The sequence below is a fragment of the Mesoplodon mirus genome, assembly GCF_964341445.2.
Source record: "Mesoplodon mirus genome assembly, chromosome: 17".
Taxonomy (NCBI): domain Eukaryota; kingdom Metazoa; phylum Chordata; class Mammalia; order Artiodactyla; family Ziphiidae; genus Mesoplodon; species Mesoplodon mirus.
In genome coordinates, this window is record NC_138993.1 from 58,507,264 (window position 1) to 58,579,352 (window position 72,089).

A 72,089-nucleotide genomic window follows, 5' to 3' on the forward strand; every position below is an offset into this window, starting at 1 on the left:
AGAATTTTTTAAATGATTGAGGGTATTTACTTCCTGTATATTGTCTTCAGAGATCATCACTTTTTACTAAACCTGCATTATAATTGATATGCTGATATGTACAAGTATTTATATAAAAGATGATCCCTTGTTTACAGGAAGACAGTAATATGCTAAAACAATAGATGAAATATGATTATATGTAATGTCTCGTGAATAATAAAAACATACATTGCTGCTAATGATTTTTGCCATGGAAAATTTTAAAAAACAGCTCACAAAGTGAAATGTGACTCATCAAAACAGCACGTACAAAACAGTTTGTAATCTGTATCTGTGGCATTGAATTATGCTACAACTCCATTTCCAGGTACAAACCATATTACTAATGTTTGTTTCCTTTTACATTCCTATTTTTAAGGTACTTTTGAACAGGATATTAAGCCTGCCCCTGTGATGTATGCTTTTTCTTTCTTACTGTAACTACAGAACTATGTGCTCCTTAAGGCTATCTTTCAGACTCCGTAAGTAAATTAAATTTGTTTAAAGTAATTTATCTTTACTGTGGTTAATAATCATACTTATCATAACTAACATTTCTTTTTTAGATGGTCACTTTGTAAGATAAAACACTTCAAAGTCTTTATTAAAGGAAACATTTTTCATTATGATTTTCCTACAAGTCATCTTCCCATTTGTTTTGAAGATTTTATTGTCACAAATTATGACATGTGTGGTCTTCCTGTAAGAGAATCTTCATGAGGGGGAAAAAAGAGGGAAAGTAAAAGCCTATGATCTTAAGCCTTCAGAAGCAGGGATAAAAAGATAGTCCTGGGACTTTCCTGGTGGCTCAGAGGTTAAGAATCTGCTAAAATATCTATGTTTTTAACAGACCCTGAACTGTGTTGAATATAAATAAAATAAGAATAAAGTAACACATATCTAGGTTTTTCACACAAAAATATTCATCAATTACTCTGCTACTAGTTTTGGATAATGTATACATAGATAAATAAATTTCCAGCAGATTAAATAACATGTATTTCATGCATATCAGGGCTTCTTGTTTTGATAACTAGCCAAAAATTAAATGTGTTAGGCCAATTAAGAACTAGTTGAAAATAATCTAATTGAATAAAAAACTCAAAGTAACTGTTAGTATAAGTGTGTATCATCTATATTTTTTTCTGTCTCTTTCATCTTCTACGGGCTGCTTTCTCAGAGAATGCTCACCGCCTTTATTAACTCTGGAAACTTCAAAACAAAACAGTTTGCAGCACTTCACTGCGGCCCTGATATGCATAAAATACATGTTATTAGGTTGTATCTGAACACACTTTCAGGTAGTTAAACTATTATAAACTAAATATAATAAAATGTAATTGCAAAGGATTACAGTGATGTACTTAAAATTAGTTATTTTAAGTTCAATGAATCAATCATATTTGTTGTAATTATACGTATATAGCATATATAATAAAATGTGTGTCTGTATATATAAATTAAATACATATGAAAACAATGGGTATTGTATATGGTATATGTTGAATAAACATTTGTTTAAATAATGAATGAATAAATGTATGATTGTATAAAGCCAGCATAACTGATAATGCTAGCTAGACTAGAAAAAAGCAGATGTGTGTGTCTTATTATCTTTTGCTTTACCAAAATATGAAAAATTGTAAAATAGTTTCTAAGGCTAACATATTTCAAAAAGTATACCTTATTACCATGAGTAGAAAATCAAACTAATCACATGATTCAAATAGAAAGGATAAATTTCTAAGCATGGTAATTTAATTAAATGTAAAAGGGTCTTATGTGTCAATGTTAAAGATTCAAAGTTTAATTGAAAATTACTTATATACATATTCAGTTTTAAACTAAATTATGTAAATGGCTTTCATTAATTTAATACATATAGTAATAAACAATGGAAATTTCTCCTTACATTTTTATTGTTTGAATGTGTAATTTGTCAAATTGAGAAGACAATAATAACTGATGACATGTAATTTTTTAATGGCCTCTGTCTATTAAAATATATATAAATGTAAAATATACTCTGGGAATCCTTAATCCCTAGAGTGTCTGCTTACTCTGCAATATATACTCATGAATTTGTAATCCAAATTGGTATTTCTGTATACAAAAATTGACACTTTCATAAATAATTTAGTTTTTCTAGTCTTCCAAATACAAAGTTGTTTGCACAATATGGAATATAAATGAATTTCCTGGCACTATCACTTGATGCTAGATTTTATAATTTGATTCCCAGAAAAGGATACATTTTCATAATACTCTTGGCTTATTTATGAGATAACAACTTTGTTGATAAATCATTGTCCTAAATGCATCACTATGTTTAAGAAGAGATCTCTAAAACAACACAAGTTTAAATTTTTCTAATCCATAATTCATGAACAATAAATTTCTCTTGTGTTTGAGTTTTTTCTTTGGGATTTCATAAGATCAGGGGTTCTTGATGCAAATACTAGGAAAATCCCATTTTACTTCATTTTATTATTGTAAAGTGTCTGCATTATTAATCATACACATGATCATAACTCAGACTCCTAGTAACCACTGAGGTTGCTACAAGATACGACAAATGAATTATGCAAAAAATAATAAGGTCAGAAGGTAAGGAAAAGTCTAGGCTATGGTTCCCTTAAGCACGATGTATAGATCCTGGTACTGGTTACCTATTAACATAAAAATAATGCCGTGTGTATGTGTATGTGTGTGTGTGTGTGTGTGTGTGTGTGTGTGTGTGTGAACAAACCATGAAACTTAGTGGTTTAAAGCAATAAACATTTACTTAGCCTAGGAACAAGCAAGTCACAATTTAGGCTGATTCAGCTGAGTAGTTTTTCTGGTCTCATCCACATGTAGACAGTTGGAGGTCTAAGAGGGTTTGGAGGTGACTGAGCCATATGTCTCTTATCCTACAGTAGGTTAACTGGGCATATTCTCATGGTGGGGCATGGAGGCAGAGGTACAAAATCGAAGTCCTAAAATTCAAGCTTATTTAAGACTGTTTGAATTACAGTCCCCAGCATTTTATTGGTCTTAAACATGCCTCATGGTGGAGCCCAAAATCATGATAGAAGGTATAAAGTTACATAATAGAGTATGGAGCCAGAGACTAGTAAAGAATTAGGACTACTAAAGCAATCAATGTACAACAGTCTTCTAAGCTTTTAATTAGGTAAGATATGATCAAAGCCTGTGAGTAAGATAGGCAAAGGATATATACAGGGGAAGGCTGTAGCCATTATTGTCAAAACAGAATTGAAAGGATTTGGATTTTTTTTGGTTGTGAGAGGTAAAGGTGACTGTTAAGTAAAATACATTTTTGTGATTTATGATGTAGTTGTATAAGTTTCCTACAGTTGTCATAACACAGTACCACACACTGGGTGGTTAAACAAGAGCAATTTGTTCTGTCAAAATTCTGGAGACTGAAAGCCTAGAATTCAGGGGTTGGCAGGGCCATACTTCCTTTGAAACCAGTAGGAGCAAATCTTTTCCTACCTCTTCTACTTTCTGGTATTTGTTGACAATCCTTGGCGCTCTTTGGCTTATAGACACATCACTCAAATCTCTGTCCCAGTTGTCACAGGGCTGTCCTCTCCCTGTGTACTTTTTTTCTTCACATGGGGTTCCCTATGTTTCTCTCTTCTTTTAAGGACACTAGTCATTGGATTAAGGGCCCAAACTACTCCAGTATGACTTTATCCTGATTATGTCTGCCAAGGCTCTATCTCCAAATAAAGTCACATTCTGTGTTACTGAAGGTTAGGATTTCAACATAACTTTTTGAGGAACACAGTTCAACCTATAACAATAGTGTCATTCATGAAAATAAGGTGTTGATAGGAAAAATGTATTTAGGGAAGTCATGAGGAAAAGCTGAGTTTGAATTCAGAGCATTCCAAATCTAAGCTTTCAGAATAATACCCAATTTAGAAACACAGGAAACATTTAGAAATGCAAGATTAATTTAGAGATGAGAATGGGGCTAGAGAGAAATATGAAACATTTGCCAAGGCAAAGCTTTTTCAATCTAAAGACTAATGCACGAGGGTACGTACATAAATCCAGAGGAAATTTTGGAGAAGGAAAAATGAGAGAGGTAGGAAGACATACAAAAATAGTATTATCATAAAATTAGGAAGAAAGTGTTTTAGTTAGTCAACTAAGGACCAAATACGGTATTGTACCTGAATAGACTAATAAACATTAGAGATTGTTTACAATGAACAAGGTGACAGTTAAACCAAGGCAAGTATAATCTTAATAATTATTAATTTAAAAAGGAGTCTAAATTGTAAAAATCTAAATTATTATAACTAGCAAATTAAGGAATAGTCCATGTGTGAATTTCAGAATTTATGCAACAGTACTTAATTTTATCAAGAAGAGTTTCAACTAAAATCTTTTAAAATACCATTTATCTGCTTTTCAAGTAAGGATCTTGAAGGATCAGGAATAAAGAAAACCAAGTTAATTTATTCTGATTATAGAATTCTAGCTCACAAAGCATATGGTAAATTTTGAAAATTAAAGTAAATATTCCCTTGAAATGCCTAGTTTTAGTGAAGTATCCACTAGAACTGGAATGGAAAATAACAGATAAAGTGAAATACAGTTCACCATGTTCTTAAGGAAAAGTAGAAGTTTTGGAAGGAGGTAGCCCTTTTCTGAATCATTCCAGCATATTATTCATTACTGTTCTATCACTGGGAAGCAGATTTCTCAAGGGAAATAAGGGCAACAGATTTGGACCCAGAATATAAATAATAAGTCTAAATCCTTGAAATACTTTAAAAAAACAAGCAACTAATTAAAAAGAAACCAAAGTGAGAAAAAGAATGTCAGTTGCTCAAATGCCCACCTTTGGAAGTGATTAGTTTTTACAGCCTGTCTTTTCCAAAGTATTCCTTGAAGATATTAATAACTGCGTGGGTTGTGTTTTATTCCAAGCAGTTCTATTTGGAATGTTAGCATTGAAAATATGGCATTAAGGGATTAAAAAGAGTAATGATGCCAGTATTATTAAAGGAAAAAAACCTGCCAAATGTAAAACAGCTAGTGGGAAGCAGCCACATAGCACAGGAAGATCAGTTCGGTGCTTTGTGACCACTTACAGGGGTGGGATAGGGAGGGTGGGAGGAAGACGCAAGAGGGAGGAGATATGGGGATATACATATACATATAGCTGATTCACTTTGTTATAAAGCAGAAACTAACACACCACTGTAAAGCAATTATACTCCAATAAAGATGTTAAATTTTTTTTTAAATAAAAAGGAATTTAGTGGTGTTTAGTGGAAAAACATGAGATTAATAGGCTGCAGAACTAGCGAGTTACCTAATCTGATGCAAGTTACTCTCTTGCTTTAAAAAAGAGAAATGCTAAAAACCTGTTTCCACTATTATTAAACAGAGTAGCTGAAATGATGCATATAAGGTGCTTGATAGTATAAGCTCAACAATTGTTAGATTTTTACCTTTTAACTGAAAAATATCATCTCTGCTTGCCATTTTTGTAACAAATAAAATATAGTCATAGAATCTGTAATCTATTTTGTGCATGGTTACTTATAAAAGTAGGTTAAAAGGTCATAATCTTTATTCAGTTAATTTATCTTATAGCTTATTTTACTTATTATCTCTCAAGATTTAATTTAGGACCCTTACAATTCCACATGCCATATATAACCAAAGTTTCCATTGTAGAACAGTTTTGTTTCCTTTTTATCTTTTATTCATATTAAAGTTTTGATATTCTTAGGTATGCCTTTGAAGGCTAAGAAGAAGTCTTTCACAAAGCATCATATTTATATTCCCTAAGTAATTGTATGTATTAATGTCATATAAAATAGGAACTTAATAAATACTTGTTTGGTTATAAAATCATAGGTGTGAAAAGTAAGACAAGAAGCCCAAAGACCCATAGATGCCAATAAATGAAAATTCTGGGTAAAAGGAAGCAGTATTTGTACTTGTACCAATTTTCTTGTAGCTAGAGGGTTTTCTGGGGATTCTGCTGTTGGACAAGAGCCCAGGTCCCTCTTGGCAGCTACTCCATGCCTGGGGCAGCAGCTGGTTCATATGCTTATATATTGATTATCCTCCAGATGGATTGAAAAGATGAAGTAATTATGAATTATTATAGAAAATTAGGTTTTAAATTTTGACAACATGATGAAAACAAACTTTAAATAATGGTATTTCTTAATTACAGTGATTAAGGATTTATTTTCCATTTAATATTAATAATGAATAATTTAAAAAATAAAAACTCAAGTACTATTGCCATAAACTTAAAATTTTTTTCTATTCAGTGTTATAGAATTAAATTAAGAGCCCTACCAAACTTGTAAAGATATGATGGATACCCATGCAGAGTTCTCCCATTCCTGAAAGTCCTATGTCCCTTTCTGCATTTGATTGGAAACTAAAGTTTACTTTCTGGAAGTTACAGTGACAAGGAAGATATTGCCTTGAATTCTCTTACTCTATAACTACTTACTAAGAATCTTGATCATAATATATCTGCACAACATTTCTAAACAAAAACATATTATCATTAAAGGGAAGCAGGAACTCACAAATGCATACTAGCTTTATAAGTTTTAAAGCTTATTATTATTTATCTTCAAGGTTTCATTCACATATGCATCGATTCACTAAGTTGAGGAATAGTTAATATTTACCCAATACTACAGTAGCTACTTTGGGGGACAAAGTCAATAAAACAGTGCAAGAAATTCCCTACTTTTGGAAGTAACACATACAAACATGATACAACAGGATAGAGATTACTAAAAAAACATGTACAAGAGCTGCATACTGTGTTGAAAACTGTTTCCCCATTTGCAAAAAGTATCTCAAGGATTCGGTCGATGATTCAGTAAGCATTTCTCAGCCAAAGAAAGATGAATGTGGCAAAATAGAGGGAAAGAAGTCACATAACATGTCTCTAATCTTATCTGAATGAGTAACAATTTCATTCAACTATTACCCAACTTCTACAAGGTGTCAGGAAATCTGTGCTCCAAAACATTTTAAAAATAAACATTCCTGTTCTGTAAACATGAAATTTTTTTAAAAAAACTACCCATTGAGCACCTATTATGTGAATGATGACGTCCAGTGAACATAAAAGTAAATATGATACCATCTCTCTCTCTGAGAAGCTCACTGTCTGATTGGTAGAAAACCACATGAATGATAAGCTTACTGATAATGTTGAAACATAAATATCTGAAATTACACATATATATGCATATGCATGTACACGTAAAACTATATGCTTGAATTATGCTTACATTTACATATATGTATCACAAAAATTATGGTGACATTCTCTCAGGTTTTCTAAATACATAACTAATTGCTTAGTCTTGATTATACCACAAAACCATCAATATTTCCTCAATAATTATTTTAAAAATATCAAATGGAAGCTACAGTCTTACAAATGCACAGCAGCTCTTTCTGTTCAATCGTGTATGATGAGGGCATTCTTAACGTGTTGACCAGATTCCAAAGGCATATAATACGGTAGAGGACAATTAAAATTAGTATTCAATTCTGTTTTCATTTTTATGTAAAAATACATGATCAAGTTTCATAAGCAGGACAGAGATTAATTATTCTACCTATAGTGGATCTTCCTGGTGAGAAATAATCTTTACTACAAAGGTAATTTCAGATCACCATTTTCTATACTCTGTACTCTGTTCTCACATGACACCCTAATGACTATTTATAGAGCTGGAACTTAACCAGATTCTAGGAACAATAGATTTGTATGTGTTGAATAATCTGTTGCCGCCAATGCAAATTATTTTGTTCCTTTTGTGGACCAGATAGAGTATGCTAAAATACTCTGCTAATATTTCCCTTCCTGGAACTAAAACTACATTCATCTAATATTTTTTTCTTAAAGTGAAAACAGTATTTCAGAAAGTTTATGATCTTATTTTAGCATATTTAACACTGATTTTAAATCTATATATCTATTTTCATCAGGAATATCCTTACACTGAAAGATGTTTTTGTGAACAAAAATGATATAAAAAGAAAAAAAGTAAGACTTTTGAGCTTAATTTTTTTCTAGGTTCCTACTCATTGAACTTCACATGAATAAATTATATACTTTAATTTTAATATGAATAAATTCCACATATTCCATTTAACAAACAAAGTCATGCAGTGGCATTTACTATGAAATCTCTACTTTTTATTTTAATGGAAAGCAACTGTTTTAATACCAAAACAATTCAAAGAAGATATTCAGGTAATTAAAACATCTCCTGTAAAATTCCAAGTGGAAAACACAAAAGACAGAGTTCATGAATGATAACTTACGACACTATGATTTTATTAAACAAAACACTACTTAAAATTCTAGTCAGTGTTTGATTTTCTTGTAAAGAAATGTGTTTGGCATAGTTTCACTAGCATTTTGTAGATTTATTTAGCAGATGTCATTTTGGCTCCATAAGTAATATTTGTTCTAAACTTTGAGATTATACAAACATTTGCTTTTCAAAGGCAGCAGACACTTCTCTCATCTTCCACACTTAAAAAAAACATTTGAACTACACTATGGATGATAGAGTGTCATTAAATGAACACTTACACAGTTTTAATAAATTTAGAAAGAATCCATCTATATGATGTTCCTGTATTATTGTCAAATTTTAAAAACTTATGGGAAACATGAAATTTCTAATCAAGGTTGGAAACAATGCTTGTTTTCTTACGTATGAGATATTTATGTATGTTTTAAACCATTAGCACCAAATTACTGACATACAGATTATGGAAAATTACATGAAATTCAAAGAGCTCTGTTAAATATTAAGACAAATTTAGCCAGCTTTTGTTCCAAGACTTGATATTTCTAGGTTATTACTACATGAAGGATAAATAGACCATGATAAATAAGTTTGACAAGGATATTTTATTCATGACTTGTTATTACATTTCCCTTAGATAATTGAAGCTGCCCACTAAAGAGTTTCTCTTTCCCTCTTGCACTCTTGAAAGGTAGCCCCTCTGGGTAGCCAAAGGAATCCTTTCTAAAGTGTACTTCAAATCATGTCACACTTGGAGTTAAATCCATGGATACTTCTTTAATGCTCTAAAGATATAGCTCACATTCCTCCTCATGGCTTACCAAGTCCTCTTCTGGCCCCATTTTCCCTCCCCACCTTTTATCTCTTGTTCCCAGAATATGAAGCCACAGGGTGGGGGGAGGAGGAAGAACTTCTCCCATTGCTCTCTGCTGCCTCTGGGCCCTTCCACATTATTCTTTAAGTCATCAATACTCTCTTTCCCCTTTATCCAAAGCACTCTTTACAGAAGTCTTTTGTAATCCACCAAGTCCACCTAAGTGTCCTGCCTAAGTATACTAAGTAGGAGTTTTCATACTGCTCCATGGAGGCCATAGACGTGAAATTTTAAAATACCTGTATCTGTATTAAAAACAATAATACCAATAAAAGGCATAAGTATAGGTCACAGAATGTACATAGATTTTTTTTTTAATGACTAATTTGGTAGAGACTTCCATGTATATTACAAAGAAAGTAGATGAAAGGAACAATTTTAGATCGGAGTATTTCAGAGCAGGAAAACGTTTTAGAGATTAAATAGATTAGATCAGACTCTTTATTTTGTACAACAGGAAATAAAACTATAAAAATGTCATCTAATTGGCTGGGGAGTTAAAACTTTTTTCTCTAGCTGGTCAGACTATAATGCTAATTGATTAAGCCTAGTTCATTGTTATTTTGACTTCCTGAAAAATTTGTTGTACCTTACAGTGAAGCATATCATATAATGAGATAAAAAAGTTTTTTGTTTTTTTCTTAAATGAGGAAATAAGGGAATAGAAAAGTCAGGGCAGGGAAATATATAATAATAGTTATAGTGTCAAAGCACAAACTGAAAGCTGTGAAAACAAGTACCGTTTTTTGAAGTGAGTAGAATATCTGGTTATCAGATTCCTAGAAGGCAAAGTAAAATAAGAATTATCACTCATAATAAAATTTTCAATGTCTATTTAATAACATATAGGAATTTCTCAACAGCACAGTTTTCTTCTAAAGGATTTTTCATATACAAGGCACTTCATAATATAGAGGAGAATATACTCCACAGCATCATTAAAATAAAGACTTCAGCAAGTTTCAGAGTTCCCTGCCTTATAAAATCTCTCAAAATAGAGTGATGGCATAATGCCAAACAGAGTTTGGTAAGTGCACACCTGCAAAAGGCCAAAATAAGCAGCTCTGTTCTCTGTTGCTCTGGTTTGGAACAAAAATAAAATTAAGAATTGATAGGGGCTTCCCTGGTGGTGCAGTCGTTGAGAGTCCGCCTGACGATGCAGGGGACACGGGTTCGTGCCCCAGTCCGGGAAGATCCCACATGCTGCAGAGCGGCTGGGCCCGTGAGCCATAGCCGCTGAGCCTGCACGTCCGGAGCCTGTGCTCCGCAATGGGAGAGGCCACAACAGTGAGAGGCCCGCGTACCACAAAAAAAAAAAAAAAAGAAAAAAAAAAAGAATTTATAACAGATGGAAGGGCTGTATATCTTTTTAGAATTCTCCATGAATATTCATTCTCACAAAGATTTGGTTCAGAACTAGATGGACTAGAGTCCAAAATATGATATGGATTTACTATACTCAAAGGAGACTAACAATTTCTAAGAATACAATTTTCTTGGAGTGAAGAACAGGGAGAAATAATAGCATATCATTGCCATTAATGATGCTAAGTGATTTTCTATATTACCAAACTAGCAACTAATGAATAGAAAAATGTATATGTTGCTTTTTTCCCCCTGGGGCATAAAGTTTACTAGGAAGTGAGTTTAGGATCACTACTTGGGGGAAATCAAGAAGCAGAAACAGGCAGATGGATACTTTAAACTATGATGCCTTAGCTGATTCTATAGAAAGTGTTGGACCTGTGTTGGCTCTTAAGATTGCTACAGAAATGATTCCTGGGCACCAGAGCTTTATACTCCCATACAGGCTTGACATTGGATATAGCTAGAAAAATTCTTTAACCTAAATTTTTAATGTTTTTTCATAAACCAGTACACTCTATTCACAAAACTGTTCAATGTTCTCCATATCTGTGTAAATAACCCTCTTCTTGATTTTATGTACTTTTTCGAGCTTTTTATTGTCCAAAATTGTTTCAGTTATTGTTTTTATTTATAGACTTGTCTTTTCATTTTTAAATAATTTCTTTTGTTTTACAGTTTTTATTCATATGCTATTACCTCTCCCTATTCTCCACTCCAAGAAAGTTGTATTCTTAGAAATTGCTAGTTTCCTTTGTGTATTTTAGTAAATCCATATTATATTTTGGCCTCTAGACCACTTAGTTTCTGTTCTTTTTTTCTTGCTTCAGTTCCATTGAATTTGTTTTGATCTTTGCTAAATCTTAAATGAAACTTCAGTTTATGTATTTTATTAATTCTTACTTTCATCAATATTTATTAATTGTACACCTCAGTTTTATCCTAGTTTTTTTCATGTTTTAAAATATCACTTATACCTCTAATTTAAAAATTGTAAAATAAGTGGTATTTTGACACCCACTTAATTTAGATGTTACCATTCTTTTTTTTTTTTTTTTAATTTTCTATTTCTGTTGGACAGCGCAGCTCTAGAACTCAGCCCACATCGGCCTGAGGCCTACAGCGTTAGATGTTACCATTCTTATACTTCTCTTTATACCTCATCACACTTTTAAAATAAAATTAATGACCATGCTAATATTATTAGATAATTTTTAATAATTTTTAGTTTATCTTCTAAGAAAAAAATCTCTTTAAATGAGTTTTTAGTGCTTTTTAAGGCAATTCTTTAATTTTAAGTAATTTCATTTCTATGTTTAAAACTTTCTTATAATTTTAATATAATGACTGCCTATTCCATATCTCTTATTTTGTTTTAGTTTTTGATGGGTTTAGGTACAGAAATTTTCATTTTCTAAGAAACACAAGCAAAGCTACAGTGAATACTCTATCAAACATAGATGGGTATAAGATGTTAAAAAATTTAAATAGGTTGTATGATTTCTCCCACTTTACTTAATTGAGAATTTTACATTTTTAATACACAGGAAAGAAATCTTTGACTGGATATGAAAATATTGGGTCAAATAGTTCAACTCCACAGAAATATTATTTAGTATGTAGACGCCACTTCATTTTATTTTGCCCAGTAAACATATTTTGACTTCCTTCGTGGGATTATTTCCTTAATTGTGGACGTCCAAAAATTTGCTGTGATACATCTAGGTATGGGCCTAGTTTTTCAAGCATGTTTCCTGGAATTAAGGTCCTCTCTCAGTCTACATTCTTTCTTCAGGAAATATTCTTTCTGTAATATCTGACAACTTAATTTTCAATTGTTCTTTGACTTCTGAAGGAAAACCTGTTATTTCTACATTGGAAATGCATTCCATATGGCACAAACCCAATATATGTTTTCTCATAGCTGTAAATTATGAACTTATATTTGCATTCTAAGAAAGTTGCACCTTCATATGTTTTTATAAGATTTTTATAAGATATAAGATTCTTTTGAAGGAGGGACACAACACAATGACACTCACATAGGTGAAAAACAGATTTTTTTTTTTTTTTTTTTTTTTTGCATATAGTACCAAATGAGAGAAGGCTTCCAGGCAGGGTCACACAGGAAGCTGTACCACAGGACAGGGTGACAGCAAGCTGGAGGTGATGAGGCAGCTTTTATATGGCAAGTGGGATGGGGTAAGGTAGGTTTTGATGGCTCCATTTGGACTGGCCAACTTGAATAATTTTGCAGGCTCTGGGGATAGGGGCTGTTTCTATTCTCTGGTACCTGGCACTAGGACAACTGGAGTGAGTGCATAGTAGCCCAGAGTGTGAAAGCCCAATATGGGAAGTGGCTCAGGTGTGAACTTAATCCATTGCCCAAGGAGGGGAACATATTAGCCTCTAGCCAGGGTCTCAAAACTGGGTCATTAAAAAAAAAAAACGATATTACAACACGATTAGGTAATAAAACAAAACATAAATTCTGTTCTCTTCTGTTTTAAACTTTTTATTTATACCTTTATTTAAACCCTGCTACCTTGCTGTCCTCTTTTTCTATCTTACTGCATGTTATTTTTATGTCAGCCTCTTCTCTCTTGCTTATTTTTCACTGGGATCTTTTCCTGCATTTTACTGTTTATGCCAGACCATGCCATCTTTTAGGGCACTTGGTGTGTATTTGTCTATTAATTTCTCCACTAGTCCTAGATATATTCAGAGGTAGGGAAAAAAACATTTTCATTATAATAGCATGTGAGAAGACACAGAAAGGTACATACATTTTGAGAATCAGTTTCCTAGATATTTTTTCTTTTATTAATGAATCTAGAATTACAAGAGTCCAAAAATTATTTGTTAAATACTGTTTTTAGTGGATTTCGTAATTGAGAATCTCTTGTCTGAATTTGAGTTTGTGAATTATATATATTGTTATTTATCTGTGCTAGTCCCTTGTCACAGGTCAGAACTGAACACTGGATAATCAAGACTATAAATAATGAACTGTTATAAGTGGAAAAGTTCACATAATTACATAGATTACATATTCTAAAGCTCTAAGAGCCAATTCACTGCACTGGTCCAATCAGAACGTTTATGTGAAAGAAGATTCTCTCTTTTACTGCATGTAGTTATCATTGAAATCTCCTTGCACTTACCAGCATATGTTTGACAAAGTATTTTATAAACTATAAATGTATCATACAAATGTTAGACATTGTTACTTTGCTTATTTTCTCTGGCACATGGAAGTAAAAAATTAGGTTCAGTACGATTTGCGTGTAATTAGGCAATGATAATGCTCTTATTATTTATATCAAAGGAACTCAAGGAAATTAGAAAGTAAATGTACTCTCATCTTTCCATTGTCATTACAGATGTCCTGATAATTTTTTACTGTCAAAATGTTTACTAGAAAATCAGTCAGATGACTTGGGCGTATTCCAGGTTCTACCACTTACTAGTTTATTCAGTATTTATTTATGATTTATTTATCCTCTGACAGCACTGTTTCTGCTCCTGGGAGACTTAATTTCAGAGTTAGTGAAGACCTCATAATCACAAGAAATGATCACCCACATTTTTCAAATGAAGTAGAATCAACCCTCCAAATCTGTAGGTTCCACATCTGTGGATTCAACCAAGGAGGATCGAAAATACTTTTCAAAAATTCCAGAAAATTCCAAAAAGCAAAATTGAATCTGCCACCCTCTAGCAACTATTTACATAGCATTTACCTTGTATTAGGTATTATAAGTAATCTAGAGATGATTTCAAGTATATGGGAGGATGTGCTTAGTTAGGTTAAATACAAATACTACACCATTTTATATAAGGAACTTGAGCATCTGTAGAGTTTCATAACCTAAGGGGTCTTGGAACCAATCCCCTGGGATACCGAGGGATGACTGTAACTACAGAACAGAAGGCTAAATAGGCCTAATCAAATGTGACATCCACCGAAACAACCCATCCTTTTATATTTGAATGTTCCATTGTGTACTGTCCTCTGTTTTGTAGGTGATCTGAGGTGGAATATAGAAAACAAAAATGAAAGCCATAACATGCTATACAATTTGAAGGTTATTTGTATTAATATTAATAAAACTTTGATATTCCAAAAGAGTTTCACTCCATAATAGCATTTTAGTATTTGTAGTTATTCTGATAAATTTTTGTCATGTGAATGTTTGATATTTTCATATTAACAAAATGAAAGCAAGTTTTTCATTATGTAGATGAGTAGTAGATGAGTATGTAGTAGATGAGAAAAATTTTACATCACTAAACAAAAATCAAATCCTATAAGAAAAAAACTACAGTGTTAGAGCTGTAGGGTCATAATGAATATTCGTCACTTATTGCATGTATAGTGATCCATGTTGATAAATGATTATCTTAGAAACTCACCTACAACTTCTAAGGAAAAACAACACTGAATATATTTAAACTTTCCACAGAGCTATTTTAATACGAGTAAGAGTAAAATGGATTGTAAATTACTGACAGATAGAGTTCATCTTGAAGATGATCCCACATATTTTCAATGCATATTTAAACCTTTTATGGAAATCTACACAGTGAATATCTAGCTATAAATATCATAACTTACTCGTGTAAGGTGGCAACTGCTGATCCTATTTTTTTAAATTGTCTTTTAACAAGCAAACCTCTTTTCTGTTGGAAAAGCATTTTCTTCTGGCATGCATTCTGTATGCTTCGTTTCCACTTTTATGCATTTTCAACAAGAGTGACCCAAATGTGAAAGTTTTAGCATCATTTATATATATCAGCATAAATTAATGGCTGATGATACATAATTTTTATTTACTCTTTCTCTATTTCAGTGTTTTCTACACAAATCAATCTTTTGTCTTACCAAAGAGATTATTAACAATTCAGAATTGAAATCTGTTAAGGCTAATCATAATATGCAAATCATCTGTATATGTATGTATGATTTATCGATGTGTTGAAAATACATATTATGTTCCAAAATTCTAAAATATTTCAACCATTTCTTAAGCACAGCAAACTAAGAAAGTAAAACTTGCTGGCACGTTTTATAATTTAAAACACACAAACCAAAATGGCTTTAACAGTCTTATAGGAAGTTTGAAAGACGTAATTTCAGTCAAAAACCTAATTCTACAACTACTTACCACTGCAACATATGTTCATTGGCTAATTCTTATGCCAACTGACTTTTTCCAACTGCCGCTAGGGTTTTTGAAAATGTTCAAGACTCTTTTATGTTTAGAATTGTTGGAGAATTTAGAGATGAAAAAGGCCATTCATTCCATGGCTGTCTATACACATTTGCAGAAAAAAAAATAAATAAAGGAAAATAGAAATTCAAAGCATAGAATTCCTAATGTGTGATAAATAGATCTTTGGTCTCAATTCTTTTTATTTCTCTTCTTTCTCCACTCCTCACTCCAATCAATCCTGGCTCCCTACCCAGCTGACCAAAAATTTTGTGTTGTTTTGGCCTAGAAAAATCTTTTACAAATACATTTCTACCTGAGAAAGTAGATATTGTCATTCATTTACTAGTCATTTATTGCCTATGTTCTCTGTGCCAGGCATTGTCTAGGGCAAGAATGCTATTAAAATAACAACAATAAAAATACAAAGTCTTTGTCTTCCTGGAATTTACTATCTAGTAGATGAGACAAGCATTAATTAAGTACTTACAAAAATGCGCATAAAATTATGAGAAAAAAGAAGTGAACTTTCTGATTCCATTTTAAGGTATTTGAACCAGCAAAGGAGTCAAAAGAACAGAGTTTCCTAAAGAAGCAACGACTGAACTGAGTTCTGAAACCAAAGAGGGAGTTAAATAGATAGAGCAAAATAGGGTTTAAGTAGGATGGAAGGCTGGAAAATCGCTTATGCACTAGTACCCTCTAATTTTTTCTCCCATCTATCTCTCTTCCTATCTTAAGACTCCCACAAGTCTTCGCAAACTATCAGTGAGATTTTTCTGTCATATTTGCTGAAGGTATTCTCATTGACATTTCTTTTAAAATGTAAGAGAGAGTTCAGATGTTTCTTAGACATTGATACTCCTAAATGTTATTACTGATATTCAGCTTTTCCACTTCTGATGTGACATTTGGAGTACATTGTTGGCATAAGTTTGTATTTCTTGCATTATTTTCTTTGACATTCTCTAAATTGAAAATCAATATGTAAAAGTTAAGAAATTCTATTGGTTATATTTAATTAAATATAATATGCTAGGTTAAAATAGATTACTTAGGAGATGTGGATGTTATTCCTCTCTGATGGACAGTGGATCTCTTATTCACAGGTTTCACTGAGTATCAAAATTTTTTAAAAAGTGGTGATGTACATAAATTATGTCTAGGTCAGGAGCCATAACTCCTAATTTCTTTCTAACAGTTTCTTACTGACATATATGTATAACCTTCTTATATATCCTTCATATATATATATATATATATATATATATACATATATATGTATCTTCTTATACATCTTCTATATATCTTAGTAATAAACCACTTAATACATGAAAAAACTTCAGTATGCGTTTCTTAGAGATAGCTTCTCAAAATCATAATTGAAAATGTTAAGATATATTTTGTTATGAACAATATAAATATTGGTTAAGAAAGCAACTTATTTAAACTTTCAGTGCTTCTGTTTGCTCATTTAGAATAGTTATAATAAAGAATATTCATAACTACATTTATATTATAAATTAAATATCTTTTAATATGTTAAATATTTTACTTTATATTTAAAATATATAGTACATATATTTATATATTCACTACATATAAAATAATTATAATACTTTATAAAAATGATATAATGATTAAATTAGATAATTTATTTAAAAGTCTTATTGTAGCATATTTCCTGACAAAAGTAAACACGATTTGTAGCCTATATTTATAACTCAATATATAAATAATTAAAGTCTTAGTCCATTTGGGCTGCTATAACAGCATACCATAGACTGGGTGAGTTGTAAATAAGAGATATTTATTTCTCTCAGTTCTAGAGGCTGGAAGTCCAAGATCAGGATGCTGGCAGATTTGATGAGAACTCACTTCCAGGTTCATAGATGGCCATCTTCTCTCTGTATCCTCACATGAGAGAAGGGAAGGAGGGACCCTCCTGGGGTCTCTTTTATAAGGGCACTAATCACATTCATAACAGTTCTACCCATGTGTAGCCAAGCAGAGTGGTCTGTGCATCTTACCACTGTAATTTGTTTATGGGGTGCAATGTGACCTGAGATCCTAAGATCAACTTGTCAGAGAAATTCTTGTTTTTTTTTTTTTTTTGCTGGGCTTTTGGAAAAATGCAGTCCTTTTCTGATAGGGTTTCTAAAGCAGAAAGTTTGTAATCCGAGACTGTTGGTTCCCCTTATGAATATCTCACACAGGGATCCTTACCCAGAAGTGGAATATGGAGTTCTGACAACGCTGTTTGTCTCCCTAAAAAGAATTGCACCTGAAGTCAAACTAACCTCGGACTGCTATATATAAGAGTCAATCATTTTTTTTGTTTTTGCATGGTCTACCAGCATTGGTTTTCTGTCACTTTTAAATGAAAAATTTCTGAATATCATATATATATTAGTAACAAACTCTATAACTTTACTTGCTCCAAGTCTATTCAATATGAAATACATAATGTTGTAGATCCTTCTTTGACACACCTGAAGATGAACAATAAAGACACATTTCACCTTTGTTTTATGTTTTGGAAATAAAAATAAGTAAAGTCTGCTTTTTGGAAGAAACATAAATTATGGAATGTCCCTGAGCTCAAAAGTTTAGTTGAATATCTGAAAATCTTCTAATTTTCATCCCTGGCATCACCTTTTCCAAACCCAACTTGTTATAGGAAATCAAAGTAGGTTATTTGTGGGAAAAAGTTGCTTCGAATTATTCCCTATTGATCTCAGGTACTTAACATAGTTTCTACAAAGTCTAACTTTCTCCCAAGGAATAACTAATACCCGGAGAGAAGCCAGCTCTTTACACAGTAACATCACGATCATTTTCACCAAAAGGAAATGGACTGATTATTGAGGTATTGTTTCCCATGAGTCCTCAACAAGATGCACTAGGAAAGTAGTTTTGTCTGTTTCTTATTAGCAGTGTGATAGTGTGATGCATGGAAATGTACAGGCTGCTTATGGGGAGAAAAGTATCATTTCTCTTTGGAAAGAGAATCTACCTAACTTATCTTTATGGGATCTCAGAAAGTTTATTTTAACTTATAACTTTTTAAACCAATAATATTGCTTCAAATAACATAAGTTATATCGACAAGTAGGATTTCAATTTACATATAACTAAAGTCACAGGCTTCATGACTTTGGGTTGTGGGCATAAATCCAAAATAACTCTGAAAAGAATAAACTGATGATATATTTTGGATGGTTATCTCAAAATGTTAGAAAAATATGGTAAAAATACCAATTTCTCTCTGCTGAATTAGAGTAGGGAAGAATAGAATAAGAGAAGCACATTTTGAAATATATAAATTAATATGAGAGTGAAGATGAGAAAATATTTAAAATTTCTTTAAAAATTTGTATAACCCTTTGAGGGATATAACATAGAATAAATTAATTATATTACAAGGTAAATGATCCTGATTTTAGTAATGTAATAACTTGTGTTCATTTACACATTACATCTTGCAGAAAGCTTTCACATTGAAGTATTAGCCAAATAGTTGAAAGACTGTAAGTTCTGGAGATAGATAGGTCTGTATTTAAACCTTATTTTTTCCACTTACCAGTTATGTGGCCTTAGGAGATCACCTAGCTTCTCCGAATCTCAGTTTCCTCATCTGAAAAATAAATATAACAATATATATTTTAGAGTGTCTTCATGGTTGCTAGCTGTATAATAAAGCACTGGTGCAGACGTGATACTAAAAATGTGATCTGCATTGTTGTCTTAGTATTCTGCGAGACAAGCGCAACAGAATTATACCTCCAGTTTAGCCATGAGACAACAAAGCTAGCTTAAGCTCTCTTCTGACTCCCAAACAATTGACCACAGAACTCTACCAACAGGCCTATGAGACACAGAGGATTTATAGTGGGGTTTCCAGCTTGGGGATGAAGAGCGGAGACACCAGCACACTATGAATGAGAGAATTGCCCCTGGGAAATCTAATGTACGAGTTGACTTTTTTTTTCTACATGAATTCAGTAAGGAACCAAAGTCATTGTTAGGATTGGCAAGTGATAAAAGTGACTCAGAGCAAAAAAAGATAAATTCTAGATCATCACTTTTCAAAGTGTGGCTCATGGACCCCTGAGTGTCTTTTTAATATTCCACATGACAAAAGGCCAAGCACACATAAAGGACTTCTGTTGTTACCAAAGTACAATGGCTGACTCTAGGAAAAACACTTGTACAATTGTATTTGCTGTCAGCTGAACTGGCTGCTCTTTATTTGTTTTTTCTTTTTTTTTTTTTTTGTTTTTTTGCAGTACTCGGGCCTCTCACTGCTGTGGCCTCTCCCGTTGTGGAGCACAGGCTCTGGATGCGCAGGCTCAGCGGCCATGGCTCACGGGCCCAGCCGCTCCGCGGCATGTGGGATCTTCCCGGACTGGGGCACGAACCCGTGTCCCCTGAACAGGCAGGCAGACTCTGGCTGCTCTTTAAATGCAGCAACATGTTTCCTTGAAAGAATAACTGATAGATAAACCACGGTTACTATGAATTGAACAACTAGCAGATATTTTCTCTAAAATAAATGAAGTGAGTCACTCACTGAAGTAAGACATCTGATAGTATTCGTTGGCAATGATAAAATTTGAACTTTCAAGCAAAAATTAGAATACTGGAAATCTTTTATCCTCTACTGTGAGCTAACCAACTTTCCAAACCTTAAAGGCTTTCTGATGAGGTCGGTGGTCTTCACAACTATGGATTTTTGATATTGTGTACTGAACAAATGTTACAAAATTATACACAAGTAAATAAGTAAGTAGTCCATTCAAAGTGCAAGATAGAGCAATGAACTTGAAGGTAACAGCATGTAAGATAAGTTGAAGTGATTTCGATTCTTTAGTGCAGCTAACCTTTAAGAAACTACAACTTGTTAAATATCCTCAGTTTTCTGAAAGGCTATTATAAATACTTCTCCTTTTTCAAACTACACATCTGTGTGAGCCTATATTCTTCATCTCCCTCAAACAAAATGTCAAACCACAACAAACTGAATGCAGAGGCAGATATGGGAATATTGTCTTCCATTTAGCCAGCCATTAAGAAGATTTGCAAAAGCATAAAACACACTTATCTCAATATACAATTTTGTTTTGAAAAATGTTATTTTACACGAAAAATATAATTTATGTTAAGACATCTTTATTATTGTTATTTTAAGTGATAGTAAATTATTTTAAACTTATCAGTATGACCCACCCTTCTCCTTGAGGCAGTACATGTATAAGTATCAATTATAAAATGAAAGTAAAGTAATTACTCCACCATTGCCTGGACCATGCACAAAACCAACAACAACAAAACACAAAAGAGCAAAATAACACAAATTGGGAAAGAATATTCCTCAAAAGAAATCTCTGGGATGAGTAGGATGAAAATCGTGACAATTTATCAAAAGATATAAAAATATCTCAGTTAACGGAGACTCTGACTTTTGCTGTACATTTTTAGAATTGTCATATTTTCTATTATGGACATACGTTATTGATTTAATAATAAAAATACAGACAATCTAGCAGCCATTGTCACATCTAATGGTAAAGCAGGAGACACATTCTTATAAATAAAAGGATGACTCCTTTCACCACTGTTAATAAAAATATTTTTGTAAGCTCTGTCCATACAGTACAGAAAATGGGAATAACAAGTCGAACAATTCAAAAGGGTAAGGGAACAACTATTTATTTTTTGCGGCATAGCAGTGTGCAAAAAGAATTATTTTTAAAAATTATTTTGAATATTTCACCCAATAATTTCACTTCCAGGAGATAATCACATCTAGGAAATAATCACACAAATGCAAAAAAAAAAAGTATTTATTTCTGTTATTTATAATAAATTTCTCTGAGACCAAAAGTTCAACAGTAGTTTAATGTATCATTTATGGGTCTCTACTCATTATTTCATTATTTCTTAAGTGCATTATTCCAGTCACATTTTTGCCCCAGAATTCCACTTCTTGTCAAGGTCACCAATGGATCCCCCTTCCCCGTTGTTAAATCCTGTCATCTGTTCTCAGTCCTCAGCTTACCTATGACATTTTAGCACCATCTGTTCTACCACAATGGATATTTCCTCCTCCATCATACAGTTTCTTCATGAAACATACAGTGCACCACCTCCCTTGGTTTAACTACTGACTCCTGGTCCTCTCTTTCAGGCTTCTCTGCTGGCTCCTACTTTTCTCTGTAACATCACTGAATTAGAAAACCACACAGTTTAATCCTTGGTCCTCTTCTCTTCTTTATTTACATTTTCTCCCTTGGTGACCTCATCTGGTTTCAGGACTTTAAATATCAAATAGATGCCAATGACTGCCATATTCTCTCTCTAGATTCTGACCTCTCCTTGAACTTCTGACTCATACATTTAAACTGCCTTTTTAATGTAGTGCCTTGGATAGTAAATAGACAGACATCTCAAGTTTAGTTTAGTTTTCCAAAACTGAACTTCAGATCTTCCTCCCAACACTGGGAAGGATGACAGCTTAACCAGTGAAGATGGTGGATAGTGTGGCAGACAGATCAGATCATGCAGGTCCTGGTAATCTGTGTTTACAAATTATTCCTTTTATTAGAAGAGCATCAACAATCCTCTAGTTTGAAAAAAAATAATTAAAACATATGGAAAGATAAAAAAAGATTTTTTTCAGACTTTTATGAACTCCTGGTATTAGAGAGATAATACTTTTTCTAGATTTCCTTCAGATTTCTTTAAAAATAAGAAGATAATCTTTTAGATACAATTGATGCTTCTCTTTTCACTCCATCCTTCCCTTTATTTTTTCCCTCTCCCTCTCCCTCCCCCACACCATCTCCTTCTTTCCCTATTTTTCTCACTCTTCTTGGCTAACATATTTCCTCCTAAAGTATTACCACATACTCCTAACTTTATTATTGTATGTATCTATTTTACCTTGTCAAATAGAATACTGGGTACGTTATTTCTTTAACCTCATTCTAAACAACCTGAAGGTACCCCTCCCTGTCCATGCAAATATATGCATGTTGTTTTGCATATTTCATCCCAGAATTAGAGTTTGTTAAATTCTTTTCATAAGTGATTTACCCACTTACTCTATCAAAGTAAGTTCTTCCATCTTCATAATGAGGGAGTCTAATGCTCCTTCCAAATTTAGTGAAACATCATGGAAACAGTGAGCTGTCCTCTTTCCTAACAAGAACTGGGTAATAAGATTGCCTTTGAGAGCTAAATCACCACACAATAGAGGTAATTAGCCATCTGTTGGGAGTAACTCAAATTGTCTCTAAATGTATTACTAAAAAGTGTTGGAATTCCTAAATACCCCATCAAACTTGCCTGTAATCATCTCAGGATGGGAGATTGGAATGGACCAGTAATTTAAGTAGAAACCTAATCGACTATATGAAATCTGTTTGGAGAAAGACAGCACATACTTGTAGCAACAAAGTGCTTAGAAAAAGTAAACCAAAAGAGTCAAATCCTGGCAAAGTGGTTAGCACTTTTAAGAACAAGCCCATGAATTAAAGCTATTTGATCCTAAGGGCTGTTATTATCAAGGTAGGAAAATATTTCCATTTTTCTCTTTTGAAAATTCTATTCTCACCATGCAGTTGGATATTCATATAGATTTTCATTAAAGGATGCAATGTGATGGTAATATTACTACAAGCATTTCAGTTAGTGAAGGAACATTGATATTGCAGGAGCTTAATATGCAACTAGAATTAAAGTAAACCTCTGCTTAAAAATTCAGGAAAACATTTGAAATCCATCTTTTTCATCACCTCACCCATGTAAGGATTGGTGTTTACCATGTGTCAGAATAGTCTTGAATGGCCAGATATTTGCTTTTAAAAATGACCTTTGCTTTCTTCTGTTTTATCTAGGTAGTTACTTTTAGCCAACATTCCAGTAACTCTCTTCAATCAAAATGCTGAAAGTAGACCTGAAATTCTGAGAGTCTCCCAAAGTGGGGATACTAATTGACTCTACAATTTGAGTATGAAGGAAAAGAAAAGAATACTCTAGAAGACAGACATGAAAAGGATCTCACCTCTTACTACTTGGCTTGGGGTTTCTAAGAGCTATATAAGCAAGTTCAACGCAAGTTCAAAATGTACTGCTTTTGGATAAGCTTGAGCTCATATATTTTTCTTGGCTGAACCCAGGTAATAATGACACCCAAATTAGCATGAACCTGACTATCTATGTAGCTCCTGCTTAGGAAAATATTCTGAAACCTGTAGCATCATTCATGTCATAATTTAATTTATGGCTGTTTCTTGTGTTAAATAAGGAGCATTCTGGCTTATATATGTTTGTTATAAATGCATGACAGCACCAGAGAGACATGGAACCAATATTCTGGGCTTCGTATCAATCAATATTGTTTGAGAACTAACGCCTGGGACGTGGCAGGGACTCAAAAAATACTTGCTGAAATAAAGGGATAAATGTGAGATTTCTTTTTCTATAATATGCTTTTACCAACTCCATGAGATACTAAAATTGCCCCTTTAAGAATTATTTCACAAAAAATGAGGAAACTGAATTTTAGGAAGAAAAAGTTTAAGTAGTTGGCCCTAAGAAAATGAACTATGAAGTGTCATAGTAGAGATCCAACCCCAGGTCAGCTGGATTCAAAGCCTGCATTATTTTCCCAATGCCCTTGTTCCAAAATTACTTCTTTCAACTCTTTTCTCTTCAAAAGCCTCATTTCAATATTCTTTTAAATAAAGCTGTTACTAGAGAATAGTAATTAACAAGTATTTTTATATGCTATTCAGACTGCACCATAAACTGCATTAAATTCAACTCTCCAGCAATTCAAGTTTGCCGGAGAGAAGGAGAAATTGAGCCATATCCAAGATAAGTCTCTTTTGATGTAATTCTTGAGCACGGATTAATGATATATAGTCATAAAAATGTTTTATTCAGTCTTATGTCATCATCACCATCATATTTTGCATATATTTATTGTTTACATTAATAAGGTTATAAATTCTTTATTGCTTTTGAAAATTTTTCTCATTCAGCATAATTCTTACAATAACCATGGTTCAGAAATATAATCTCTACTTTATGAATAACAATTTTGAGATTCAGAGAACTTAAGATATGTGTCTAGGATTTACGTTAGGTTCTATATGGTTTCAGAAACTCATTTCCTACATATCCACTGCCTCCCATTCGTGATACATGAAAGATATAATGGTGTCACTTTATAATCTTTCTCAAAAGACAAGTGATTGAAATCTCAACGTTTGCCTTTTTATAGGAAGGTGGATTTGGATACTAGCTGGAACAGTTAAAGGCTTAGACATTTCATAAATACATGAAAAATCTCTCTGGCATGCCGTTGGTGACCTTGCTTAATTTTCTTTATACGTTGCCTAGCCTTTTCCAAGTTCTAGCTGTATTTTGAATTATCACACATCCCATTTCTTCCTCTGAATTTTTAAATTCTGTTGCCTTTGCATTTTGGATGTCATAAAGTTAAAACCAAATTCTAATTAGTTTTTGTGCATGTGTGTCTTGGCCCACTCAGAGGTACATGCAATAATGCAAACCTGTCTGAAGAACATCTCTATTTATTAATGCCAAACCACATTAAAAGGGATAGTGAGGAAACTGAACCCACAAACAGTTATTAAGTACCCACTAATATCAATAATTTATGGTAGATGTTTTGAGCAAACAAAATTAGTGACTTTAATTGAAGGGTAGCAGAATATGCCACCCCCAAATATGCCACTTCAGCATAAGGATTATTTTGAGTTGAAGGCAATTGAGAAGAAGCAGATACAAGAAAAGCTCTCTGCCTTCCCCTTATTTATCTAAAAGCAGGACATAAATTTACAAGGGTGTCCCTCTTCCCCTCTCTACCAGGAAGAACAAAGGTTAATCCCTGGAGAGAAATTTAGACCCTTATCGATGGAAAGGGCACCGAGGACTTGAATCTGCATAGCAAATCGTCCTCTTGTTGGCCATACTTTTCCTGGCAATCACATTATAACTGGCCTCTGCCACACCTATCTTTTATTTTGTCTTTAGCTGACAATGTTATTTACAGCAGAGTTCTCAGCCACCTCTGAGAATTACTCATTTTCCCCTGGATATCCCTCACATATACATAAGGTACATATTAATAAACTTCTGTTGGTTTTTCTCTTGTTAATCTGTCTTTTATTATAAGGATCTCAACAAAGAACTAAGAAGGAATAGAGGGAAAATTATTTTTTTCTTTTCTGCACAATCTTCAGGGAGTATGTTCTACTTGGAGATTTAATAGAGGTGTATATCTCTTTAGTTAGTATGGAATACCATACTAATAAGACAATGGGCTGGCAGTTGCTATAGTTCTACAGAGAACATTACCAAACCATTTATAGTTCAGGCACACACTAACCACCAATAGATACGGTTACATAAAAAGGACTTGAATAGACATTTCTCCAGAGAAGACATACAATACAAGTGGATAACAGGTATATGAAAAGAGGCTCGACATCACAAATCTTCAGGGAAATGCAGATCAAACCCATGACGAGATCACCTCGCACCTATTAGGATGGCTATTATCGAAATATCAAAAGACAACAAGTGTTGGTGAGGAAGTGGAGAAATAGGAACACTTGTACAATATTGGTGAGAAAACAAAATGATGTAACTGCTATGGAAAACAGTATGGAGTTTACTCAAAAAATAAAAAAATAGAACTACCATGTGATCCAACAATCCCTGGGTATTTATCCAAAAGAACTGAAATCAGGATCTCACAGAGATATTAGCACTCCCATGTGCATTGCAGCACTATTCACAATAGCCAAGAGATTGATACAACCCAAATGTTGACAGATGAATGGATAAAGGAAATATGGTGCATACATACAATGGGACATTATTCAATCACACAAAAAATGAAACCCTGCTATTTACAACAGCATGGATGAACATGGAGGGCATTATGCTAAGTGAAATAAACCAGACAGAGAAATACTGCATGGTATCACTTATATGTGGAATCTAAATAAAATGAAACAAAATGAGTCTAACTCAAAAATAGAGTAGATTGATGGCTGCCAGAGGCTGGGGGCGGGGCAGGGGGGAAATGGGAAGATAAACTTTCATTTATACAAGATGGATAATTTCTAGAAATCTGTTTACAGCATTGTGACTGTAGTTAACATTACAGTATTATATACTTAAAAGCCTGTAAAGGGGGTAAATTTCAAGTTGAGTGCTCTTACCACAGTAAAGATGAAAAAATAAAATAAAATGAAAACATCATAGAGACAGAAAGCATAATTGTGTTTGCAAGAAGGGAATAGAGAGTTATTGTTTAATGAGTATAGAATTTCAGTTTTATAAGATGAAAAGCTTCTGCAGATGGATGGTGGTAATGGTTGCACAACAACATGAATGTACTTAATACAACTGAACTGTACACTCAAAAGTGGTTAAGATAGTAGATGTTATGCTATGTATATTTTACCACAATAAAAAAATTGAACTAAATTTTAAAAATCAATGCAAATTTAGCCTTCTACACCATCATACATCTATGGTCTGTTTTTAATACAAACAACCACACACAAAAACAAACAAAACAGAAAAGCTCTTTCAGTGGTTCAGAGCCATAAAGTCAGCTTTGATGGCGAAAATAGCAACAAAGTCAAAGATCCAATGAACTGAAGGGACTGTAGAGTTCTAGCGATCATCTTTAAACTTGGAAACTTGTACTGTTAAGCTAAATACCAACTATATTGACACAATGCCAACAGATAAGGGAAGGGTGAAAATTAATGAATAACACAGATTCTTCCCAAATTGCCCTAATGTTTGGTGGCATGAGCTGATACTCTTTAAATTTACAATGAGTATCTTATGAAACATAAGATACTTTATGGCCATAGTTATATTATACAATTTCTTATACAACCTTAAAAGGAAATGTTTCAGCATTAACTAAAACTTGAATATTTTATTCTTGAATAAATCCATAATGGGAAGGACAGTTTCAAAACTCACTCTGATTTCTCTCAACATATATCAATATAATTTTATTAATATAAATTGTAAATATTTCATTGCTCATTTGAATATCATTAAAGAATCCAATTTTTTTCATTATCATGGAGGTGGGAATTATTTCATAGTTTCAAAGAGGTAGCTTTTTCATCAGGAATGTCTAATGAAGAATATTAAGTATATTTTAACATTAGTAAATTAATCTAAGTATGATAAACAAACCAAGTATTTATCATATTCACAAAATATCATATAATAAAATTACATTTTTGCCAGTATCTAAAAATTATAAATATTAAGTAATAGTTATCTTTAGCTTAATGCACAGGAACAATGATTCACTTTCTTCCAGCCTATGAAAATGTGGCCAGAGAGACAGAGATAGATCTGGGGTTGTCTGTTGTTGTCACTCTTCTTGCCAGAGGATTTTCACTATAAAACTATAAAAATATAGATTTTTCACTATAAAAATCTGACCAAAGAGAAAAACAAATATCATATCTTAAGACATATAAGTGGAACCTAGAAAAATGGTACAGATGAACCGGTTTGCAGGGCAGAAATAAAGACACAGATGTAGAGAACAAACATATGGACACCAAGGGGAATAAGTGGTGGGGGGTTGTGGTAGTGGGATGAACTGGGAGGTTGGGATTGACATATATACACTAATATGCATAAAATAGATAACTAATAAAAACCTGCTGTATAAAAAATAAATAAAATTAAATTAAAAAATTTAAAAAAACCCATATCTGACCATGACAAAGGAGTCAGAAGAGAGGGTGAAAAGGTAAAAGTACACAGAAGAAAGAAGTTCAAGCTCTATTGGACATATGTGTAACAGAAGGCAACTTTCTTTCCCCAGGATAAATCAGATATTATACACATTAGGGGTGGGGTTCTATCATTGTTTTAATACTTAGCTTTCTCTTATTTATTTATTTATTTTTTTGCGGTACGCGGACCTCTCACCGCTGTGGCCTCTCCCGTTGCGGAGCACAGGCTCCGGACGCGCAGGCTCAGCGGCCATGGCTCACGGGCCTAGTTGCTCCGCGGCATGTGGGATCTTCCCGGACCGGGGCACAAACCCGTGTCCCCTGCATCGGCAGGCGGACTCTCAACCACTGCGCCACCAGGGAAGCCCTCTCTTATAGTTTACGTTTATTTTCTTCTTATTAATCTTGCTTTCTGATTTCTATGAAAACTCTACTCAAAATATTATATATTAAGCTTGGTATTTTTTTGTCTAAATGCTTTACCTTGTTTGACTTTATTTACAATAGCTACAATATGGAAACAACCTAAGCATTCTCCCCTAAGCCTTTATAACTCTTCTTCTACATTAAACCAAGGCTGGTCTGGCATTTCCAATTCACTCACTGTGGCCATCTTTTGGTTCATGTTCCAGACAACCAACCAAACTGTTAGCACCCTTTCTAAATACCAGAGCTGAAACATTAAAGACAGAATCTTTGCTTACTGAACACGTCAATAAATTCAATCTGATCCAACCTTATGTTGCTTCCACCATCATCCCACACTTTTGCTGTTCATCTGTTACCAAGAAAGACGTTGCTGCCCAATGCACGTAGAAGCCAAGTAGGCTCTTGAGGAATGTCTTAGTTCATTTGGGATGATGCAGTCTCCTTGCTAGTTGCCAAAAGTTCTTACCTGATTTGGTGGACTGAGCCTGAAACAGGACAATGTCATGTAGATATACCAAAGGGAACTAGTTGGTAGAAACCTATTAAAGTTGCTCCTAAAAAATAGAAATGGGCGCTGCTTAAGCAATATCCACATTCTTATTTAGAATCAAGATATGATTTTCGATGAGTAACATTTTATAACAGCTATAGCAAAAATGAGTCAAGGCATACAAAAAAGACCACTGGAGATATTTTACTCCAGTAGAGGTAAAAAGCCACAAGTTTCTACAATCATCCATAGCCATGTAAAGCATAATGAACAATTGGATAATTATGGGCAGGTCATTTGCCCCCTATAAATAAAATTTTCCACTACTTCAGATGATAAAAGTCCCAAGACCAATATTCTTTGGGAATGTCATTAATAGGGCACATCTAGATAAAATATGAGGTCAGAATTTTTAAGTGGTCTTGATATGAGGTCAATTCAAGTTTGTTTTGTGTAGCCAGTACCCTTGGAAAATCAGAAAGTTTTTGTCTGTGGGCATTGCATGTAAAAAAGCTGGATTCAATATGAACAAAAAACTGATAAGGGTGATATGATATGTGAGAGTTATAAACTGGACATATGGTCAACTCAGAATTGGAAAGCTATGTTTCAGTATGTTAAAACATAAACCAATGCATATTAATAATTTTACATTTATTTGAGCAAAAGTCAATTGAAATTGGGCAGCACTAAAATGGAAGTGGTTAGGAGCATTCCGCCCACAGGAGCCAAGGGTAAAGATTTAGAGAAAGTGAGGAATCACAGAAAGGAAGTTGTTTGACTGGCTATAGCCTAGTTGACTGCTTGTGACTGGCTGTCCTGAGAGTTTTGATTTTGTAACCTGAAGGCATTTACAAGCTTAGATTTTTGGTTGCTTATGTAGGCTGACAGGGCATGAGAGCTTCCTCAGACTAATGGCCTCCTGATTTAATTTAACAAGTATTAAAAAGAGTGCTGATGCTCTGTATAGAATGTCTTTAGTTACCAATAAGCCTAGAGCTTTGACAGAGACACATTGATGCTACTGGTTCCCGGAGAGAAGAAAAATAATAAATTGTGTAATAACAGTGAATAAACTCTGGGACTATGGACAAATACAACTTAAATAGGGCTTCCCTGGTGGCGCAGTGGTTGAGAGTCCGCCTGCCGATTCAGGGGACACGGGTTCGTGCCCCAGTCCGGGAAGATCCTGCATGCTGCGGAGTGGCTGGGCCCGTGAGCCATGGCCGCTGAGACTGCGTGTCCAGAGCCTGTGCACCGCAGCGGGAGAGGCCACAACAGTGAGAGGCCCGTGTACAGCAAAAAAAAAAAAAAAACCAAAAAAAAAAACTTAAATAAAAACCTTCACCACTCTGGTTAGCATCCCCATCTTCTCTCTTTCTCTCGCTTTCATTTATTTCCTTGTGATATCTGGTTTGCAAATACTCTTCAAACACTAGGAAGATACATTTGATAAATAAATGAATCAAATAAATAAGTACATAAATAAATACAATTAAAATAAGGAATCAATTTGTGACAGAATATAACTAGCCCAATATTTTTCAGTCTCAAAATAATTGAAATCAACAGTCTTTTTCTTTCACATTTTCCTATTATGACTTGTAGCCTATGATTTCAAATAAAATTTTGTTCAAAGTTGAATCAAAGAATTTGGGGCTTATAAACTTCTACTCCCATCGAATATTTTCATGATATACCTCATTCTGTAGTGGCTACAGATATTGTTTAGTATAAAATACCCCCATCACCAAATTCCATGATCACACCTTCAGACTCATAACACTCCTGCATAAGTACTCGGTATTTCTGCCTTTAAACTGCAATTCCATAAGCACGTCTTCACTCCTCAGACTTTTGCACGTGGCTAAGAAATTCCATTAAGAAATGCTCCATCCACTCAAGTTCCTTAGATCTGTATCCTCATCCTCAAAATTCAGTTAAATGCCACCTCTTCTGGGGATTTTTCCCAGACAACTCAGAGTAAAACCTGAATTCTCTGTGTTTCCAAGTAGATACACTTTTTCTGAATACCAACCAAAGTAAATTTTAATTGTGGGGGTTATTTTTCTCCTTTTGAAACTTTTTTTATGAATTGCTTAAATGAAGGTTCGACCTTGGTTCTTTTCCATAGCCTCAATGTCTATATTAGATCTTCCAACACTACTGAATTAAAAAGCAAGGGCTAGTACTGATAAATGTTTTCTTCAACAATCAGTGATTAGTCACCAGTCAAGACATGTGCCCCAAATCCCCATATGTCTTTGCTTTAGGCAACCTCCTCCAATGTCCCCTTCTGTCTGCAGATTTAGATTTTGGCTGCACTCCTGCATCTTTTTCTGCCCCTCTCAACACAGAATAAAGGGAGAGGAAGAGAGGAAAGGTGAATATTAAGTCAGAGTATTTTGTCTCTCCAGTAGCCACCCCATCAATGTATGAAAATGCAGTCATATGTGCTCTTCCTGTAAAACAACTCCCTTTCAATCGTCATCTTCAAAGAGTATTGAGAGACACGAAGCCTTAAATGCTGTTTGATGAGGCCGGTAGGGGAGATCTTTCTCTCACTGGGAAGTTTCCTTGCAAAGTTCTTTTACCTGAACCAGCTGCCTTTTCTCATACATTGTGTATTGTAGTGTTTCTTTGCACAGGGAGTAGAGAAGATTCATCACACTCATGCTACCAAAGTGTATCATCACATAAAAATTTAATTGTGCTAGAGTTATGTATACCTTGTCCTACTGGAATATCTCTCAGATGCTATGGTTAGCAGGAGAGTTGTGATATGCAGTAGAGCAGGGGTTCAACCAACTGTAAGTAAGAGGTTAGACAAGCTTAATATGAACCAAAGCCAAAGAGTTTCCTGTATTGGCTGGAATATATTATGACTTTGCCTCATCAATACAAAAGCACGTGATGTCAGTCCAGTAATAGATTTACTTTCAGAGTCGCCCATTTAGAAGTGTCACAAAGTGAACATGGGATAATGGTGAAATGTCTTTTATGAGACATTTGGTATGCTAGGTATAGCTCCCAATGTCATCATTGCTAAGTAATTTAGTATTAACAGTTCTTACTTCTTTCAGGTACATTGCCAGAGTATTCAAAGTGAGCTGCAAATACGAGTTTAGGTTGTCAAACCAAGGCTTTATAAAAATCTTCCTGTGTAATCTCATGCTCTATTTTTAGCTGTGCATTCAAAAACAAAATAGAATCAATACACTAGGGACAGTGGAAATTTGTATACAGAAGAAATCAGAGTAAAGTAATGATCCAAGTTATATAATGTTTTGAGGGTGGAGGAATTTTTCTCAAACACTATACTCAGAAGTGCATATTTTTGCAATCTTTCTGGAAAGCCAACTGGCATTTTAGAAAAAAAAAAACCCTGACAATATATTCATTATTTTTCTCCAGATCATTCAAATTCTCTAAATTTACCGTAAGGGAACAATTAGGATTATATTCAAATTTTAATGGCTAATGATGATGTTCTTCCCAGAATTGTGAATAACAGAAAAGCAGAACTAATGTAAATGTTGAAAAGTAGAGAAATATTTGAATGAATGTTATAATGATTATATAAATCACTATCAGGCAAATATATCATGTTTCAAAAATTATTTAATGACATAGAGGAAGCTAGATAATAATATGGGAAATATATTTTACTGTGACATTTTGAAAATTAATATTTCTAATATGCATACATTACACATGTAAATGAGCTCTACTGTATGTTTCTGTGTAATAGGATCATGGAAAAGTTCAATTTTTTTTTTACATTGCCCATATTTTCAAATCTCTATGTATTACTCTTAGGAATAGCAAAGATGTAGTGGTTTCTAGAACATGTTCACATGCTCACATGCACATGATCTAGATGTAGCACTCATGACTCCAACATGCAAGTACCTGGCAATATCAAAGTCCACCAACTTCAAGATAAATATCGAGCAAGCATAAAAACTCTGACCTGTATTTTTAGAAGAAAAACAAGATGTTTTATGGTTATTACCTCGTTGCAATTCTTACTTTTTACCATCTGATAACCTCAAATCTTAAACAGATTACACTGTTGAATGTTTAATGACCTATATGTTCATACATTGTTCTTTAAGTGAGGCAAGCAGTCAGATTCAGGACAAACAATGTTAAGTCTGAACAGAACTTGGACCTCCTACAACATCCCAAATCAAACACTTGATTTATCCTGATTTCATTCAAAAAGAGAACATGTGGTTTAGATAAAACAGACTGAAAGAGGGACCCAATATGTGCCACCACCCCACCCCACCCCCCGCCGCCAAATGATTATGATTTGGTCATGTTTTTACAGGGATAGAGTAAGGTGAGTGCTAAAATTAATTTTAGGAAGATCATAAAACCTAAAATTGAACCCAAAGTGAGGTAGGAGTTGACACATTTGAAAATATTAGAAATATGATTACATGGGAAACCAGCTTTATTAGTTTGGATTCATTCCTGGAATGACATTTTTCAATATCTTGCATAGTAATATAAAAATCCTTCTACTACAATCATTTCAGTCTGGTGACTAAAATGCAAAAAGTATGCAATATAATAGAACACACACACATACCTTAGGTATTATTGTACCATTCCAGAAAACTTTGTACTATTCTGGATAACACTGTATTATTCTGAGTAAAATCTGCATAAATTTAAGTTCTGTTATCAGAAAAACATACTGACCATAGCTGCTCATAACCATGCTTTCCTTATACGAAATAGTATAAAAATTAACATTTGTGCTCTTGTTTTCAATTAGGTACAGGTAGGTAGTACAGGATGAAAATTCATCAACATAGTTTTGATTATAATTAAAAGACTAAAGACAAGTGCTTTAATTTTTTCCCATTTTTTAAAGGGGTGAATGTGTTTATGTATTTAAGTATGTGTCTGCATGTGTGTGTGTGCACGTGAAGCACAACTGAGGGATGAGACACACTACAGTCAGTAATTCTTGTTACAGCTGCTGCTGTGGACCTGACAGTTTGTGTTCACCTGCTCCCCAGATTCACATTTTGAAACCTAATCCTCCAAGTGAAGGCGTTTCGAGGAAGGCCTTTGGGAGGTGATTAGATCATGAAGGAGGAGCCCTCAGTAATGGAATTAGTGCTTTTATAAGGAGCTGAAGAGACTGAAGTTCTCCCCTTCTACCATGTGTGAGGACACAGAGAGGAGCGGGCTGCCTATGAAACAAAAAGAGGGCCCTCACCAGACAGCTAATCTGCCAGCACCTTGATGCTGGACTTCCCAGCCTCCATAACTGTGAGAACTACATTTCTGCTGGTTATAAGCCACCCAATCTGTGGTATTTGGTATAGCAGCCTGAACAGACTAAGACAGTCGCTAATTATAATTGTCATTTTTAAAGGTGGAGACAGGAATTTGCATCAAAATCTCCAGTAGCAGAGAGAGGGGCTAATTGGAAAATGCAAAAAACACTTAAGATCATTTTGACACATCATATACAAGTGCATTCCCTTGCCCCTGGAGAATGTCATTTTAAATAGGAAACCTGAACTCCTACGAAAGAAGAAAACATTTTTCTTAGACTGACATTTAAAATATAGATGTATTTTTAAATATACACACAAATATAAAACAATAAAATTATGTTTTGTAATTAATACACTTGCTATATTTAATAAGTAAAAATAAAAGTATTTAGTTTTCTTTATATTTTTCACTGATTATATTTTTATATATGTAAACATATGCATATATATGCACATATAAGATACATACATGTTCACATAGACACACAGATTGACATAGGATGAGACAGAAAGGCAGAGAATCAGAAAGTAGAGACTGAGAGACAAAGATACAAAGAAAGACAGAAAAAATGTTTCTCTGTATTGATGGATTTTTTTTCCAAGAAGAAAAGACCCTCTTATTAATTCTTCCATATTCACATATCCATTCGTTCACTCATTCATTGTTAGCTTTTTATTAATTTTGTGGTAAGTGATGACTTAGGCTTTGGGAATATAATAAAATTTTATTTTTGCGATCAATACACTAGTTACAGTTGTGAAAATCAATGCACATATTAAAATTTCAAATATTGGTTGATGCTTTAAATTATTCAAATAAACAAAATAGCTCATAATTTAAGTATAATTTACTTGTATATAATATTCTACATGTACACTTGTATATGAAAATATATCTAACATTCAATATATATCTTATCTATTTTGTCAGTTCTGATTCTCATATTTTTCTTAAATTTGCATAGAGTTAGGACTTTTATATATATTTGTGGCTAAGTGTAGGGATTAAATGATCATTTTAGTCTGTTCAAAGTAGTGTTAAGGATATAGAAAAACTAACCTAAGGCAGAATGTTGACTAGTAAACAACTGAATGTTTCACAGAATTATTTGCCTATTAGTGCTAATTATTGTCCTAAGTAAACCTAGGAGGCAATAAACAAGCAAAAAGTGTTTATTTGGAATCAAAAAATTGCAATTCGGGGCTCACAGATTCTGGTAGCAACCCAAACAGTGTCCGAGCTAGGGAGGATATTTAGAGGCTTTTGGAGACAAAGAAGGGAAGTTTGCACTGCAAGGAATTGTCATTGGAGTTGGAGACAGGACGTAGTCTTAGCTAAACAGGACTGAGTGCTATGGCTATCGCTAGAGGGAGGTAAAAGGTCGTTGCTGTGGCAAGCTGCAGGTGTTCTTGCAGAGACCTTGGAATATTTGTGGTTTGGCCCAGTTCTAAAGTTCATGCTTCCATCCAATGAGGAAATGCATAAGATCCACCTTCTTAATGGCCTCCCGGCTCCATGTTAAAACCCCTTGACATAGTGACTACATTTTATTTCACATTTCACATTATGAATTTATCACCTCTCAGCTCGAAATCCAAATGTGATTGCATATCCTGCAAAAAGTGGAGCCAAGCCCTTTAAATATATTCCTTTTACCATTGGGCATGATATTAAAGTTTTTCAGAAGAGAATGCTGGAGCAACAGGGCAGGACTGCCTTTCCTGGTTCCAGTGTGCTCCCCTCAGCAGGCTCCTTGAGCAAACAACACAGCTCCAGTGCCCAGTGCCTGCACTGCATTTGCCTTTTCAGCTCCAGGCTCTTGCAGTACACAGGAATTCAACAGTAGACTCCTGCAGCCTGTGCAGCTTCTCCAGCATGAGGCTCCTGCAGAGTGGGTGCCTTTTCCAAAGCTCAACAGCTGCAGCATACATGGCTTCTCCAGTGCTTGGTCCCTGCAGAACAAGCAGTTTCTCTAGAGCCTGATCCTTCCATGTACATGGGTTCCTGTAGCACATGGGTTCCTGAGAGCCAGCAGTGGTTACTCCAGCATCCAGGTTCTGCAGTACAGGGTGGTCTGCAGAACTCAGAGACCAACAGATTCCCCTGGCAGCTCCCTTTGATGTTTCTGTAGTACAGTACTAGCAGTGAGACCTAGAGGTTGGATTTCTAGCAAGCTCTACCAGTACATATCTATGGGGGAGTCGGGGTGAGGGAGAATGTGTTCATTTTCCTTTGAGTGCTCCAGCCCAGTCCTAGAGGTAGTGGCTGCATCTTATATCTGTGTTCCCATATTCTTTAGAGTTCTCTTTACTTCTCTCTACTTCTTACTGGCCAATATGTCTTTACTCCAATCCCTTGTTGCAGTTAATCATTCTTTAAACTCCCTGTTCAAATAACTGTGTGGTTTCTCTCTCCCAATTGAACCCTAATGAATACCCAACTGATTAATTACAATGATTACAATAACCAGACTAAATACACCGATCTGGTTAATTTTTAGTTATTAATTTTATTTCATATCCTTTAAACTAGACAAGTCATGAAACACTGAATGTGATACAATCAGTTCTTTGCCTCATATTTCTATAGGATTATTGACTAAGTAAATCCTAAGGATGGTGGTCAGAATGGTGAAACATCACAAAACCATATGTGTTTGTGTGAACTCAGGCTCTTTCACTGGAAAACCTTGGAGGAGATAACCCTCTTTAAATGTTTGAAGCTTTATTATGCGCCTAAAAAATTAGATTTGTTGTATAATCAATTGAAAAAATGGGTATAATTTAAGGGAAGGTAAATGTTGTTGTAATAATAAGGAAGAACTTCTAACAACCGGCTGGGTTAAAATGGGGCAATAATTCCTCTGTCCTTAGAAATGACTAAATTAAGTCCAGGTGCCTGGACCTGAACAGCACTTAAAATAGTACAAAAAAAAATAGTACCCCAAAACATAGGATACTTGGGATTTTTTTCCTGAAAGTTGTTCAAGATCTTTACATTAAAAACTATAGCTGAGGGATCTTCCCTGGTGGTCCAGTGGTAAAGAATCTGCCTTACCATGCCGGGGACGCAGGTTCGATCCCTGACCAGGGAACTAAGATCCCACATGCTGCAGGGCAACTAAGCCTGCACACCACAACTACTAAGCTTGTGCGCCTCACCTAGAGCCCACATGCCGCACACTACAGAGCCCACATAGTGTGGAACTTGCGCACCACAACTACAGAGCCCACATGCCCTGAAGCCTGTGCATCACAACTGGAGAAGAGAAAACCCACACACCACAACTAGAGAGGAGTCCGCATGCTGCAACGAGGAGCCCACAGGCCGCAACGAGAGATCCAGCATGCTGCAACTAAGACCTAAGTCAAAAATAAAGAAAAAACAAACAAACAAAAACTATAGCTGAGGTGAATCTTTTTAAGTCCTAAATAAATGAGAGATATATATCACATTCATGAATTAAAAGACTCAAAATTTTTAACCTGTTAAGTATTCCCAAGGTGATGTACAGATTTAATGCAATTTCAAAATTTCAGTAGGTTTTTTTGTGAATAATGGCAAACTGATTCTTAACATAAGTGAAATGAAAAAGTTTTAGAATAACCAAAACAAGCTTGTCAAAGAAGAACAAAATAAGAAAACTCTCTTTTTCTGACTTCAAGTTTTACTGTTAAGCTATAGTAAACAAAACAGTGTGGTTTAGCAACTCAGTTGAACAGAGTAGACAGTTCAAAAATAGGCCACCTCCTACTTATATCATGATCAAATGATTTTTTTCAAGGGTGTTAAAACAATCCAATGGGGGAAAGAAACTCTCTTCAACAAATGGTGTTAGAATCACCAAATAGCCATACAAAAAAGAAGACAAAACAAACCTTGACCTTTAACTCACACAAAATACAAAAATTAATTCAAAACAGGTCCTCTCAAATTCAAGACCTAACACCCAAGACATAAACATTGAAGTTAAAAGCCAAAACTATAAATATTCTAGAAGAAAACATAGAATATATCTGTAACTTAAGCAGGCAATTATTTCATTTTCAGATTATCAAAATTAAAAATTTCTGTTCACCAAACTCTTATAAGAAATTAGCCAGTAGAAGTGCATACCAACAATAATTATCTACCTGCTGAAAGCATTATATCTAAAAGCTAAGAACTTTGAGAGGATAATGTTAGCAGTGATAAGATTTCAATGACACAAGATAAAAGGAGATATTTAGGATGGGTTTGAGGAAATGCCATATTTGAAATGCCAATAAAAAAGGAATTGGAGTTGTGTTTGACTTACCCTTTTCTCAAAAAATAATGATTTTTAAGGGAGAGATAACAGGAAGACCTGAAAATTTGGCAGTAGATGTGATAGTTAATTTTATGTGTTAACTTGACAGAGCCACGGGGTGCCCAGATATCTGGCCAATATCTGGTTGTGTCTATGAGAGTGATTTTGGATGAGATTAACATCTGAGTCAGGAGACTGAGTAAAGCAGATTGCTCTGTCTAATATGGTTAACCATCATCCAATCAGCTGAAGGCCAGTATGGAACAAAAAAGCTGATCCTCCTGAGAGAGGAAAGTCATGCTGCCTAACTGCTAAACTGAAATGCTGGTCATTTCCTGCCTCTGGACTTGAACTGAAAAATCAGGCTTTTGGACTAGAACTGATCCTATTGGCTCTTCTGGTTCTCGGGACTTCCTCCTGGGTCTCCAGATGGCTAACTACAGATCTTGGGGCTTCTCAGCCTCCATAACTGCATGAGCCAACTTATTATAATGAATCTCTTTCTCTCTCTCTGTCTCTCTCTCTCAATAGCTAGTTAGATATAGATATAAAAATATATAGATATGTAGATCCATTTGTTTTTGTTTTTCTGGAGAACCTGACCAATATAGGAGTGATATTTTAGAACAGCAATATCCTATACAGAAAAGAGAAGAAGGCTATCGGCCTCTCAACAGCAGATACAGAACGCTGCTGTCCCATGTACTTTCCACCTCAAAACAGATTCATAGATAAAAGTTGGCTCTATATATCACCGCTCTATGCAGGTTCTAGGAAAGACAGCGATGACAGTGAAAACAGAAGCGTGGCAGAAGCATAACTGGTTATTCACACAGAAAGGATATGCGTTAACAGAAAAATCCCTAGTGTTCTTTAGAATAGCACTAAAGTTTGAACGGACATAGGCTGCCTCATTGCAACATCCCTTCCTTTGGAGTTATTTTTAATGAAATGTTTGAATGAGAGTAACCCTGACTTTTACTTAGTTTGAAACAGATCATATATATTCATATAATAGAAATAATAGAACAACCATAAACTCACCACCCAGATAAAGAAGTCAAGTTTAAATCCAAGTCCCCTGTGTACACCTCCCAATCCATCTTGTCCCTCCTCCTCTGCTCTTACTGTACAAAAGGCAATTATCATCTGGAATTTGGTATACATGAGTTCAATAGGTGTTTTCAAATTTTGTTACATATTTACCACAAAACAACACCTAACATGGCTTTGGGTATTTTTAATTCTTGAATTGGATTTTATTATATTGCCTATATCCTTTTGCAACCTGGTATTTTTCACTCAGTTCTGTGTTAGTGAGATCTCTCCATGTTGATAAGTTCAGTTCACTCGTTTTCTTCCACCTTAGTTTTGTGCAACAGTTGACAGGGATAAACTGATGAACTTCCATTTTGATCATTGTGCTTTTTTTCTTTTCTCTTTTAGTGAAATTGAAAGTACCCTGATGAGTATTTCAGGCATTTTCTGGGTAAGAGAACTGACTTTGGCAGGAGTTTGTATGCCACAGTTGTTTTCTCCTTTCAGAGCTGAGCTGAAGTGTTAATTACTTATTCCAACTGGCAGTCTTGCAAAAATTTCTTTGAAAGCAAGGGCTAAAATTGTGGGGATAGTAGCTGTGAAACAAGAGCACAGTAACCTGCTTTTATACAAAACAAGGTAAAAAAAAATGGACAAAATCTATGTCCCTAAAATTGACCCAAAGTTTTAAACAGAACAAAAGGAAATATATACAGATCTCAAAAAGACTGAAAGTGGTATAGATAGAATGAGCTTCTGTAGTCCTGTCATTTAATCCACATAGAGAGACAACACTCTTTTCCCAGCTCAGAGAATGTGGGATATTTTGGAGATACTACCAAAGGATTTGAATTCTCTAGCCTCCGTCTGTATGCCCAGATAGTGTATTTTCTCTGTACATAAATGGAATGATTATAATAATAATAATAATAGCAACATTATTTGATTGCTTAGTTTAGGCTGTGCCCATCGGCATTCTAAGAACTTTATATATAATTGATTTATTCCTTACAAGAATTCTATGAAGTAGGAACTATTATTTTTCCTATTTGCAAGTGAAGAACTTGAGCACAAAGAGATTAGTTATCCAGTTCAATTATACAAATCTTTAAAAAAAAAAAAAGCCGAAGGTGAAGTCCATGCTAGAATTTGCTCATTTTATTTAGATGCTATTGGCAGTTCCCTCTCTTTACAATTTCTGTTAATCCCTGGAGAAGAACTCTACACTGTAGGAATGATCTTAGATCCCTTTCCAACCTGTTCAAATATGGGCCTCTTAGATGTTCTGAGGGCAAGCCAGATATACCAAGATAAAGTGAAAAGAGCTTGGGTTTGATTAGAATTGAATTTATTTTAAATCTAGCTTTATCATTTACTAATTGAAAGACTATCAATCTTCTCATTGGTAGGGTGGAATAATTTTCTCATTTTTAGGGTGGAATAATAATAGTACTTCATTCATTGTTGTGATGACTAAGTGAATTCATGTGTACAGAGTTGCGTTGAGTGGGTTTCCTGAAAGTGGTTGTAAGACTCATAACCAAGAACAAAGTATGTGAAGGGCCCAGTGTTGTAATCTTAGGGAACTGCCAAGTCTTAGAGCTCGCTAAAATCCCGAAGATAATCTTAAAGTTACAATTTCAATAGGAACAGCCTTACCACCACTTTTGTCACTGCCTCTATGAATCTAAGTATAAAAATGGAAGGGGGCCAGGGACAGGCTTTGGGCTGGACACAATTCATAGAGAAGTTATCCTTTTGCTTTTCCAAGGGAGAGAAACATCAAGAGAGAAACAAGGGAGAGAAACAAGGGAGAGAAACATCAAGAGAATATCTCATGAAGTCAGTGGCTGTCTGCACAGAGTCTAATGTGCATTTTCAGGTTCAATGTCTGCTAATTCACTGAATATGCTAACTTTCTCGGGGCTTCCAGAGATGGACAAGGCTACGGGAAGCCTTGGCAGGTGGAAGAGTGGGGAGAACCGAGGATAAGGTCACCCAGCATCAAAACCCAACTCCGAAGACTCACAGATAATCGATCCATCTCTTGTCCATAGGGTTCCAGGATGCAGGCCACAAAGAGGAGCACTGATAGGTTTGTGAAGGATGAAAGAGGGTGATATAAAATAGAAAGGCCCTTGCTTGATTTGGCCCGGCACTTCCTGTGGGGGCAGCCGGAAATGGATATGAACTGTCCGTGGACCAGCGTTACCTGCTCTGACCACACTTGGGATTCAGCCTTTACCAGCAGGGCCTTCTTATGCCACCATCAGTCCCAAAAGGATACGTAGGAAATGAACTAGGAAAGTAATGAGTAACCAGGGAGCACGCATCAAATTTACTAGAGAGCCACCCAAGGAGATGATGTGTGTTTTCCCTTCGTAGCTTCCCCTTCACAACCTGAACGGTAACCAGAGGAAGATATGGGGGCAGGTGAAAGAGCAGATTTTTTCTTCCCTGAAACTCCAGGTTCCTCTAGCTCTCAGCCTGCACTGGTGGGGGATTGGATATGAGAGAGAAAAGCTTTGAGTAAACTGTGAAATTGAAAATATGAAACACAAAAGGTAAGGTTGTAAGATCTAAAAGTATCTGTTTCAATAACCATTAAGTATCTAAAATGTACAGGATTAAACTGATAAGCCATTCAGGAAGTTAGCTACATAGTGGGAAAGGTGGGGTTATGGCTAGAACATTGCTGGTAGCCATACTGGAGAAATAACGTAAGCGAGTCTTCAAACACCTGCAAGCTAAACTCACATACTTAATCAACGTGCCAGTTATTGAGCTGTTGCCTTGCCCTCCAAATTCAGCCTCCTGTATCCTGTGTTGTGTTGCTGAGGCTGGGGCTATGCAAACCACAGGTCTCATCTATCACCTGGGTCCTTGTGATTCTACAAATAGGGGAAAACAGTGGGGACTGAAAGATCGGAAGAGAGAAGAGACCTGCCCCTTCCGTTTGTGTGTTACAACTATCAGTATCCCCGCTGCAATCTCTTTTCACCTTTTCACTAATTCTAATTTCTAGATTTCTGGGAATTCTCAGCAGCAGCTGGACAATGCCAGGCCACCAGAGATCTGAGTCACAGATCCACAGAACCCCTCCTCCTGACTTGTAGGTTCTAATATACCCAAATTTTTCTCTTTCTTCTCCCAGTCTTAGAGGTGATATTTACTTCTTACAGTTATTTTAACGGTGTTAACTCAGAATTTGGTTAATGAATTTTCCAACACTAGTTTAATCATTTTCTTAGATTAACCAGTCTCTTAAAATGACTGGTGTGTGTGTGTGTGTGTGTGTGTGTGTGTGTTTACTTTCTTGACTGGACACTGAATGATAGAAGCTGTAGACAGTAGCTACAGGCTTGACACATAGTAGGTACAGTCCTGTCCCCTAGCTGGAGGTGGAAATACAAGTTGAAATTTTACTGTGCTATTCTCTTCCCGTGAGTATTTACTTGACTATTAATAGGAGCATGGTTTTCATATTAGGGCCATGAGAATTTCTACCCAAGATATAATCCTGATATGATGATATATGATAGTGAATATATGTATACTCATTATATATATATATATATATATGTGTGTGTGTGTGTGTATACATATGTATTTACTATCATATATGTGTATATATACACATCACTATATATGTGTACATACATAAACGTATATATTATAAATATATAATATATAAAAATGTAAAAAATATATATCTCATATATATGAGAGAGAGCAAAAGAAAGGGGGGGACATTACTTTTAATAATGGTAAAAGTATTTACATGTTAAAGATTTCTGTAGTGAGTTTGCTTGGACAAATGATATTACAAAGCCATATGTATAAATCTGATAACCAGAGATGTCAAGATCCCTGAATTTTTAAATCTTACATCTGGTAACTGTAGCTACCTAAATTTCTATGCATTAAAAGTTACTACCTAGGTCATGCCATAAAGGACTTAATGTTTAATCAATGCATAATGAAGGAATGTGCTTTATAATCTTGTCTCTGAGCTTGGTGCTTTTTCCCTGTTGGATTGTTGGTCCACTGTTGTGCCGCATCTATATAAAGTCTTCCTGGTTTTGGAATGTGAATTTTCTGACATTATATTTTAATCTTTAGCAGTTTTAATTAACTTTAGCACTTGACTTAATTTATTTTTCTCTTTTACCTTTTGTCATGATTATGTTTTTTATTCTGATGCTTCCACATTGCTTGATGAACAGCTCAAACATCTCCTGAGAATGACGAGAACCCAAGTTGCTTAACAAGGTTGAAATCTCATTTTGCAGCAAGGAAACAGATGCTACTTATGTCACCCCAATGAATCTGAAGTCTGTAATCTTTGAGCATTTTAGATTTTTGTACCTGAAATCCCCGGGTAACAATTAGTTTCTAACAACGTACTTTAATCTTCCTATAGCAATCTCTGATCACTCATAAATTTATCTATTCACATAGAACAATACATAAAAAATGAAACAGACTTATCTTTCGCCACCTGCAACCTCCAAGGGAACAAAGTTTTTGATTTTCCATCATCCCATGGGTCCACACAATAGAAATAGATATTTACTTAAGGGGTCTCAGAGGACTGTTTGGAACAAAGTATCAGATGGATAAAAGAAAAAACAAAACAATAAAGAGACCAGGAAGAACCTTCAAAACCAAAGACCACTTGCTATCATTTGTTATCATTTCTGAAGGATCCACATATACAAGTAGGCATAAATATTTGTGTATGTGCAAAATACGAAATATTTAGGTTCATTTCTATGTACTCAAGTACAACTACTATAGCATCAACAGCGAAAATCTATTATAACACTTAAGGAAACAAGTTTAGCACTGTCCTCTATCTCACCAATCCATACTGAGCTGTATGAAAGCAAGTCTTATGTTCTAAACTCTACAAACCTAGTAAAAGACTAGCGGATATGCATTGAATAAATCTATAAACTGTCTTTTAATAATTTATTCATTCATTTGTCATATATTTTTTACCTATCTAATTTATGACAGGCAAAGTAAATAGAGAAGGAGGAAAAAAACAACAAAACAATAGAAACGCTGACTGAAACTCACTGCTTTCATAGTGCTTGTATCTTAACGGAGTGATACATACAGTATCAATTAATTAAGTAACATATATAGTGTATCAGACAGTAATGAGTGCCATGGAGATGAACAAAGCAAGTAAGCTGGGTGGAGCAGGTGTATGTGTGTTTGTTTGTGGTGTGTAATTTTTGAAGGGGTCAGGAAGACCTCACAGAGAAGAGACCTTTGAATAAGCACCCTAAGTATATAGAAAAAAGAATGAGTCTTGTAATTAAAGGTGAAGGAAAGGGCAAGTGCAAAGGCCATGAGGCATCAGTGTGCCAGGAGGACTTAGAGAACGAGAATGAGAAGGCCTGCACATTTGAAGCTCAGTGAGCAAGAGGGGTAAGCAGTAGAATATGTGATCAGAGAGACAGTTGGAATGTTAGTTCTGCAGCTTCCCTTTAGCATTATAATGACCTTAAATTTTGCTCAAAATGAATTTGGAAACCACTGGAAAATTTTAAGCAGAGGAGACTAACCAGATTAAGGATGGAAGCAAGAAGGCTGGGTGAAAAGCTATTGCTTGCCTACAGGATGGCAGGGATGGTTATGGGAAATCGTTGGGTTCTGTTGTATCTTGAAGGTAATTCCAACAGAATTTGCTAATGGATATGATATGGGGTATGAGGGAAGGGAATGAATCAGGATGATATAAACATTAGCTAATAGTTCATTGATCACCTATGATGAACCGGTCACTGTTTTGTTTTACTTGTGTTGTTTAATTTAATTTTATTAAAAAAGCATTTCCTAATAGAAGTTATTATTTTCCTCTTTTATAGATGAGGAAATTAAGATACTGAGAGAGTCTATGACTTGCCTATGTCTGAAGCTTGCACAAGACAGATCCTGCATTCTGATCCAGACTAGCAGTCTGGCTCTGCTGTTCAGCTGTCAATCACAGGGCTCTTCTGCTTCTTCCAATCCTCACAACTTTCAGCCTTAGGATGATGCAGTAGAAAAATTAACACACACATGTGTAAAGATCTGCAAAAATCTCTTCTATCGATGGATGAACAGGTCCTACATGATCTGGAATGATCTTCTCCTTCTGACCTTCTTTCCTCAACACTAACTCTCCTACGAGCACAGTGGACACCCTTCTACTTAGATGACACCAGCATTAGCACTTTGCACTGGCTGTTCCCTCTTCCTGAGATGCCCTTTCCCCAGGTATTCCCAAACACCCTGCCCTCCTTCAAATCTTTGCTCAAATTTCACTTCTCAAAGCTGAAATTTATATCTCTATTTATTACAGCACCCTGTGATATTAATCTCCCTTAAACTATTTTGTTTTTTATTTTCCCCTAACAGCACTTATAACCTTAAATCACACTGATTTATTATGTTTAATTTAATTTTATTTTTAAATTTTTTTTGTGGTACGCGGGCCTCTCACTGTTGTGGCCTCTCCCGTTGTGCAGCACAGGCTCCGGACGCGCAGGCTCAGCAGCCATGGCTCACGGGCCCAGCCGCTCTGCGGCATGTGGGATCTTCCCAGACCGGGGCACGAACCCATGTCCCCTGCATCGGCAGGGGAACTCTCAACCACTGCACCACCAGGGAAGCCCTATGTTTAATTTTACTTGTCTGTCTCCCCTACTTACTAGACTATGAGCTCCGCTAAAGGGTCCCCAGTTCCAAACATCATCTCTGGCCTTTCCTGTAATTTAGATTAAAGCATTCATTCTGTGGAGACTTTGACAATATGAAGTTCTATTCCAAATGTGATCATATCAATGTATAATCTATATGTGTGTGGCAGTTTGTGTGCTTGAAAATATGCTGTATCTGAAGTGAGAAAAACCAGGCTCAACTTCCTAATCCACTATCCAGTGACTACTTGACTTTGCAAAATTCACTTAATCTGTTACCCGAAGTGAGAAAAACCAGGCTTAATTTCCTAATCCACTATGCAGTGACTACTTGACTTTGCAAAATTCACTTAATCTGTTGCGGTATACATGGCCATGACTACTAACCAATTTTATTGCCTGTTTTAAATCAAGTTCTCCATCAGTAAATCATGAGACCAGGATTCATGTGCAAGTGGCTTATTATAGAAATGCTCCCAGGGAATCTGATAAGTAGCACGAGAACTCAATGAGAAAGGGGAAGAAGCCAAGCAAATATGCAGTTTCAGGCCATGGCCAACCTTAGCCTGACCCTTAGTGAAGCTCTGGAATATAAACTATACCTCAGTGTTTGTCCAGCTTGAAGGCAAGGTAACTGGGCTTCATACTCCCCTAACAGTGAATCTTGGCTAACTTTGCCCACTGAGACCCACAGGTGGGATGGGCATAAACTCTCAGTCACTGCTGTCCAGGCAAAGTGAGTCTAATAAACCAAATTTAGTCCTCTGAAGTGTATGGCAACTGCAGCTGTTGGAATCAAAGGACATAGATACCCTAAGAAAAAGCACTCAAAAATACTAGAAGTTATCTGAGGATACCCATACAGAGCACTGAAGGCACCTACTACATCCTTCCAAGAGGAATTGATTTGATCAGTAAATTGTGTTACATTAAAGGCTGTAAAGGTCCAGCAAGCAGTTACAGGCTGGGGTCCTGAGCACCAATCCTCTCTTTGGGGCTGGCTGCTGAAATGGTCAAAAGGAAATCACACGAAAATAACGTTGGGGCAGCACCACAATTTGCTTGAAACTAGGCTGACCAATGCAATTTTCATTCCACTGTGATCTACATTTTACTGCTACCCACACAAAATATTCATGTAGTTATCTGCCCTCATAACTCATAAATTTCGATTATCTTCTCTGATAAATTATCCACAAGAACTCCATGCTTAACAGGAACTGGGTACCTGGAGATCCTAGAATAATCTTTATAAATTAAAATATATACGGTTAGGAAAATTAGTTAATGCAATGTATCATAAATGCTGGAAAAGTACTGACCCTATAAGGGAGCCAAAGAAACTTTCATTTATTTCCTTAAGTAGCCTACCAAAGTGTCCAATTTGTTCAGTGAATTGTGGCTAATGGAAGATGCAGTAAAAGTCTCAAATTACCAACTCAAGCTTCATTTCTGTTTCCACTACCTGCTGAATAGAAGGAATGGAAAAGAACATTGCAGTGGAGATGGGCAAAGCAAAATGTGGAAAAATAATAAAAAAAGGATGAATAATTTTACAATATAGAAAAATGGATACTTAGGAGTTGTCTGTACTTCTGTTTTTACAAATTGACATCCAAATCAGAATGGAGGGATATGTTGAATAATTATTTTTGCTGTACTGAAGAGAACTGGTCTCAAAATTAATTGAATAATTTGCTTGTTGTAAGCATGACAAAGCATTCTGTATTAGGAATTTACGTATGTAATTTCAACATCTTTTAAGTATAATGTCATTTTCCTTGGTAATTTTTTATATTGCAACAAAAAGAATATTAATACAACAATCAAATAAAATGGATAGAAGGTTAGATTTGTTTTAGAAAATAGCATAATAATAAAACAAAACCTAAGAAACATCCATATTTTGAAATAAGTAACCATCAGCTAAAGCTACCCAAATCATCTTAAAACAGGAAGGAATACAAAACAAATAGGTCTAAAACACCACTCAAAAACCCTTACTTAAGACAAGGAAGCAGAAATGACCATATTTTAAAGCTCTTATACTTGAATCTATGTGATTAGGATATTTTAATGTAATGAAGCAGAATTGCTAGGAATCAGTTCCTTTCAAATTGAAGCAATAATGTCCCTAAAGCAAACATTTGCCTTATTTCAACCCTTCATAATGACGGTGAATCAAGCAAACTATACAATGACAGAGATTAATTTAGAGTCATAGCAAATAAAGATAAGAGCTATAGCAAACCCCCTGGAAGCTCTGTCCAGCCAAACCTTCACAGCTGAATGGTTTAGCTGAAAATGGCTCTGTGATTTTCTTGGAAAGTTTACTATTCATCAGGAAAATGAGTATTTCCATAAATATTGACCAAAGAGTAAAACTAAAAATTTTTCTAGTAATGACCACTCCACTGGCAAAATATGAATTATGAAGGACTTCCCTGGATGTCCAGTGGTTAAGACTTTGTCTTACAATGCAGGGCGTGGGGGTTCAATCCCTGGCCAGGGGGCTAAGACCTCACATGCTTCATGGCCAAAAATCCAAACAAAAAACAGAAGCAATATTGTAACAAATTCAATAAAGACTTTAAAATTGGTACACATCAAAAAATTCTTTAAAAAAATGTGAAATGAGCAGCTCCAAATTGCTTGCAATTGATAAAGGATAGGTTATTGTCTTTTGTTTATTTTCCTTGCTTCTTATTTTGGCTAATCTAAAATCTTATTTTCTTAGTTGGTTAGGTGTTGAAATATTCTATAAGGAGAGAAATGAGAATGTACACATTTTAAATCTTTCATTAGTTTAATGGTACAATTATCCTGTATTTATCTGCTCCTTAAAATTTAGAAACTCTAGCTTCTGAGAATGCTGGAATGATTAAATTAAATAATGCATGTAAAACGTACTGAGATTCATTTATAATAAGCACTTGTTACATAAGCACTTGTTACATACTTGTTATGTTTTCTTAATGAAAAGATGCTCAACATCGCTAATTATTAAAGAAATGCAAATCAAAACCACAATGAGATATCACTTCACACCTGTCAGAATGGCCATCACCAAAAAGTGTACAAATAACAAATGTTGGAGAAGATGTGAAGGGAATCCTCATACATTGTTGGTTGGAATGTAAATTGATTCAGTCACAATGAAAAACAGTATGGAAGTTCCTTAGAAAACTAAAAAGAGAACTACCATATGATCCAGCAATTTCACTCTTGAATATATGTCCAGAAAAAAACTAAAACACTAATTCAAAAAGATACAAGCATCCCAATGTTCACTGCAGCCCTATTTACAATAGCCAAGATACAGAAGGAAGCAACCTAAGTGTCCATCAACAGATAAACGGATAATGAAGATGTGATGTATATATATATATATATATATATATATATACATACATACATATTTTATATATATATATAAAATAATATATATAGTATACACCAGAATATTACTCAGCCATAAACAGAATGAAATACTGCTATTTGCAGCAATGTTGATGGGCTTAGAGAATACTGTGCTTGGTGAAATAAGTCAGACAGAGAAAGACAAATACTATATGATATCACTTATATGTGGAATCCGAAAAATAATACAAATGAATGCATATACAATACAGAAACAGATTCACAGACATAAAAACAAAATTGTGGTTACCAAAGGGGAGAAGGAAGGGGGGGGGGACAAATTAGGGATACGGGATTAACAGGTATAAACTACTCTATATTGTAAAATAAATAAGCATCAAGGATTCACTGTATAGCACAGGGAATTATACCCATTATCTTGTAATAACCTATAATGGAATACAATCTACAAAAATACTGAATCACTATGCTGTACACCTGAAACTAACACAAAATTGTAAATCAACTATACTTCAAAAAATAATTAATTAAAAAAATAAACAAAAACCAAACCAAAACAAAGAGTTATGCTTTCTTTCTAACCACAGTTTAGCTGCATATTGCCAATTTCAATGTGCAGTATTTTCAACATTAATAATTTCAATATTTTCTAACTTTGATTATTATTTCTCCTATCCAAGGGCTATTTAGGAGTGTAGTTCTTAATTTCCAAACATTTTGAGAATTTCTAATTTTTTAAAAAGTTTTGTTCCAGCTTAATTTCATGCCAGGGTAAAATAATGAATGATTTAAAATTTTTGAAGTATGTTGAGACTTATTTTAAGCATTTGGTCAATTGCTGTAAAAGTTCCATAAATACTTGAAAAAAAAGACACATTCTGAAACTTTGAGTAAATGGTCTCTATTTTATTCTGCATTCATGAATTTTAACAATGGAATTCTTTGTCTTCTTCCTGAAGATCACCCTTTAGTATTAGTATTTTTTCGTGCAGACCTGGGTAACAACCTGTTGATAATCTGTGTTTGCTTAAAGTATCTTTATCTCACTTTTTCAATGGTTATTTCCCTGCATATAGGATTTTAAGCTAAGAGTTCTTTCTTTCAGCACTTGAAAATACAACTCTTTTGTTTCCTGGCATTCAGTATTTCTTTTGAGATGTCAGCTGCCTGTCTCCCGTATGTTGTCCCTCTGAAAGTAAGATGCCATCCCCACCCAAACCCCACCATATCTGGCTACTTTTAAGATGTCCCTTTGTATTTGGTTTTGGCACTTTGACTATGATGTGCCTGGGTATGCTTTTCTTCATATTTTTGCTGCTGAAAGTTTGCTGAGCTTCTTAAATCTCTTTGTGTCTTTCATCAATTTTATGAAATCCTTAGCCATTGTTTGGTCAAATATGTTTTTATACCTTTACTCCATTTTCTTTATTTTCCTTTTCTGAGACTCCAATTATGCATATGACAGATCTTCTCACATTAGACTCTATGTCCCTAACCCTCTTTTCTATACTCTTAGTCTTTTTGATCTTTGGGCAATATTCTGCAGATTCTTTTCTTATCTATATTCTGTTCTATTTCTTCTATAAACAGCTAGATCAAATATACTGTAAACAGAGTTATGGAATTTTGTTTTTCTAGTTATCCACTAAAATCTTCAAATTTGTATTTTTCTTTCTTGAACATTTTAAGTGTAGTTATTTTACAGTATGCTTCTAGAAACTTTGTTGTACAGATACACTCCTGTTTTTGATCATGTAAACTTGTCTCCAAAGTGCCTGGTTATTTTTCATTGATTTTCAGAATCAAGTATGAAAAATACATATATAATTTAAAACTTTGGATATTTATACCTTCCTATGGAGAAGATTTATATTTACTTTTTGCAGGAGGCTAGGGTATAGTACTTCAGCAACATTATTGACAATTTAGCAATATTATTCAGAACTATTTTAATTTTAAGTTGGCTTTCAGATCTTGTGAGAATCAGACTATTTCCAGTTCATCCTTTAAGGTTTCCACATAAACTCTGTTTACCAGCTAACACTGACACCCCACCTTCAGAGGGTCCTAAAGCCCTCTTTCATCCAACTAGATCAGGTGTTGGCAAACTAGATTTTCTTCGACTAAGATCGAAAGGCAAATCTGGCATGCTGCTTATTTTTGTATATAGATTTTAATGGGACACAGTCATGCCCATCCATTCACATATTACCTACAGCTGCTTTCTCACTACAATAGCAGCAGATTTGAAAAGCATGGCAGAGACCTTAAGGGCCACAAAACCTAAAATATTTATTATTTAGTCCTTTACAGAAAAAGTTGGATGATCCTGGAATTGGCTGTTGACCCTGACAGAAAAGCAGAAAACCCAAGTGTTTATAGTTTCTCTTGGTGTCCTGTATCTCTAAAACCCTTGATCCATACATTCTGACAATGTCTTATTAGCACTCTCAAATTGTGAAACAGAGTGTTTCCCCCCCCACACCCCATGCTATTTATCCAGTCTTTCTCAGTGGGAGAGTCATCCAAAACACTCAGTCCAGCAGTACCCCAAGTGGAAGCCTCTTCTAGACTCTAAGAGGAGAAGCAGAGGGAAAGCTTTAGTAGGAAGCCTTTTAATGTGGTTTACTATGAGTAAAGCATGAAACTAAAATCTGTTGGGTAATATAAAAGATGGCAAACCCCTTCTCTTGATGAATTAAAATCTATTTGTATATTATGTAGTGATCATACATTATGCATCCTTTAATCCTCTCATAATAAGTAGGATGTGGTGGTCATACTGATTGGGCCAAGTAAGGCCATATCGGTGCTTTGTGAGGTCCATGGAGTCCTTCTAGAGGTCTATGAATTTTAGAATATTCAAAAATGTTCATTAATATAGATGAATATCAACAGCCTTGTGAATATGACTTTTATTTAAGTAGACTGTCAGAAACCAGGCTCTACCACTTCCTACCATTATGCTCAATTTTTCTGAGCCTAATTATCTTCCTCCTTTTAAAAATGAACTTAATAATACTTTGTAGAATTGACTTGAGAACTAAATGAGATGACACACACAGCATGCCTACCAGAGGGTCAATCCCTATCCTCTTATTTTATTTGAAGCAAGATGCAGGATAATGGACCACCTCCCTGCTCCATATTAGAACACCTGGGAGATAATGCAGATGCCTATGTCTAACCCAGACCAATTAATTCAGAATCTTTCAAGGGTAAGCTGGGGTATCGCCAAGTGACTCCTCTGTTCATTCAGGGTTAAGCACCACTGAATAAGGAAAGAAATTTCAAGCTAGACAGATCTGGGTTTAGATTTTTCCACCACTGTGTGCACTCTTAGTTCAATGGCATTTTATCATTTTAATTTTATTTCTCAATATCCCAATTTATAAAGCATGGATAACATCACTTTGCAATACTACTGAGAAATTAGCAAATGACATATGTAAATGTCCTGACACACAGTAGTTACTTGATACATGGAAGCTTTTACTATTTTTATTAGTCTGTTCTTTCCTGACAAATTTGTTTCCATTACTCTGTGTTTCTACTTGATCATTCTCTTCAGCAGCAGATTTCCCTAGATCTTTGCTGCTTACTTCTCATCATTCTTCTTGCCATTTAATTGCTCTGAAGGTATTTCTTAATCATCAAAGCTAAAGTAACCATTTGCACATAAGCATCCTCCATTTAGTTAGTCTATCTTTGTATTTTTCATGGTACTTAACTGTCCATGAAATTATCTTTTCTTTTTTGTGTATGTACTTGTCTCTCCCTTTGCAATATGAGTCTTATCATTTTATTCCCAGTGCTTAGAACAAACATGGCTTAGAAGGCATTCAATAATTACGTGTAGACTGAGTGCATTAAATTCTGATCTAAAACTACAACTAAAGAACACTATGTTTGCTAACTCTATACAAAATTCTTTAACTTATCTTAATTAGGTGTGCATACAATATCTGTGAATTTGTCTAACATTTCTTTTAGAATATATGCTCCTTGAGTTTACAGTCAATTTATTTTGCATGGTGATCCACTTAGCACCTAGCAATAAATATGATAATAAATAAATCAACCAATTTGTCCTATAAAAGACAAAAAATGGCTGACTAGAACAAAAACAATTACTTGAGGCATATGAAATATATTAAAATTGTTAAAGCTACATTTGTGCCAGGATTAAAATACATAGAAGCAATAGGGTATAATAGATATGATCTTATGCTGTTGACGTAGAGAAAGAAAATTCTAGCTGGACACTGCAGCAGTAAGGGCTCATTATGCATAACCCATATTCCTGGGAACTTGCTGTCTGCTCCTGCTTGTATCCTACTTCCAGAATCGGCATTTGTATACCTGAAGGGTTTTTTTTTTTTCCTTTTTCATCAACGAAAAGCAAGACTGTTCACATGTGATTGGTCCAGGAATTAAAATAGACAGGAGCATCCCTCAATTAATAACAATATATGCTCTAAAATTACCCCAGCTTTCTTGTCTTGGCTGTGATAACTCCTAGATGTGGCATTTACACCGTCTCCAGATTTTCCTCATCATATTGAGTCACGCACGGTGTTAGCTAATGGTGAGCCCTCTCTTGACTGTTTTTGCTTCCGTGTAATCACTTACGTACTCCCCTACCAGCATTATCTGCATTTCATGAATAACTCCTTGTTCTGGAATCCTAGTTTTGGGGCCTTCCACTTATAAACTGTAATTTTGGATGAGTAAGTTATCTCACATTTGCCTCAGTTTGTTCATCTATAAACTACAGATATAAAGTCATCTGTCTCATCACTTTGCTGTAGGATTTAAATAAGCTGATGCATGCAAAACACTTAGGAGCAAGCCTGGCATGTATTAAGCTCTCAATAAATGGTATTGTCTTATCATTATCTGACTTCACTTTGGCTGATGCCAAGGGCTCTGCATAGATTATCTATGTAACCTTTATAACAGCCATAGACTGATATTTAAATGGGTTAAGTAACTTACTTAAAGTCTTAGAAAAGATGTGAAAATGGAAGCTAAGTCTGTGTCACTCCCTAGTAAAATTTCTTAAATGAAGACTTTTAGCATTATTTTAAATTTTATTTTTAATAATAGCAAATTATTTGGCATACTTGGCTGGTAATTTATAGATATCTGATGATTAGATAGGTAAGGGAAGTATACATATGATGTAGATTTGGAAAACAGTTTTCAAATTTTAGTATGCACAAGATTCACTTGGCGGACTTTTAAAACTCAGATTCCTAGTCTCACACCTCGGAATATAGATTCAATTGGTATGGGATGGTATCTGCATTTTTAACAAGCACGCTGATTCTAAAGCAAGCCTTTCAAGGATCACATTAAGAAGTATACTCATAGTTGTTTTTTTTTATTGATAGCTTCTGACCATAGTATTAGGATTACATTAAAGGTCCTAAAGGGCATGTATGGCTTTTAGAACATATTTTATAAAATTGCAACACTTTTCATAACCCATTCTACCAGCCACGGAGAAACTCCAATTCCTAAAATGGGAGGACTAACCTATGTTTGCATTAATAAGTTAAGGAAACCTCATTAGAATGACACATTAAAGACAACTTTTAAAGGTTTTAGATTTGTTTTGTTTTTTAAACACTCTGGGAACATTTGGATCTGCAAAAGACAGGTTGCTTACTCTCACAGTGAATAGGCCTTATGGTTTCAACCTACATAAAAATTCAGGGAAAAGCACTTTTTATGCACCTTGCTTGCAGTTACCACATAGAGGCAGTGGGAGGTCGATCCATTGCACTTTAAGGATAGAGAGAAACAAAAAAACAGGATGTGATGTTTGGGATCTTTGTATTCTGTACTGTGTACAATTCTAAAGGTTAAAATGTAGCATTATAATTCTCAGAATTATAAGGAAGTATGTACTAGTTCCCCGCCCCCCTCCCCCTGCAAAGATTTCTTGCAAAGGAATGTTTATCAGAAAATGCTTTAACTCCCTGATTCTTTGATCATCCCTACTAGCTGGAAATAGTATCTCTGGATTTTCTGGTAGAGTCAAACACTTGTTTCCTCTCACTGATTAAATAAATGAGATGCTGCAGGAACTTCTGTTTCCCTTCTATTTCTGTTGGGAATTTGTTTCTCTTAAATGAAAACAGCAAATGGCTAGATGATTTAAATTGTAACTTTGTACCAATACATTATTTACAAATCCTCAAGACTAAAAAAATTGTATAGTGAAAGAAAACATGAAAAGCAAATAATGTAGTGGGACTGTATTGTGCTTTTCTACCAAATCAACAAATAAATTTTAAGCCTATTCCTGCTCATTTTCTTCCACTGTCTCTTGTAGTTGGCAGCTAGAGTGTTTAAGTCAAACAATAACTGGATTATGAACGTCTGCCAATTTCCTTCTTTCTTTGCTAGCAAACACAGTTTTTAGATTCCTAGCTGAGTCAACTCATTCCTACATTGAATGGAAAAATTAACCCTTGCAGAAGAAACTGACAAAAGCCATGCTTAGTAGTGCTGGAAGGTTTATGAATTACTGTATACTTTTATATAAGGGAATGAGACTTGCCATTAAAAATAATGAACTTTAAAACTATGTATACAACATATATTGCATTTGGTACTTATCAATTAATGAATAATTATTTATTGTTGAGTTTGCATATCTTACTATTTGCATTCACCAATAGTCTGTACTTTTAACAAACAATAATTTGCAGAACAGAGTACTATAATTTGATTTTTTTTGATTTTTTTTCCTCTTCTTGCTTGTATACACAATACATTTACCACAAAAAATCAGTTAATAAATAATACTTTGGTCATCTGATACTTTCTGAATCAGCGTAGGCACAAGTTTTTCTCTAATACTGGCGCAAGTGGCAATGAACTGAGAGATAACTTTATAATTAGGCTCATTTTGCTTTGTCAGTAACTAAATCTTTGAGGCAGCACAAGAAAGATATATCTTGAACAGAATAATTTTCTATAGAGAAAATGTCATAAGCAATTTTCATTACTATTTCTATGACCAACACATATTTTTATATGTGTTCATATAATTTGATTATATTAATCAAGTTCTTTATAAGAAAAAGAGAAGAACCTCTTATAGACAAAAGAACACTAACTTACTTTTTAGAACAATAGTTCCTCAAGTGTGGTCCCAGTAGATTTTATGTAGTTTACTCAGGATTGGATAATGATTTTTTAAAAAGGAGAATGAAAAGAGCTTAAAGGTGGTACTACTGAGATTTGAGGTAAAAGAACTAAATTAAACTGACAAAGTAGTGGGCATCTTACTGTGGGCCTGACAATGATCACTGCATCTGATTTTTTTTTCCTGCTGCAATTCCAAATTGCTATATGTAATGAGGGGTTGCAGAGAGAGATGGAAGGAGAATAAATGCTATGGAGAAGACAATAAATAAAACTCAATGTTTACAATGTGAAAGGCACTGCACATACTACTGGGGGGGATATAAAGATGAATAGTCTGGGCTTCCCTGGTGGTGCAGTGCTTGAGAGTCCTCCTACCAATGCAGGGAACACGGGTTCATGCCCCGGTCTGGGAAGATCCCACATGCCACGGAGCGGCTGGGCCTGTGAGCCACGGCCACTGAGCCTGCGCGTCCGGAGCCTGTGCTCCGCAACGGGAGAGGCCACAACAGGGAGAGGCCCGTGTACCGCAAAAAAAAAAAAAAAAAAAAAAAAAAAGAAAAAAAAAGATGAATAGTCTCTGATATCAAGAGTTCTTTATGATCAGAGCTCCTATTTACAAGCTGAAACCCTGGCATTAGGGACAGACGCACGTATTTATTTTTACTGATGTTCTCCAACTGGGGTGGTAGCCATGTGTCCCTTACTAAGTTACTGTGTTCGCTGAGCCTGGAAGTAAGGTCCAACTCTTTCTAGATATCAATCTAGACAACTAGACCAGCTGATAACTATCAACTCTGAAATAAAATTTTCTTCATCATCCCTAGAAGAGGGAACACCAAATTTTCTCATGTTTTCCAGCCATAGCTAATTTGAAGAAACACGGGCAAGGGATCTTTATGCTATATCTTTGTAATGACTATAAACCTTAAACATTTGTTGCAGAATAAGCTGTGTGCAGTTCCACAATTTTTCCCAGCAATACCATGATAAACAAAGTAATACAATACACAGTTTTTGAGGATCTAAAAGTGTATTCAAGATGAGTTCACAAAAATATTTTGAATTCCAAGGGGAAGCCTAGACCCATGATTGATACAAGATTGATATGATTTCAACAGGACCAACAAAAGGGCAAATTTATGCTTGACTAAGTTAGGGTAATAGTGCATTCAGAAAAAATTCTTTTAAAAATGTAAGAGTATTTTTTTAAGTATCTATGCTTTAAGCTGAGTGGGGTGATGATACCCATTAAATAAGAAAAGACATATTTGAAAAAAATGGAAATTGTTTTAATGAAAATATAGTCATTTGGGAAAAAATAGGAAGTCTTAAAAACTGTGCACAGCTAATATCAGAATTGGCAAACAAGATGGCAGAATTGAAGGAATGTTTCAAAATGCATCAAGAGAGTTAGAGGGATAGAAAATATAAACCAGATGCAAAATTTAAGAGAGGAAGAGCTTACTAATAAAATCTGAATTATTGGGATTCTCAAAACTGTGAACAGAGAATAGAAGAAACTGAATGACAGAAAATTATTTGGAATTAAAGAAAGATATTAATCCTCATAGTTGAAAATTGGATGTATACTGAGAAGGATTCATTTTAAGCATGTTAAGCACATATACATTGAATAATAATACTAATAAGAAGAATAAACCCTGGAAATAAGAGGGTAAGGTCAAACCCAGAAAAGCAATTAGAATGAAAAATTAGAGTGAAAATGAGGTTAGCTATGATGGAATGGCAAAAAGATTGACTCAGATTTCTAATCTGAGCAAAATAAACTTGAGTAATATCTTTCAAATATTGAATAAAAAGTTGAACCTAGAATCCTGTAACAAGTTATATTTTCCTTCATGAGTGAGAGTGAAATAAAAGTACTTTAGACATACAGTACTAAGAATTTTTACTGCTCACAGACCCACTATTATTAAAGCATATACTCCAATAAAAGTGTTACATGGACTAAAATTGGAAAAGAAAGAAAGGTACAATTATCCAAAGTGATCATAGAAATTAGTCAGTGATATAAATCTAAGTCATAACTATGAAATAATAAGTATTTATTGTCTTAAAATATGACAAAATAACATAATTTAAAAGCATGGAAATTGAGGAGGTGTAAATTGGCAGGAAGTTAAAGTTCTTTGTTAGGATATCTAAATATTTAAAATGAATGTGTATGCTAATAATATAATGATAGTCATTAAAAGAATAAAAGTAAATTGTGTAGATTTCACACAGGTGGTGATATATAGAAATTTTAAAATGAGATCTATGAAAATTCAGGAAAAATAAGCAAAGAATAGACACAGTAAATAGGAACCAATAAGTTAGAATAAATCTAAATGTATTAGCAATGAAAGTTCATATAAAGAGACTAAACTCTTCAATTTAACACCAGAGACCTTCTGATTGAGTTTTTTAAATCCAGGTATATGCCCTTTAGGGGAGGTTGGAAATAAAATCTGATTCTGAAAACTAATGGTTAGAATTGTTAGACCTTTATGAGAAAAGAGGAATTGTCAGTAGTGCTTTGGGTCTCCTACAGAACCTTCAGGAGACCACTTTCTGGCACTGTGTTTAGTCCATGCTTTGGGGTCAATGACTGTCAGGCTGGTATTTCTACAGCCACTTCCTAGCCTCTGCTTAGCAGGGAAACTCAAGACACTATAAACCACTGCTAACCGACCATCATGGTTCTCTTTATTGTTAGGAAATGTCTATGTCAAATCTGCAGTCTCCTTCTGGAATTACTTCTACTTCCTACACAAAGTTGCACCTATTTTTATAAAAGACAAAATTCTGACTTCAAATAACAATGGTCATTATAGGAAATTTTTTACATGGCAAGAGCTAAAAATTACTGTATTTTAAAAGAACTTGAGTGAATAAAATGAGACAAAGTATTAAATATTAAATGGTCAGCTTCTTTAATTAGTATGTGGAAGCTCAGAAATAAAATTCTAAATCTAAGATCAGATCACTCAAAAGCTGTATCCTTCTGAAACTTGCTCTCCCTGCATCATTCTTTCTAATCAGACATGTCTGCACAACACGTATAGTCTTTTTATTCCTTCTGCTTCTTTCTGTGACCTTCTAAATTAGCTACACATTGTTTAGGTTTTCTCAGGAAAGGAACAATCACTTTATAAAACTGCTAGACCACAAGGTAGAAGGTAGATCTATAGAAGCTGAATTTAAATTCCAGATCTAAAATCAAGTTAAGAGCTGTAATTAAGGATTTTCTTAACCCTTAGGAAGATAAGCAGAAAATTTCTGTAGAATTTAAAGTGTTGTTACATATTCATTGTTCCAGATTATTAGACGCAACAACTTATTCACTTAAGTATTAACTCTTCAAATGGAGAAAAGCAATTAAAATCAGCAATATAGTGAAAAGAAGATTTAAGTAACCCAGCTTTGCAAAAATTTCAAATTGCCTTAATTATGAAAAACAGAAAATAGACTACATAAGGACATTTCAGAAATCTTACAAATGTGGGAAATTCTTCTAATTACGATAGGTAATTAATGTCTATCGTAATTTTGAAAAAAACAAAAACAAAAAACAAACATGTCCTAAAGGATGCTTTGAACATCTCCAAGTGGCTTCAGTACATGTGCTTCCTCTAAGATATCTATAGATATCTATAGACATAGATATGTGTGTGTGTGTGTATATATATATATATATATATATATATATATATGCTGATAATAGTATGTTATTTTTCTGGTAACAATGTCCTTTAATTAAAGGGTGATATTTAAATATATTGGCTATGATGCAGCAGTTAAAAGTAAATACTTAAAACTATGGACACTAGCATAGATAGATCTAAAATCAGACTTTTAAGTGAAAAAATACACTCAACAGTATATTTGCATAATACAAAGATAACGATGCCATTTACATAAATTTTAAAGCACAGACTAAGAATAATAAATTGTACATGTTTGCCTATGTAAGGAAAAGTGGACAAATGTACACAGGAAAGGTATATCACATACTGATGAAAGTGATTGTCTTGGGGATTGAATAAACAGAGGTTTGTGCTGGTTGTCAAAAGAGACTTTGATTTTATAAGTAATGCTCATTTTATTTTGTTTAAAAACGTGAGGGAAATAAGACCAACATATGAGTGCTGTTTCACTGGTCAAAATGGCTCTGTTATGTTTAACTGCTGCCTTCCCCGAGACACGTTAACACTAGCAGATAAGGAGGAAGGCAGAAAGTTTTAATGAGAACTTCAGACAAGAAAAACATCTCTGTGGGACATAAGGATAAAAACAAAAATGGTGAGCAGGCTGAAGTGGTAGACCTGCTGGGCTTTTAATTCAAATAGTATAATAAAGGAGTTTAAAATGTTTCTCTTAAGATGGGAGACTGATCCAGGTATATGTGGAAAGCCAGAGACCATGGATACATTTCTTCAATTTATGAGAAGATAGTGGGAAAAATACTTGGGCTGAATTCCCCTGGAAGCTATGTATATGGACTTAGAGAAGGACAACAAAGACAGAACTTGGAGACAATGAATTGAGCCAAGATATTCAATATCACTGTCAATGCAAAAAAAAAAAAAAAAGGCAAAGATCATAGACTTGTAGTCAAACAGAGCTGTGTTTAGTACTGGATGTGACATGGAGGACTGCAAACCATGGGAACCAAGGGGTTTAGCAGGCACTTGTTATAAGATTTGGGCAGCCCTAAGTGGGTGGAAGGAGGGTTAAAAAAAAAAATGGGAGTTTCTGGAGTGGGTGCTGTCAGTGACCATGTATCATAATGATTTCTATATAGGATGTTAGAGGAATGAAGCTGAGCCGAGTCACCTTTGGAAAAGAAGTAGAAGCCATTCAAGTTAGCTGGTGGGGAGGGATGCTTGGTCATTTATGTGGTTGTGCTGTGTATTTGTTTTCATGATTCTTGATTATAGAATGGTCTTGCTTTTGTCTCATTCCATCATGATAACAGATAGCTCATATCTGATGTTGATATTCTTTGAAAATGTTTATTTTCAGCAAGGGAACATTACAACCTATCTGACGGGAACTAGACCAAATGCCAGATGTCAGCTGTCAAGACTGCACTTTTTCTTTCTCATCGCCATGGGGCAGCGCTGACATGCTAAGACTTGTTTCTATATGGGCACTATGGAGGTTTTAGCAGAAGTAATTGCCTAGTTGAATACTGGAGGGGATGCACAAGTAATGCAGGGCCAAAATATATATAAATGTATCTTTACTCAAAATGTAGGGATAAACCCAAATTCCAAAATCCATGAAGAAATGAATAAGGAAGACAAATTAATAGTTTTTAAAATGTACTCCAAATTATTTTATTGGAATATTCTAAATAACAACTTTTAAATAACTAGGTGTAGGCTATTTGAGGAGAGAAAGAAGTCGTAATTTCCTTAGAAAATTGCAAAATAGTAGCAATGGTTGTTGATTCTGAGTATAGCAATATAAGTGATTTATTTTATTATTCTTTATATACTTATGCTCTTCTGTATTTTTTTAAATTCCTCAAAAAACAAGTTCCTGAAAGCTTTACTGGAAAACTGAATATCTAGCATGGATTTAGCATCTATGAACCAGTTCTTTTCATGCTCAGTTATGAAAATGTGGGAGATCTGACCTTACCCTCAAGAGTCTGATGGTAGAGTTGGGATGACACATTGTATATACAAAGGCAAAGAAAATATAGCAGAGAAGTTAAGTAGTGGAGGCTACAGAAGTTCATCAAATGAACACAGAAGCAAAAGAAGAATTTTATTACTTTAAGTAGTGAAAAGGGTTTTTTCCCTCCCTTGGTCATAAAGAAATCTCTGTCAGTCTAATTTGAAGAAAAATAAGAGTCTGAATGTTTATTTCTAGATTATTACTAGAGATAGTATTTAATTAAATCACATGTAAGTTACCTCATCCATAACATGTATGCTAAGATTGAGTGTGGATGAATTTTTCAACTATTCTATAAAATAAATGGAAAGAAGAGATATATTTCATTATCCAGTGTAATGGAATTTTTTAAACTTTTATTTTATATTGGAGTATAATTGATGAAGAATGTTGTTAGTTTCAGGTTTACAGCAAAGTGATTCAGTTATACATATACATGTATCTGTTCTTTTTCAAATTCTTTTCCCATTTAGGTTGTTACATAATATTAAACAGAGTTGCCTGTGCTACACAGTAGGTCCTTGTTGGTTATCCATTTTAAATATAGCAGTTTATACATGTCAATGGAATCCTGCATTGTAAAATTTCTTTGTTTTTACACTTTATAGCTTATTCCTCCTACCGTGTTGATATAATTAGTTACACATACCAAATATGTTCTTTCATTTATCCATTTTCTTTTAGAAGTCTCAGTGTTTGCGCCACCCAAATGCACCCTTCAGGGCAGAGGTGCCCATTTCATCAGGTGCTGGGGGCTCACAGCACAGTGCCTTCCCAGGTTTGCCTTGGTTTAAGGTAGCGGCCTAATTCAAGGAAATGTCCCTCTTCCTGGAGACAGCCAGTTCCATTGAGTGGATGCTGAGGGATTAAAAGGCCTGGGCCCAAAGAAGACATACAGATGCCCAACAGGCACCTGAAAGGATGCTCAACATCGCTAATTACCAGAGAAATGCAAATCAAAGCTACAATGAGATTCCACCTCAACAGGTCAGAATGGCCATCATTAAAAAGTCTACAGATAACAAATGCTGGAGATGGTGTGGAGAAAAGGAACCCTCCTACACTGTTGGTGGGAATGTAAATTGATGCCACCGCTATGGAAAACAGTATGGATGTTCCTCAAAAAACTAAAAATAAAGTTGTCATATGATCCAGCAATCCCACTCCTGGGCATATAGCAAGACAAAACTATAATTCAAAAAGATACATGCACCCCTATGTTCATAGCAGCACTATCCACAATAGCCAAGACATATAAACAACCTAAATGTCCATCGACAGAGGAATGGATAAAGAAGATATGGTACATATTTACAATGAAATACTACTCAGCCATAAAAAAAATGAAATAATGCCATTTGCAGCAACATGGATGGACCCAGAGATTATCATACTAAGTGAAGTAAGTCAGAAAGAGAAAGACAAATATCTTATGATATCACTTATATGTGGAATCTAAAATATGACAAAAATGAACTTATCTATGAAACAGAAACAGACTCACAGACATAGAGAACAGACTTGTGGTTGTTAAGGGGGAGGGAGAGTGGGGGAGGGATGGATTAGGAGTTTGGGATTAGATGCAAACTATTATATACAGAATGGATGAACAACAATGTCATACTGTATAGCATGAAGAAATATATTCAATATCCTGTAATAAATCATAACTGAAAAGAACATGAAAAAGAACACATGTATATAAATAACTGAATCATTTTGCTGTATGGCAGAAATTAACACAACACTGTAAATCAACTATACTTCAATAAAAAAAAAATCCTGGGCCCTTTACGTCAATGAAGGACATCTTTGAAGGTCCATCTCAGCTCCAGAGTTGCCCACGGGATGGGCTGACACTCTGTGACCACTGTATACCAGCTTAGCTTTTTCCTCTGCCCAACTTTGCTTCCCTTTACCCCTTCTTTACCTTAGTTCCAGAGATCACCCAGTGAAAAACTTCCTGTATGTGAAATTTCTACTTCAGGAAATCTTCTTTTAAAAAAATGTCTGCTATCTGTAAATGGAAATGGAAATCTAGTACAAATTTGAATGCAAATTTGTATTTTTTTCTCAAATTTTTTACATTATTAATGTTTGTTACCAAATAAAAATGTTTAGCTTCCTTTATAACTAATGTATAAATATTAAATCTAAGAATAAGTGAGTTTTTTTTCCCATTTTTGTGTCATTTAATTCAGATTTTTTTCAGTGTTCTTCCTTTGGAAAATTCAGATAAAGTTAGAGATTTCCTGATTTCCACATTGAAATGCTGGATCACAGGAAATATTAAATGGCTTTTTTGGGAAAGATGCTGAAAGGGATAAATTGCACAACCATATTCTTTCATCATAGAATCCTTAAATAATATGAAAAATCATGCTGCAAATGAAAATCTCATCAAGTTTTCATAGTAAAAATGTAAATAAAAAGACCTTGTGCTAAGTTTATCCTTTTGTTATCATGGAAAGTACCATCTTGTTATCAAGGAAAAAATCTTGTCATGTATATTTGTCAACTTTTAAAATATATGAAACAAAAATTCACCTCTAATTCCTTGGTTCCCACTTACATGTTTCTCCACGAATTTAATAGCTTTATTGAGATCTAATTTGTATCCCATACACCTCACCCATTTAAAGTGTAGATTCAATATTTTTTAGTATATACAAAGATATGTTCAACCATCACCACAGTCAATAGCAGAACACTTTTTCACCTCAAAAAGAAACCCCTTTCCTTTTAGCTGTCCCTTCTCTCTAGTTATAGTATAATCTAATAATCTAAATATTAATCTACTTTTTGTGGCTGTATTTTATACTAATGGAAATATATAGTACATATAGTATGTGGTTTTTTTGACTGGTTTCTTTCACTTATAATGTTTTCAGGGTTCCTTCATGGAACCTTGTATTAGTAGTTCATTTTTTTAATTGCTAAATTCTCTATATTACCTATACATATACATATATACACATATACATATATACTCACATTATTTTATACAACTGTTTCTTAAATCAGTAAAGAGAAGAAAGGAGAAAAAATATGCCTTCCTGGTGTCTATTACAATTACATAACTAGCTTTATCAGTGCCCTTTGTTTGATCCTGATGATGGGAGGATATATTAAAGTTTTTCACTTCAACGAACTTCCATGAAGTTGAGAAAAGGATTTATAAATGTATAGATATTATAATAGGGGTGACTGATCATAGCAGGGACACAGAGTGGTGAGTGATCTTTTTTTTTTTTTTTTTTTTTTTTTTTTTTGTGGTACGCGGGCCTCTCCCTGTTGTGGCCTCTCCCGTTGTGGAGCACGGGCTCCAGACGCACAGGCTCAGCGACCATGGCTCACGGGCCCAGCTGCTCTGTGGCATGTGGGATCTTCCCGGACCGGGGCACGAACCCGTGTCCCCTGCATCGGCAGGCAGACTCTCAACCGCTGCGCCACCAGGGAAGCCCAGCAAGTGATCTTTTTAATCAAGGCTTTTATAAAGACCTCAGAATGTAAGTGACATGAAATGACTTTTATGAGTAAGAGAGGTATTCAAGATGCATCTGAAAAGATTTGTGAAAAGACATGTCATATTTGTTAAACAGTATGAAATGGTGTTATGGCTGCTCCTTGATTAGGAGAAGAGCAAGGTATATTCACAATATGCTACACATCCCTCAGATAAATTATATAATAGACAACTACATGATATGGTTGTACTTGTTTCATCTACATCATTTATAACATGAAATATTTTCATTTCTGTTAGCTTTCAGCCCCACAGATGAAAAAAGAATGCAGCTGGAACTTTATGTATAGATACTGGAATGTTATTATATTTGAATGAACTTTTCAAAGTCTTCTACATCTTTATGGGCTTCTTCAATTAAAATATTAATAGAGGGCTTCCCTGGTGGCGCAGTGGTTGAGAGTCCACCTGCCGATGCAGGGGACACGTGTTCGTGCCCCAGTCCGGGAAGATCCCACATGCTGAGGAGTGCCTAGGCCCGTGAGCCATGGCCACTGAGCCTGCGCGTCTGGAGCCTGTGCTCCGCAATGGGAGAGGCCACAACAGTGAGAGGCCTGCGTACCACAAAAACAAAAAACAAAAAACAAAAAATAAAACAAAACAAAAATTAATAGAAGCAAAGTAAATATTCACCCTCCTATTTAGAGTTCTTGTTTCACTGTCACCTGGAAAGTGCAGAAAACACATGAGTTTTAATATCTTATGCTTTCCTTAATGCTCAGTTGAAAAAGTACAGTTTTCTCAAAACTGAATATTGAAATATATTTTTAAATTTTAACCATTTGAAGATTTTAGAGTATTCAAGATAAAGGATATAAGGAGGAAACATAGAAATGTACTTAATTTAGATACACTACAATGTTTCACTGGGCTCCCCGGACAAGCTATTTGTTCTAGGGCTCAATATAATTTCCAGAGAGTTAATATCAATAGAATTTAATGAAATTCTAATTGCCCACCAAAAAAAAGTCATATTGAAAATGATTGAGAGTGAGTTAAATGAGTCCCCAAATTACTGTTTTTAAAATAATTTTCAAAATGGGAAATTAATCATTTTAAATTTATCATTTTTTAGATATAAGAAATTAATTGAAAGCTACAAAAATTTACCCTGAAAATATCTGCAAAAAATAAATTTAATACAGAATTCTGATAATTGATCAAATCACAGGTGGCATTCTACATGTAAAGATATCTCTCTTAATTAATTCCCTTCCAAGAAATTCTCTCTCTTCTTAGAAGAGAGAACATGTACATGCTCCTTTTTTCTTCATGCTGTATGTAATATGATGCTCATCAATAGTTCCAACAAAGCAGTAGTAATGATTTGAAAGTTTATGTTATTAGAGTGCCTATGCTATAGCTTAAATGAACAGCTATGTGATGGAGATTAAAAGAATCAATCTCCTCAAAGAATGAGGAAAGTGATCAGATGAAAGAAATAAACTAATTACTTTAAATTCCTTTAAGTGTTGCTTTGATTATTAGTGATTTGCTATCAAATAAATGTTTCCATTTAGAATTTTTATTATTTACTTCATGATAATGCTATGATTGTTTATTTTTCAATTTATATGTCACAATATGACATCAAAAAGCTAGAAAAATTTAAAAATGAAATCCTAAATGAATGTCATAATCCAATAAGTAAACTGAATTCTCAGATTCAGAATTCCCAGGTCCACTGACTCCTGCATTACCCCACAGTGTGTTGTGAGGATAAAATGTGGACAAGATACCAGTGTTACATGGTATGATCCTCACAAATTGTGGGTAGGTAGAAACTGAGATAACAGAATTTATGGGAGAAAAAAAAAGAAAAAAGCCTCAACTGTACTTTAATTATTCCTGAATGCACATCTTGGTTTCCAAATACATATCTTTATTTCCAGAAAATTTTCCTTTCACATATTCTGTGGCATTTTCTCAGGTGACTGGTGATCGAGGAATAATGAAAAAAACATTGAAAATAAAAAAACCAAAACAAAACTGAACTACATTGGACATTTGTCCCAGCAAATAAATAAGTTTATGGAAACTAAATCCATTGCCAAAACCACTGACCATGTTAACAAGAAACAGTGCAGAAGAGGGAAAAAAAGTGTGTGTGTGTGTGTGTCTATGTGTGTGTTGACCTAGATGGCATTAAAGTTCTCCTGTTTTAACTAAACTTTAGACAGGCTTTTTCCTGAATATAGTCTTCTCACCTCCCGATGATGATCTTAGAGCATTTACTTTAGAAAATGTGGGATTGTAAATTTTTCCTCCACCCCTTTGAGATGTAAATCTTGTACCAGCCTCCTGAAACAAACTCAGGAATGTCTTTCTCAAGGACTTGGGAGCCATGCCTTTGAAATGTGATCATCGAGGAAGAGAGTGCCTTGTAATCAACTTCTCTTACCACTTTCCCCTAAAGTCCTGCACTGGTTTTCCACAGTCTCAACCATCCAGTGCTCCTGTTTTTTCATTTCAGCAGAGTTGAGTTCTGTCTCTGTGTCTATGCCAATAGTCTTGACTCTGAAAATAAAGTCTCATTTTCAATGGAGTCAGGAAGCCCAGATTGGGACGCTCTCACTCACATAACCACTTGTTGCAGCCTGCATAACCAGCAGGGAAAAGGAAGGTAAGAATGTTACCTTTCTTCTGGTACAAGGGAGGATGTTTTCACATAGGAATTTTATCTCCTGTTTTTAAAAAAATGCAAGGAAGATCTCTCTGCCCTTAGCAACAACACTAACCACCCCTTGAAGCCAAGGAGAAACCTCCACAACTTAGAGCTGTTGTTTTCCAATGAACTTTTATTCAAAGCAACCCTGCCCAGTTTCCTTCTGAAACCTAATAAAGGCAAGCCCCTCTCCTTTGTTCTCTGGATTTGCCTGTCCTGAATTACAATTCTCTGCTATTCCCAATATTTCCTTCTCTTTACCAAACAAAATTCAAGGGCAATATGTTTTTTGACCACTAGATGGTGCATGTCTTAATTTCACTTTGTTCACTTAATTGCCCTGAAACATTAGACCAAATGACTAATATTCTTTAATCTTTTATTACGATAAGAATGCCATCACTAATATATTATATATACACACAATATAAAATTATTTGAAAGATTATACAGACATTCATGCTATTAATAACTATTGATCCACAACTGCTGCTTTGAGCATTAAAATTATTTTTGTGACTTCCATTTTAAGTACTATGGGTTCAAAACCATTTACATGCTTGTTTACATCTTTCCTGCGTCCAATATAACAATCTTATATAAGAAAAACTGCAGTGTTCTATTTTCAAATGGATGAATTAAGTTTACTTCAAATGGCATTATACAATATCTTCCCTATGTTCCCAGGTTCCAAAGACAACCTTCTTGTGTTTCTGTTTACTTAAAGAGATTCCAGTTGTAGATCAGTGGTCCTATGTGGCTGTAACACAGCTCTGACACAAAGGAGCACATGTCTGAATGTAGCTTCAAGTTAGGATTATTACACTCAGAAGTTTTTGATGGGCTTTCATCTTGTACCCTTATCTGGAATATCAACATGGCCAGTTTATCTGTTATCTTCTATATATAAAAATTCCTATATCAGAATGGGAAATACTTGTGCAAGTCAAATGAAACAATATTGGAAATCATAAGTTACAGTTTATAGATATTATGCCCCCTAAATTTGGTCTAAACCTATTTCATTATTCCACAACCATATTACTTATTACTTCTGTCCTCACACTGCACTAGAGACATTCATGACTTATCAGTTGCAATGGAGTTAAGGGCACAGTTCAGTGTGATTTTGAGCATTTCCATTCTTCTGTACACATTAAAGAATCTTCACTGAAATATCAAAAGGTCCGAAGTGTTTTTACATTTTCTTTGAGTTAGGCTTGGCAGCCACATGTGGCTTACAGTGATAAGCTCCTTGTGCTCGAGCCCCTCAATCCTGGGCAGTAAAACTACTGAAGAGTTAAACATTTAAATCTGAGAGATGAAAATCAAGCCATAACTACTATTCACGTCAGGTATTTCGGAGGACTTCGTTATTTTACTCTAGCTAGATTGGTGTGGAGGTACATTCTCCCTCACTAAAGCAGATAACTTTACAACAATTAAAGTATAAAGAACATGGTCAACTCTCTTGTTTAATGAATGAAGATTATGAAATTAAAAATTCCTACAGATAATGTAAGGGCAAAATCCATATATATCCTCTTTGTTCAAATGTCTTATCTTCATGAAACCCCTAAACCCCAACTTTTTCCCCTAACCAAGACTGCAAACTCTTGATTGATCCCTATTTTCCCAGTCATTCTTCATCTGGATTCTCCTGTATTGTATTAATAGTTCAGTGCAGACCAGACAGTGCAAACGTTTCAAACACACCAATCCCTTCAATTCTTAGATCAGCATATTCACAATGAAGTATCCAACATGAAGAATACTGATCACAGAATACTGGAGTCAAGTGATTGCAGTCTACATTTTAGCTGTCATGTACTTTCCATCTTGAGGTCTTGGAATAAACACCACATGATAACTGTGCACCTCACAGTTTCGTGTAAGAATACTGGAACCTTACAGTCTCCATAGACTTAAATAAGGAATTGTAAATTTGAAGCACTATGCAAATATAAGCTAACATTATTGTTCAGTCCTCCATGAAAGAAGCTGAGAATAGGCAGAAAAAAAATCGTATTATTTCTCTATAAGTTAGTCACTTTTAAATTCAGGCAGACCATTAGTGCTACTTTTCTTTTATTCATATTCATCACCAGTTTACTCTATTATGCATGTTTTTCTCACCCTGAGTATTGAGATTTGTTAATCAATTCATTTCAATAAACTATTATTTAGAGTTTCAAGCTTTCTATACTTCTGCATTGCCTCCTACTTCACAGAGGAAATACAGGCCATCAGATGTGAAGGCTTTCATTGTGTCTAGATGGGAAGACACTTCTTAAACTTCACTTATTTTTCACGTTTCCCCTGTGCTCTGAGGAAATGTGGACTCCTGCTCATCTTTTTTTTTTTTTTTTTTTTTTTTTTTTTGCGGTACGTGGGCCTCTCACTGCTGTGGCCTCTCCCGTTGCGGAGCACAGGCTCCGGACGCGCAGGCTCAGCGGCCATGGCTCACGGGCCCAGCCGTTCCGCGGCATGTGGGATCTTCCTGGACCGGGGCACGAACCCGTGTCCCTTGCATCGGCAGGCAGACTCTCAATCACGGCACCACCAGGGAAGCCCCCTGCTCATTTCTGTTACCACTGGGCACCTCACTATTTCAAATTATATGGTCGATATTTTCTGTATCTTCATTTTTATCCTCTTTATTGGGTGATATTTCTCAGGCTTACAAACAAATTCAATTTATCCCTATCCTAATAAAGCCTTCCTCTGAACTTCATGGCCATTCAAGTTACTGCCATTTCATCTTTCTTTCCTTCACTAG